The 60,948-nt window shown below is 48.0% G+C and overlaps 2 protein-coding genes and 2 long non-coding RNA genes across 12 annotated transcripts; 3 read left to right on the plus strand and 1 right to left on the minus strand.

Annotated features, from left to right (window-relative positions):
* Nucleotides 1-40,944: 40,944 nt before the first annotated feature.
* LOC112890304 (exocyst complex component EXO70A1-like) lies at nucleotides 40,945-42,985 on the plus strand. Its single transcript, XM_025957218.1, has one exon. The coding sequence runs from the start codon at nucleotides 40,945-40,947 to the stop codon at nucleotides 42,643-42,645; it is 1,701 nt and encodes a 566-aa protein (XP_025813003.1). The 3' UTR covers nucleotides 42,646-42,985.
* Nucleotides 42,986-47,864: 4,879 nt separating this feature from the next.
* Nucleotides 47,865-48,907, plus strand: LOC112889377 (probable glutathione S-transferase GSTU1). The gene has a single exon (XM_025955970.1). It carries the CDS (start codon nucleotides 47,962-47,964, stop codon nucleotides 48,628-48,630), a length of 669 nt encoding a protein of 222 aa, XP_025811755.1. The 5' UTR covers nucleotides 47,865-47,961; the 3' UTR covers nucleotides 48,631-48,907.
* A 433-nt stretch (nucleotides 48,908-49,340) lies between these two features.
* LOC112889378 lies at nucleotides 49,341-52,840 on the plus strand. Of its 8 annotated transcripts, none has more exons than XR_003228090.1 (5): nucleotides 49,341-49,771; nucleotides 49,846-49,896; nucleotides 49,992-51,478; nucleotides 52,083-52,157; nucleotides 52,459-52,840. It is a non-coding gene; the product is annotated as an uncharacterized LOC112889378 (long non-coding RNA). The 8 variants fall into 8 exon arrangements; XR_003228089.1 differs by having other exon boundaries at nucleotides 52,516-52,840; XR_003228088.1 differs by having other exon boundaries at nucleotides 49,341-49,597; nucleotides 49,694-49,771; nucleotides 52,083-52,840.
* LOC112889379 lies at nucleotides 52,284-54,323 on the minus strand. 2 transcript variants are annotated; one of them, XR_003228091.1, is made up of 2 exons: nucleotides 53,526-54,323; nucleotides 52,284-52,568 (listed from the first exon to the last, which is right to left on the minus strand). It is a non-coding gene; the product is annotated as an uncharacterized LOC112889379 (long non-coding RNA). The 2 variants fall into 2 exon arrangements; XR_003228092.1 differs by having other exon boundaries at nucleotides 53,641-54,321.
* Nucleotides 54,324-60,948: the final 6,625 nt, after the last annotated feature.

Consider the following 60,948-nt stretch of genomic DNA (forward strand, 5'->3'; position numbering starts at 1 on the left):
CGGAGGAGCAGCTGCACAGCGTGCAGGGCGGATTCGCACGGGAACAGCAGGGCCGCGTTTGGAGGATGTCGGAAGCCGTTGAGGAGAAGACAACGAAAGGCGCGGCCCCGATGCGGACAGACCTCGGTCTTTGTAAAAGCGGAAGAACAGTTATGGCACGGCGAGCCGGAGGAAAGGTGGCAAAGCGAAGATGAAGGTCCGAACGGATTTGGACTAGCACATCCGTGGATGCGAGCGAGAGTGTTCTACCGGTGACCGGCTCGGCTCGATTCCGTAAGCGTGAGCGCGTGCAAGATGACAGGCCACGCGCGAGCAGAGCAAGAGCTAAGAGTATGTGAACAGAGGAAGTTCAGTCCGGGGACAAGGAAACTCTGAGGTTCGCGGAAGAGATGGTATAACGAACCAATCCGGCTCTGTCATTTCGTCCCAGGGATTCACGACATCCAGCAGCTTCTAATCTTTGTTGATCGCCGAGCAAAACTACAAGTCACCGCGGGGATTACCCCTTCGACCATCTTCCACCCACGACAACCCTCCCCGACGAACTTCTTCGTCACTCACGGAATCTCGTCATCGCCGAGCTCATCTTATCATCGCCAATCCTATTTACCGATCCCGTTCACCGCGAGAATTCACGTTCCGCGTGTTCCTCTTCATAACCAAGGCTACCCAAGGTTTGCCCTGTTTTGCTAGATCTTTTTAATGCCGGCGATTCCTTTGCCGGAATATCGCCGTTAACTTCCTGTTATCTGTTTTCCCGGACCAGGGACTTGATTGCTTCGTTTTAGAAAGTTCTAGAGTGTTTTCTGTAAGATTTCCAAAGCCTTCTTTATTTCAACTCAGTGAACTTTTACATTTCATAGATTTTCGTAGGAAGTTCATAAAAATGTAAAATCAGTTTTGTTTGAAACCCTAAGTCAAACTCTACAAGTTTATATCGTGATCTTGAATTGAAAATCTTGATGTGTGGTCTCGGTCAAGTGTTAGGGAATGAATGTTTTATTGTGCTTTATATTATATGCTCGTGTTATAACTGAAAAGTAAGCCATAGAATATATGTCCTAAATAGAGATGTGAGATGTTAGTTAATCCTTCGTATGAGTGCTCATGTCCTTGCCGTCAAGATGTTATCCTTGTCGTGATTGCCGTTTCCTTAAGATCCTTTTCGTAAAAGAATCCCTGTTAGTTTACATGTTTCTGCTGCTTAGCTTTTACCCCTCTGCGGTTATGCTTTAGCGTTGACTATCAGTTCAGCCGCTAAGCATCCGTTTCCCTTGAGTTTATAATGTTTCTGTGGAACAGCTGTCAGTCGATGCTTCTACCATCGGCTGGTTAGCTGATACGATTGTTACCTTTCTAGTATCGGCTACTGCCGATACAGTTCTTTGTTCTATCCTACATCGGCTGCACATAGTCGATGCATCGGAGATGCACACACGATCTTAGAGTTCTTGCTATCGGCCAATCCAAGCTAATTCTAGCTGTCTTCCATACCAATCTAATATGGCCGATCAATTCTTAGTTTTCCCATCTTTATCCACACACTTCTATCAGTCGATTTATCGACTGAGAGATCAGCTATCTATATCAATCGGTCATATACCCTTAACCACACTCCCATCGGCTGTACGTCACTCAATAGTTGTGCTGACGTAATCGAGTCGATGCAACCACACCTAATTACCTAGGTTAATAACTTGGCACATCTCGGCTAAACCCTTGTTGTTCCAATCGGCTCTGTTGTAATCTCCAACAAGTAGCCGATTCTAATCAGTCGTCCACCAAAAGCTCTATCCAAGTTTAGTTGCAAATCTTTGATTGTTATGTGAGTAATATGTTAAAGGAGTGTTGGATTGCAACTTTGTTGTGAGGTGAAATAGCTTCAAGTGCACGCTTTGAATGTGGTGTTGCATTACATATAGATGCGACTACATCGGCAATGGTACCTACGAGATCTCCCCGAAGTCTACGGAGGATGTTCCTGAAGACCAAATGAATATCACCAAAGGAGTATCTGAAGCCCCGAACCAAAGTTCAGAAGATATTGATATTTCTGACTTCAGTCCCACCAGTAAAGGCAAGCCCCGGACATATCCCATTACTTTATTTACACTGCAATCTATGCTTATTTATATTATATCTTGCATTAAGTCTAGGAGTTGAAGTGAAACCCTAGATGCATGAATCCTAGGAATCCAATGTAATGCTCCCGAGTCTTTATCGGTTAGATGCTTCGCTAATAGGATCGGTAGAAGTCGGGTGATTTCCTGTCACTCGCACGATATAGGAGTTGCATGTTTACAGTTCTGCAACCACTATAAGGATGATGGACAGGGTCATGTGTGTTATCATGACCGGAGGTTTTACCCTGTCTGTTTTGATAAGAATTGATAAGGTCGATATGTGTGGGTAGTGGTGGCTAAGCGTTTGAACAGTACTAGCCACATACCGTGAAAATTTGTAAAGCGGTAAGCCTAGTAACCGATCGGCCTGACAAGTGGGTATATTTCCACCACTCGATCTTTATGTTATGTTCACACGCACCGACCTGTGGGAGTACGTTCTGCATGGCAGACAGGAATACGGGTTTTGTAGTCGCGCTACAGACGTATGTCCTGCACGAGTGATGTGCGTACGGTCCTGCAAGTCGCTTGTGGTGGCCTGCCCACGAGTCGGAATGAAAGGTAAACGGTTGCTTCGGAACGCCCTGCTGGTATTCCCAAGCGTGTGTGTTAGGTTTACCTTGCAAGGTTAAAATTTGATTCGAATCGTCCGCCTCTCACGAAGCTTGAGATTGCTTATCACTTCTACCACATCGAGTAAAAAGTGTAACTGTTGATGAGATAATCTTGGTGAATGATAATTTCTACCATGCTTGTTTAGTATAGGTGCTTACCTAGAATGGCTAATCAAACTAGAATCTGGAAGCTAAAACTTGAAAGTAGTTCATACTCTCTGTTGCTTTTCAGCTGAATATAAACCCAGAGCCTTTACAATGCCTGCATGAGTCTAGTTATGGGCTAAAGTATACCCAATCCCGGGTAAGCCTTGCTGAGTATTAGTATACTCAGCCTTGCTAGTTTTATGTTTTTCAGGCAAAGCCTTTGAAGATCCTACTCTTCCCCTGTCTTGGCCCTGTGCTCTTCCAGAAGATTGGTCCGAGGAATGGGATCCGTCCCCGGCCAATACTGATGATCTCAAGTGATGTCATGCCCGGGCTTAGCATGACATCCGTCTTGACGACGTGTCATAATCGTCGCATATATTTTCCGCTGCCTACAAGCTTAACTTTAACAGTTTGTAATGTACTGCTTTTGAAAACTCTTGTAATGTAAATCCCTGTGATGTAAAAATGTGCTGGTGATTGTATCTCTGGACTCACCTTCGTGTGAGGTAACCTTATTTGATCTTGTGTATCGGTGGTTTATCGGGACGTTACCCGACAGGCCAAGGGATTATACCGTTCGAAGCACGTTGGAGCCCTCGGAGTGGACTCACGTACTTGATCCGGTATAATTCAGGTTGGTTCTGCCACACAGAACATGATCATGATACAAATAAAATAACACTACTCTATGCGTGCTATGATAACTAGTGCTACTCGCCATCTACAAGGCTTCAGAACGAGCAACACATGTAGTAACCGGGCAGGAGTAATGCGCCCCCGATCACGCGAAGCGTGATCGGGGGGCCACATGGCACTTACCCGATGGAAAACCCTGGAACAGGGGAGGCGATGCGCCGTGAGTTGTTGATGAATGAATCCTTCTTTCTTGTTTATTCATAGTACATATTTATAGTCCGTAGACTTGCCCTCTTTAACTAACCCTAATCAAACACAACACGAATCCTAACTACCTAAACCTGAGTTTACACGGCCTTACTGTTCCCAAACACTTGTACGGGAACCGATCTGTAATCGCGCCGAAACCTTCTCCTAGGCCCATCTTGCTCCTTGGCTCACTTCTAGCCCGTCCAGAATATGGCGATAACAGAGCTGCAATGCACACGGGCGGCGGCGCGGTTGCGCGCGGGCGGCAGACAGCGGTGGCGCGCGAACGGCGGTGGTGCGGTTGCACGAGCGGCAGACGGCGGTGGTGCGCGGTTGCGGTGCAAGGTGGCGCGGTGGCGGACGGCGGCGGACGGCGGCGCGTACGGGCTGCTCAAGGCGGAGCGGTGACGGAGGTGAAGGCGAAGGCGAGGGGGCGGCAAAAACCGAAGACGAGCGGGCGGCAGCGAGCGGGCAAGAGAGTAATATGACAAGTGGACCCCGCGGATTTTCTTATCGCCGGTTGATCCGACGCTTAGGGTTCGAACGCCGGTTGATTGCGTCGGTGTAGTTTACCAGAGACTCTGCCAAATCCGCATCTGTACACCGGTTGAACCGATGCTCCGATAAGTGAACTCGTCGGTTGAATGACGCAAACAACAGTTGATTTTTTCAGGTCACATTGGTGATATGTTCACCGGTTGATCCGATGCTGCGAACTTTGTTTACACCGGTTGAACGCTTGAAATGACTGAGCTGTAGCAGAAACTTAGTAACGCCGGTTAAACCGATGGGTAAAGATCCATTGAGCGTCGGTTTAACCGGTGAAGCCAAAAACCCTCTCTCAGCTCACTCATCTATGCTAGGTCCAATGAACTTATAAAATTCAAATAAACTCAAGCTCATGGACTTGCATAGGCGACTTTTCCCCTCAAAACAAATAGGATAGCTTACTAGCTTAAGTAATTTTTCTTTTTAAACACACGGAAAAGCCGCAAGAGAGACAAAGCGCCAAATAAAATGTATGAGCCATATCGTAGGAATATTGAAGAAGGAAAGCTTCATACTCATCACGACATTGCTTACTAGGCAATAACGCACCTAACACTTTACTCTTTTCACTTTTCATGAATTAAGATCTTGTATATAAAACAAGTCTTATTTTCATCAAGTGATCTCCTTTGTGACCCTTACGCATGCAATGATAATGCAAGCTGCAACCACATGCGAAAGTAAGGTAAACATGAAGTGCACATCTATATGACAAGAAATGCATAGCGAGAATTTAAATTCTACTTGTCAAGTTTGATCCCACGGGAAGCTTCTTCATGATGAGCCTTTCTACAAGCCTAGAGGAAAACAAGTGGACCACCACCTCTAGCTACACCCTTGCTCATCACTATCTTACCATGGTTAGACAAGTGTCCTATATGTATGCATTTTTCTATATGACATGGCAACTTACATGACGTTTGCCGCATATAACACATTAAGCTCATTCCTTAGCCTAACAAAAGTACTCTCGTCTAAAGGTTTTGTGAAAATATCCGCCAATTGCTCCTCGGATCTCACACCTTGAAGGGAAATATCCCCCTTTGCTTCGTGATCACGCAAGAAGTGATGGCGAATATCAATGTGCTTTGTGCGAGAGTGTTGAACCGGATTCTTGGCAATTTTTACGGCACTTTCATTGTCACAAAGGAGTGGTATCCTGTCTAGTTTCACGCCAAAGTCCAAAAGGGTTTGCTTCATATATAGAATTTGGGCACAACATGCACCGGCCGCTATATATTCCGCTTCCGCGGTGGACAAAGCCACGGAATTTTGCTTCTTACTCGACCAAAAAACTAGATAACGCCCAAGCAAGTGGCAACCCCTGGAGGTACTCTTGCGATCCACACGGCTTCCGGCAAAATCCGAATCCGAGTATCCCAAGAGATCTAAGCTAGCGCCTTTGGGGTACCACAAGCCTATGCTAGGGGTGTGCTTGAGATATCGAAGAATCCTATTCACAGCCGAAAGGTGTGATTCCTTTGGGTTAGCTTGAAAACAGGCACACAAGCACACACTAAACATTATATCGGGCCTAGATGCGGTAAGGTAAAGCAAAAACCCTATCATAGAACGATAGAGGGATTGATCAACCGGTTTACCATCCACATCCAAGTCGAGATGCCCATTGGTTGCCATGGGTGTCTTGATTGGCTTACATTCATCCATCTTGAACTTCTTCAAGATATCTTTAGTATATTTTTCTTGATAGATGAATGTCCCTTCCTTCATTTGTTTAACTTGAAAACCAAGGAAGAAGGTCAGTTCGCCAATCATGGACATCTCGAATTCCCTAGACATCATGGTAGCAAACTCATGGCTTAGTAAATCATTAGTTGAGCCAAAGATAATATCGTCAACATAAATTTGACAAATAAAAAGATCCCCGTTGACGTCTTTTGTGAACAAAGTGGTGTCCACCCTCCCGATCTTGAAGCCTTGCATGATTAGGAAGTCACGAAGCCTCTCATACCAAGCCCTTGGAGCTTGTTTGAGCCCATAGAGTGCCTTATGCAACCTATAAACATGATTAGGATTGCTCGGATCTTCAAACCCGGGAGGTTACTCAACATAAACAAGTTCGTTAATAAAGCCATTTAAGAATGCACTTTTCACATCCATTTGATACAACTTAATATTATAATGTGAAGAGTAAGCAAGAAGGATGCGAATAGCTTCAAGTCTTGCGACCGGAGCAAAAGTTTCACCAAAATCCAAACCTTCGACTTGAGAAAACCCTTTTGCTACAAGTCTTGCTTTGTTGCGTACCACCACCCCATGTTCATCTTGCTTGTTTCGAAAGACCCACTTTGTGCCGATGATGTTCTTGTCTTTCGGAGGTGCTTCAAGGACCCAAACTTCATTGCGGGTGAAATTGTTCAATTCTTCTTGCATGGCCATCACCCAATCCGAGTCCTCAAGCGCTTCCTCTATGCTAGTGGGTTCAATACAAGAAACAAACGAGTGATGTTCGCAAAATGAAGCATGCTTGGATCGAGTTCTTACTCCTTTGGAAGGACTACCAATGATTTGACCAATTGGATGATCCTTGGAGATGCGACCATGCTTCACTAGCGGCACTTGCGTGGATGCTTGTTGGGGTGGATCATGGGTGACTTGTGCTTGTGGTGGAACATTTTGCTCTTCTTGTTCTTGGACTTGGGGTGTTGGCGTTGACACATTTTCTTGAGGTAGTGGATCAACTTTTTCTTGATCTTCATCCACTTGGGGTGCCGTGGAGGTACTTGGTGTAGATGAGGAAGATCCTCCCGCTTGATCATTGCCTTTATGCACCTCTTCCGGCTTGATATCCCCAATGGACATATTCTTCAAAGCTTCATCAATCTCTTCATCACCTACATTTTCATAGCCAACAACCTCCTCTTGGGAGCCATTAGATTCATCAAACTCCACATCACATGTTTCTTCAACTAACCCGGAGGTTTGATTGAATACTCTATATGCTTTGGAGTTTGATGCATAACCAAGAAAGAAACCTTCATCACATCTACTCTCAAACTTACCGAGCCTCTTCTTCTTATAGATGAAGCATTTGCAACCAAAGACTCGAAAGTAGGATATATTTGATTTCCTCCCGGTGATGAGCTCATATGGAGTTTTCTTGAGGAGTCGGTGAGGATACACTCGGTTTGATGCATGACATGCCGTGTTGATTGCTTCCGCCCAAAATTTCTCGGAAGTGCCATAATCATCCAACATTGCTCTTGCTAGGGTGATGAGTGTCTTGTTCTTTCTTTCCACCACTCCATTTTGTTGAGGCGTGTAGGTGGCGGAAAACTCATGCTTGACTCCCTCCTCATCGCACCATTCTTCAATCTTCATATTCTTGAACTTGGTGCCGTTGTCACTTCGGATCTTCACAATTGGGGAATTGTATTCCCTTTGAGCTTTTCTTGCAAATGTCTTGAAGATCTCCGGAGCTTCACCCTTATCGCCTAGAAACATGACCCAAGTGTAGCGTGAAAAATCATCAACGATTACTAGGCAATAAAGGTTACCACCAATGCTCTTGTATGAAGTTGGACCAAAGAGATCCATGTGTAGTAGCTTGAGCGGCTTGGAGGTAGACAACATCGTCTTGATAGGATGATGTGTTGCAACTTGCTTCCCGGCTTGACATGCTTTGCATAGCTTGTTCTTGTCAAAAGTGACGTCCTTTACGCCGGTGATTATCCCTCTCTTGTGGGCTTTCTTGATGTTGCTCATACCAATATGAGCAATTCTTCTATGCCAAAGCCACCCAAGAGACGACTTGGTGAAGAGGCAAGTCATGGTGCTTGTTTGCTTTGAAGAGAAATCCACCAAATAGATGTTGCCATGCCTAAACCCCGTGAATACCAATGACTTGTCTTTTTCATGAGTTACTACAACACCATTCTTGTCAAAGACACACGTTAGTCCAAGATCACATAATTGAGCAATAGAAATAAGATTAAAACTAAGTGCTTCTACAAACAAGACATTTGAAATAGATAAATCTTTTGAAATTGCAATTCTACCCAAACCTAGGACTTTCCCCCTTGAGTTATCACCATAGGTGACATGTTAATGATCGCCGGGGTCTTCAAGAGAGGTGAACATGCTATCATTGCCGGTCATGTGTTGAGAGCAACCGCTATCAAGTACCCAATGTTTTCCACCGGCTTTGTAGTTCACCTACACACATGAGAATTCATTTTTGAGTTTTAGAAACCCAAACAAGCTTTGGGCCTTGCACATGTGTGACAAGAGCTTTTGGGACCCAAAGTTGCTTGGGGAGCTTATTCTTTGACTCCTTAGCGATTTTGCCAATGAACTTGGCCTTCACCTTGCCCTTCACTTTGCTCAAGAGAAAATGGTTATTTTGGAACATTGATGAGTAATTCTTGGGTAAGTTAGGAAGAGGACGTGATGGTAAAGTGCACTCTCTAGTGTGGTGCCCGGTGACTTGGCAATGTTGGCAATATGAACCAACTTCCTTGACGAAGCTTGTCTTGATCTCCGGAGAAGGAGTTGTAGCCATGTTTGGCTCCGAAAATGAACCAAGACCTCTCTTGCCATAATCACGGGCATTGTTGAAGAGAATCTCCTTGTGGATGTATTCTCCTCTTGAAAGTTTCTCCACACTACTCTTGAGGCTTGCTACTTGATCCATCAATTCCTTTTCCCTAGAAGGAGCAAGCTTGGGCACAATATTAGTGGCATTTGCATCAATGAGTAGGTCATCACATGAAGTAGAAGCATTGACCTTTTCATGAGCAAATTTCTCAAGACTTGGGTCAATAACTTCATAGGCAAATTCAAGTTCTTGATACTTGTGAGCCAACTCCCTATGCTCTTGTTTGAGCTTTTTGTGGCTCTCTTCAACTTGCTTAGCAAGTACAAGTGACTCATTGTGCTTTTTGAGCAAGTCATTGTACTTACCAAGTAAGTCGGAGTGGGCAAGCTCTAACTTGGCATGAGTGCTCTCAAGACTTTTGACTTTGCCCTTTTCCCTCTTGATGACGGATGTATACTTATTAATGAGGTTAGTGAATTCATTAGGATCAAGCTCTTCGTCACTATCATCTTCACTATCTACCTCACATACCTTGGTGTTACCTTTTGCCATGAGGCACATAGGAGGCGGAGGTAGAGGTGGTTCTTCATTGGTGAGGGCGATGGTGACGATGTCTCCTTCATCACTTGAATCTTCACTTGAAGAGACATTGGTCACCCACTCTTGTTTTTCCACCAAGAAACTTTTCTTGGTGTGCCCTTTCTTCTTTGGGAAGAGCTTGGTCTTCTTGTCATGGGTCTTCTTCTTCCCAAATCTCTTGTTTTTGCTCTTCCTTTCCTCTTCTTCATCATCGCTTGAATCATGGCGATGCTTGTTCTTGTTGTCCTTGTTTCGTTTATCCGGCTTGGGACAATTTGGACGGATGTGACCTTTTTCTCCACAATTGTAACAAATTTTGTTCTTGACATCCATTGGCTGGAACATCCCCTTTTTGGAATCAAAGTTGAAACCCTTCTTATTGATCTTTTCACTCAAGCGTGTGAACTTTCTCATCATGAGAGCAAGTTCCCCATCATCTTCAACATCGGATGAGCTTTCATGATGATCATCTTCTTCATTGTTTAAGCTTGAATCTTGTTTGACCATCTTGAGCTTGCGGGATTTGTTTGTCTTGGTCTTTAGAGCAATTGACTTGCTTGAAGTTGGCTCTTCGGACATACCAAGAATGCTCATTTCATGAGCGCGAATTTCCTCCACAAGTTCTCCTACTTCCATTGCGTCAAGATCCTCCTTTTGAAGCATAGCATTAATGATGTTATACTTGGGCTTCGGGAGGAGCATGAGAATCTTGCGATTGATGGAGGCACTGTCAATTTTGGATATTTCAAGTGCATTAATGTCCTTGACAATGACATTCAAGCGAGAATACATATCATTGCAATTTTCATGAGCTAGCATTTTAAAGGAATCATACTTAGCTCTAAACAAGTGATATTTTTGCTCACGAACTTTAGTGGAACCTTCATGAATTTCAATGAGCTCCTTCCAAATATCACTTGCTAAGTCCATGCCATTAACTCTAGCAAAGACTTCCTCACTAATAGCTTCGAAAATTGCATTTCTAGCTTTAGCATTCCATTTTAATTGTTCGGTGGTGGGAGTTCCGGTGAACCCGACCTTAGTTGCCGACCACACTTCGGGGGCAATCGCATCAAGGTATGCGGCCATGCGAACTTTCCAATAAGCAAAGTTCTTGCCCTCGAAGTGAGGCGGCGAACCACCCATCTTGGCCATAGCTCTAGGCGGTGAAGCCTAATGATCCAAATGAGCAACGAGGCTCTGATACCAATTGAAAGGATCGATGGACCAAGAGGGGGGGCGAATTGGGCCTTTTTCAATTTCTAAAATAAGGTAAAGCAACCTTAACCTATGCAAAGCTAGAAAGGCACCAATTCACCAACCGGGTAACTAAACTACCTACGCAAGCTAGGAAAGATAAAAAGAGGTAAAGCCTAGCAAGGTAGAGCAAAGTAATGATCCCTAAATAAAGCACATGAATAAATTGCATAAAAGATAATGCTTGAATAAGTAAAGTGGACAAGAGACAACCGAATTTTTTCCCGTGGTATCGATGTGTTGGCACAAACCCCTAATCCACGTTGTGACACTCACAAAGAGTTTTGTCACCTCCCAAGTCACCAAGACGAGGGCGCTCACTAAGAGTCTCCGTTCACCATCCCGGCGTGGTGGAGATCAAGCCACGTACAATCATCTTTTCCGGGCTCCCACAATCCTTGGCAAGCTCCGCGAGAAACACCTCGATCACCAAGATCGCCTAGGTGATGCCAATCACCAAGAGTAACAAGCTAAGGCCTTTACTTGAGCAAGACCCGATCACCAAGAACGGATGCACACAAGCTTCTCTCTACTCAAGTCCTTAATCTTGCTTCTTGATTGATTAAATGAAAAAGAATGTGAAATGATGAAGCTCAAGGTGGCTCTTGACTATAGTATGAGTGTTTGGATGTTGCCCTGGTGTCAAGAGTAGTAAAATGACCCATTGGAGGGGTATATATAGGCAGCTCACACGAATAGAGCCGTTGGAGAAAAAGCTGCTAGAAAACTGCGTAGCGTCGGTTTAACCGGTGAATGTAAACTACCCATTCTGAAAACTAGCCGTTACAGCTTGGGCAGATTAACCGACGTATCATCGGTTTAACCGGTGAGTGTAGTTGTCCACTGATCAACTGAACAACCAAGTCTCTGGACAACTGCTTCGACATCCCATTTCAAACATCGTCGGTTTAACCGGTGTATTGACTTGTCCAGACTCTCCTGACCTCGTTTAACCGACGTATACAAAAGTTGAAGCGTCGGTTAAACCGGTGTTAAGGATTTTTCCTGATTTTGTCTTTTCTGATTTGAGTCTTGAATGAAATCCAATTATTCTTGAGATATAAGTTGAGAACCACTTATTTGAGCTTCTAGAAACCTGAGTGACCATTGTGTGCATCCATTTTCAAATGACCATGTCCATGCTCAAGTTACTTAGCCTAAACCCCTCTTAATAGTGCGATCACTACAAAACTTTAAAACCTATACTAACCTAAGTGTCCTTCTCAACCTTATGACACTTAGGACTAGAAAGATCCTTAGTCTTGACATATTATTGAGTTGAATGCCGAGATCGCCTTTTTGAAAATTAGGGGCCTCTTTTGACATATGACCAAATGAGCGATAATGATCTATAAAGCTGCACAAACTCATTAGTCATATGTAACACCCTAAGGTAGATTTTCCCTAATTTTTATGAATTTATTCGGGCTTAAATAAATTTTCCAGGCTTTTCTTAAATTTTTGTGGCATTTAAAGCAATTTATAACGCAAGAAAATAAAATTTATTATAAGATCAACTTGATTGTGCATTCATGCTGGTGCATTATTTTTGTTTGTGTTGAGTGTATAGGTTTGAATTCAAATTGTATTTGAATTCAAGTAGAATTGTTTGAATTGGTGGAGTGTAGAAAAAGAAAGGAAATAGAAAGGAGCCCAGCCAGCCGGCCCACTCCTCTCTCTCTCTTTTCCCCCCCCCTCGGGCCCAGCTCTCCCCTCTTTCCTTCTCTTTTCCCGCGTGGGCCAAGCAGGCCCATCTTCTTTTCCCCCTCAGCCCGAGCCGCGCGCTGGCTCTCCCTCCCCTTCCTTTCTCTCTCTGACCGCGGGCCCCGCATGTCAGCGTCATCTCCCACCTCCCTTTCTCTCCCCTTCCTCTGTTTTCCCCGGCGCCCAACGGCTTCCGATTCCGCCGGCGATTCTTCCCTCTGGGCCCGCACGCCGAGGCTCGACGTCCGCCCTTAAGTGGCCCTGCGACCCCCACCTACCCGTGCCCTAACCCCGCCGCCACCCAGAACCCTAGCACCACCGGCCTCCTTCCCCCTCCGCCGCGGGTAAGTCGCACGCCGCCGCCCAATTCCTCACCGCCGGCGCGCCACGACCCCGCTAAACCCCTTTACACCTTCACAGGGCCTGCACGTGGTGATTGGGTGGACCAGCAGGCCGGGAGGAGCACCACACCGAGCTGTCCGCGAGCGCCGCCCCGCTTCCTCCGCCGGTCGCCGTCGGTTTCCTCCCTCCGCCGCAGATCTGGCCGCCCCGAGCCCTTGGTAAGCTTCCCCTTCTCTCCCTGACCGTGTTGCACCAAAAGCCGTAGCCTTTAGGCTGCCGTAGAGCCCGGAACGCGTGCACGCCGGCGCGTTCGCCGCCCCGAGCCGCCCTCGCCGCGGGGATCGCCCACCCGAGCCCCGACCCGCCACGATGATAGTACGGGTGGATTACCCGTACCGCCAGCTTCCTCCACAGCGTGATCCCGAGCCAAACGAAGCCCGGACGGCCAAGTTCGGTCGTCACCGGCGAAGCGCCGCAGCGGAGACCGCGCTCCGGCGAGCAACACCGCCACCCCGCGGCCTTTCTCTCCTGACCGTCCGATCGGTGTTGTACGCGTAAGATTAGATCGAGCTGAGGGTGGTCCAAAACCGTAGGATCGCGATCTGGCGGCCGAGCGTTCCCCGTACCGGTTCGCCCCTCGTTTTAAATCCGAGCCGCCCATCCTAGATCCGGCGCGCTGCATTAGATCTGAGAGAAAAGAGAGACGGGAGCGTCGGATTTGGATCTGACGGTCGAGAGTCATGCGTACCCCTTCGCTTGGTGGATCTAATCCCAGCCGCACGATCAAGATCCGAGGGCCCAGAACAGGAGATACCGGTTCGGGCTGATCTTTTTGTTAAAGAGCCCCCGTTCTTTTCGAGTATCAACCCGCAGTCCACCCGTGAGTCAAAAATAATCGCAGATAGGTCCTTTTCCTTCCGTTTGACCCCCTGAGCTTTCTGGAATTTGAACCCGCAGTCCATGTGTGGCGTTTTCACGCGCTAGCCCCTGTGTCTAGCCTTTAATTAGGTTTTAGTCCTCGGTTTTTGTGCAGAAGCCCCTGGAAGTTAGGTTTTTCTTACAAATAGGTCCCTGGGTCCTGTTTTAAGCGCAGTTTTCGCGTTTTAGCTCCGTTTTAGGTGTTCTTTATATCCACGCGATCGTTGTAACGCATAGATTAGTTCTAGGCTAGTTTCATGTGCTGTTTCCATGTAATGTTGTACTGTTTTCTTATAGTTTATTCTTGTTGTGCATGTGTGTATGTGTGGGCTATGTTTGATGAACGTGAGTAGACGCGGAGCCTTTGGAGCAGTACCAGGAGCAGCCGTCTTCCGAGCAGTTCGAGCAACAGCCGGGAGAGTACGAGGAAGGCAAGTATAACATGAACCTCCTATCACTTTTTAATACAAGTTCATACTGCATTTTAATACTGTATACCTATAAGGACTTTCCTAGCCACTTTATATCCTATATATATATCCTTTGGGTTGCATTTTGGTTAGTTGTGCTAGGTTGCTGCGCTATAACACACTGGGTCCCTTTTAATTAAATTTGATTAATGGTCTTATGCAACTTAATCCTGAGAGTGACCCCCTGTGCTGTGTGCTTGAGTGGCTCACGTCTCCTTAAAAGATGTTTTGTTAGAAACATGGTTTAGGGGGCCAGCACGGTGCTTAGTGCTTGGTTGGCCACTCTCCATAAGGACCGGTTCATAGAGCGACAACCTGGGACAACCGCGCAACCACAAGACTGGTATGGGACGGTCTTGACTTACTAATTAGGTCATTTTGGTTCGGGAGTAACTTACCTGCGTGGGCAAGAGGGGTGGTAAGCTTCAATGGTCCCTGCTCCTCCGGCTTGGTCTGTGCTGTGTGTCTTGTACCCCCGGAGGTGGGCCCCATCGTCGCTGATCCAGAATCCTTAGCGGTTACACCTTACCAACGTGATTCTTTGTAACGGTCTCGTAGTGTGCTTGCTAGCCATCTCACCTAAGGAAGTGTGATGAACAACTAGCGTAGCTCACGACTTGTGGGTAAAGTTGTGCAACCTCTCGAGAGTGTAAAACTGATATATCAGCTGTGCTCACAGTCAAGAGCGGCCCAGATCCTCCGTCTGATTAGTGGGGTTATCAACCTTTGACGAGGGCGATTCCCCGGGTGGTTTTGGTTCGGATGGTTCTTAGTAGTTCTTAATTAATATTGATTAATTTATTATGCAATTGGGTTTATGGTAATTCATCCACTTGTAGTAATTAGCTTAAATAAAATTTGCCAAGACTAAAAGCTAATGCAGTTGAGTCAGCTAACCTTAGAGCCTCATGCTCGTGTTATACTTGTTGAGTACGAGTTTGTACTCACACTTGTCTCTCTACTCTTCTGTTCTATTTCGGATATCTTCGACTGCTGCTCAGTGCCCGGCAATGTGGAGGACTACGTCAGCGGCTTCGACGACTTCTAGGCGTTTGTCTCCCAGTCGACGTCCCTGTGGCGCCCAGCTCTTCATGTATCTCTTTTACGCTTCCGCAACTCTTGAACCGATTCTTGATTCGGTTGTAATAAAATAATTTATTTATGATCCATTTACGATTTATATTAATGTTATTCGTGACATGTGTTGTGATATCTTGATGATCTGTTGTATATATGCGTGACTTGATCCTGGCGCATATATGATTGCTCGATTTATGTTCTTATAAATCGGGTGTGACAGATTGGTATCAGAGCCGTGTCGACTGTAGGACGAAGCCTAGGTAGAACTGGTCGAGTTTAGGACTTCTTCTCTCTTGCTTGTCTTCGCAAATCCTCCACCATCATGTTTCTGCTTCTATTCCTTGGGCCTTAATCCCTCGATTTGCTGTTTTCCCGCCTTTTCTGAGAAACAGCTTGAACTTTCCATAGACGTTGGCCTGAGTTGCCTAATCATGTAATTTATAAGTTCAGGTTGTCCCGATGGAAAATACGCTAGAACGAGTGTGTTAGTCGAGTAGTGTGGAAAACTCGACTAAGTTGTGAATATTGAATGTTTGTTATTGTGCAAATGCTTGATTTGGATTTTTGGTTGATTGCATAGGCTAGTAGTTAAACTTGTTCATGCAAATCGACCTAACCCAACTTGAACTAAATAATAAAATTGAGATAGAACGTTGGGGGTAAAACCTATATTCCTTTTTTTCTGTCATATCCTTCCGAAGTCTCGTTTCCGCAGCTGCACGATATCTTATCCTTATGAATTTCGTTTGTTGCAATCAGATGGTAAACACCAGGCGCACCGGTTCCGGTTCTGACCAGCAGGAGCAGAACAACCAGAGTACCGGTCAGCCGCTACCGATGCCGCCACCACTGACCCCGGAGCAGTTCTTCCAGCTCCAGATGCAGATGATGGCTACCCTGAACAACACAGTTCAGGCTCTGCAGCAGATCCATGCTCAGCCACCGCCCCCCCCCGCCGCCTCAGCCCCGTGACAGGCGTGCGGACTTCCTGAGAGGTCATCCTCCGACCTTCTCTCACGCCACGGACCCACTCCAGGCGGACGACTGGCTTCGTTCGGTGGAGCGCCAGTTGGTTGTTGCGCAGTGCGACGACCGGGAGCGAGTCCTTTATGCAGCAGGGCAGCTGCGAGGTTCCGCTCTTGACTGGTGGGAGTCCTACCCAGCTCGAGATCGTGAGGCCCTCACGTGGGACCAGTTCCGTGAGCGTTTCAGGAACCATCACATTCCTGAGGGCATAATGAAGATGAAGCAGAAGGAGTTCCGTGCCCTTAAGCAGGTAAAAATTTAACGGAATTCCCTACCATTCCTTTTGAGCTTGATCCATCCTTGATTTCTTTCGTAAGCCTGACGCATTGAGCGATTTCTATCCTTGTTATCTGTGTTGTCATTTCAGGGATCGATGACGGTGACGGAGTATCGTGACCGTTTCCTTCAGCTTGCCCGCTACGCCCCTGCTGACGTCGCTCGTGATAGCGACAAGCAGGAGTACTTCAAGGAGGGACTGGATGATCACATCCAGTATGCGCTGCTGAACCACCGCTTCGACAACTTCAACCAGCTGGTTGATGCGGCCCTCAACACCGAGCGCAAGCGCCGGGAGATTGAGGACAAGAAGAGGAAGATGGCTCCATCCTCGTCGGGCAGCAACACCCGTCCCCGCTACCAGTACCCTCCACAGCAGCAGCAGCAGAGGCCGCCCCAGCAGTACCAGCAGCGGCAGCAGTTCCCGCCTCGTCCTCAGCAGCAGCAGCAGGCGGGACAGGGCCAGAGGCTTCCGGCGCCTCCGGCTCCACCAGCTCAGAGGCAGGGGGCACCCACTCCTCCTCCTGGGCAGCAGGCCGCGGCACTTCCTCGAGTGTGCTTCCACTGCGGCGAGCCAGGGCACTACGCCAACGTCTGCCCTCGGAAGGCGCAGGCGGGACAGCAGGGGCGTGCAGCACCGCCCAAGGCCCCAGCTCAGGGCAGGGTGAACCACGTGACGGCCGAGTCAGCGGCCGAGGCTCCTAACGTGGTTATTGGTACGTTCATGGTTAATGCCCATCCTGCTACAGTGCTTTTTGATACTGGTGCTACACATTCTTTCATCACCCAGTCTTTTGTTGAGCATCATGGTATTCCTACTAGCACATTAAAGAGGTGCATGTTAGTGTCTTCACCGGGAGGGCAGTTGAGGTCTCATGTCTTCTGTCCCAGAGTCAGTGTGGCTATAAGGGGGGTAGATTTCAGTGCGAATCTGATGGTGCTTGACTCCAAGGGCATTGATGTGATCCTTGGAATGGAGACTCTTGCTAAATGGGGAGTCCGGATAGATTGTGCTCAGAGGACGGTTCTTCTGTCAGCACCGGATGGTCAGGAGGTTACGGTTGGAGCCACGGAGCCTTCTGGATTTCTTCATCAGATGGAGGCTCGACCCACGGATGGTATTCGCGTGGTGTCGGAATTCCCGGATGTCTTTCCGGATGATTTGCCAGGTATGCCGCCGGATCGCGACATTGAGTTTTCCATTGATCTCTTGCCTGGCACAGCTCCTATTGCTAAGAGGCCCTATCGTATGGCTCCTGTCGAGCATGAGGAGGTTAAGAAGACTGTCGATGAGTTGCTAGCTAAGGGTTATATCCGTCGCAGTTTCTCTCCTTGGGCTTTTCCTGTATTGCTTGTAGAGAAGAAGGATGGCGCGAAGAGAATGTGCGTCGATTATCGGGATCTGAATGCAGTCACTATCAAGAACAAGCACCCATTGCCCCGTATTGAGGATCTCTTTGATCAGCTTCAGGGTGCTTGTGTATTCTCGAAGATTGATCTGCGTTCGGGTTATCATCAGCTGAAGATTCGTCCTGAGGATATTCAGAAGACGGCATTCACCTGCAAGTATGGGTTATACGAGTATACGGTCATGTCCTTCGGCTTGACTAATGCTCCGGCTTTCTTCATGCATCTGATGAACAAGGTTTTCATGGATTATCTGGACACCTTTGTGGTGATATTCATTGATGATATCCTGATATATTCCAAGTCGGAAGCGGAGCATGAGAAGCATATCAGGCTTGTGTTGCAGAGGCTCAGAGAGCACAAGCTGTATGCCAAGCTCAGCAAGTGCGAGTTCTGGATTGACGAGGTTCCGTTCCTCGGTCATGTTATCTCTAAGGGAGGTATTGCTGTGGACCCCGGAAAGGTGAAGGATGTGCTTGACTGGGTTGTACCGCAGACGGTGAAGGAAGTCCGCTCTTTTCTGGGCTTAGCAGGTTATTATCGGAGGTTCATCGAGAATTTCTCCAAGATTACGAAGCCTTTGACTTCCTTGCTGGAGAAGGACGTGGGTTTTTCTTGGACTGATGAGCGTCAGAGTGCCTTCGAGGAGTTGAAGAAGAAGTTGACTACGGCGCCAGTCCTTACTCTGCCGGACCAGAGCAAGAGGTTCACAGTGTATTGTGATGCTTCGAGGGATGGTCTTGGTTGCGTCCTGATGCAGGAAGGCAGAGTGATAGCTTATGCCTCGCGGCAGTTGCGCCGACACGAGCTGAATTATCCCACTCATGATCTGGAGTTAGCCGCAGTAGTACATGCTCTGAAGATATGGAGGCATTACTTGTTTGGGCAGAGGTGTGATATTTACACCGATCACAAGAGCCTCAAGTATATTTTCACCCAGAGTGAGCTGAACATGCGGCAGAGAAGATGGCTAGAGTTGGTCAAGGATTATGACCTGGAGATTCACTATCATCCGGGCAAGGCTAATGTTGTAGCAGATGCTCTGAGCAGGAAGAGCTATGTTAACATGGCCGTGGCTTTTCAGATGCCTCAGGAGTTATGCGAGGAGTTTGAGCAGTTGAGTCTGGGTTTCTTGCATCATACCTCGGGTACATCGTTCGAGGCGGAACCCACTCTAGAGGCAGAGATCAGGCAGCATCAGAAGGAAGATCAGAAGTTGCAGGAGATTCGTGAGTTGCTCAAGATTGGCAAGGCCCCTCATTTCAGAGAGGATGATCAGGGTACCTTGTGGTACAAGGGTCGTATATGTGTGCCGGATGTAGCAGATCTCAGGAAGTTGATTCTGAGTGAGGCCCATGATACCGCATATTCTATCCATCCGGGTAGCACGAAGATGTATTACGACCTGAAGGAACGATTCTGGTGGTCTGGAATGAAGCGTTCCGTTGCGGAGTACGTGGCTATCTGTGACACTTGTCAGCGTGTCAAGGCAGAGTATCAGAGGCCAGCAGGGTTATTGCAGCCGTTGAAGATTCCAGAGTGGAAATGGGAGGAAATCACTATGGACTTCATCGTTGGTTTGCCTCGTACTCAGAAGGGGTACAACTCCATATGGGTAGTAGTGGACCGGTTGACGAAGGTTGCTCATTTTATTCCGGTGAACACTACTTATTCCGGTGCTAGACTCGCAGAGTTGTACATCTCCAGGATTGTCTGTCTGCATGGTGTTCCTAAGAAGATTATATCTGATCGAGGATCTCAGTTTACTTCACGGTTCTGGGAGCAGTTGCATGATTCGTTGGATACGAAGCTGCGCTTCAGTACTGCTTATCATCCGCAGACAGATGGGCAGACAGAGAGAACCAACCAAGTGTTGGAGGATATGCTTCGAGCCTGCGCTATTCAGTATGGTACCAGCTGGGATAAATGCCTGCCGTATGCAGAGTTTTCTTATAACAACAGTTATCAGGCCAGTCTGAAGAAGTCCCCGTTTGAGGCTCTGTATGGTCGAAAGTGCAGGACTCCGTTGTATTGGGATCAGATTGGCGAGAGGCAGGTGTTTGGCCCGGATATTGTTGAGGAGGCCGAACAGCTAGTACAGCAGGTGCGAGAAAATCTGAGGGTCGCTCAGACTCGTCAGAAGAGCTATGCGGATGTTCGTCGTCGAGATTTGATCTTCGCAGTGGGTGATCATGTATATTTGAAGGTCTCGCCGATGAGAGGAATCCGCAGGTTTAATGTACGCGGGAAGTTAGCTCCTCGATACATTGGTCCGTTCAAGGTGTTGGAACGGAAAGGTGAGGTGGCATATCGTTTGGAGTTGCCACTTAATCTATCAGGAGTGCACGATGTGTTTCACGTGTCTCAGCTGAAGAAGTGCTTGAGAGTGCCAGAAGAGCAAGCACCGATAGAAGGGTTGGATGTGCAGGAGGATCTGACCTATATCGAGCACCCGGTGAAGATTCTGGAGACATCTGAGAGAATTACTAGAAACAAGAAGGTCAAGATGTGCCGTGTTCAGTGGAGTCATCACACGGAGGATGAGGCTACTTGGGAGCGAGAAGATGAGCTGAGGAAGACATATCCAGATCTCCTTGCTAGCTAGCCTATCCGAATCTCGGGACGAGATTCCTGTAAGGGGGGTAGGTTTGTAACACCCTAAGGTAGATTTTCCCTAATTTTTATGAATTTATTCGGGCTTAAATAAATTTTCCAGGCTTTTCTTAAATTTTTGTGGCATTTAAAGCAATTTATAACGCAAGAAAATAAAATTTATTATAAGATCAACTTGATTGTGCATTCATGCTGGTGCATTATTTTTGTTTGTGTTGAGTGTATAGGTTTGAATTCAAATTGTATTTGAATTCAAGTAGAATTGTTTGAATTGGTGGAGTGTAGAAAAAGAAAGGAAATAGAAAGGAGCCCAGCCAGCCGGCCCACTCCTCTCTCTCTCTTTTCCCCCCCCTCGGGCCCAGCTCTCCCCTCTTTCCTTCTCTTTTCCCGCGTGGGCCAAGCAGGCCCATCTTCTTTTCCCCCTCAGCCCGAGCCGCGCGCTGGCTCTCCCTCCCCTTCCTTTCTCTCTCTGACCGCGGGCCCCGCATGTCAGCGTCATCTCCCACCTCCCTTTCTCTCCCCTTCCTCTGTTTTCCCCGGCGCCCAACGGCTTCCGATTCCGCCGGCGATTCTTCCCTCTGGGCCCGCACGCCGAGGCTCGACGTCCGCCCTTAAGTGGCCCTGCGACCCCCACCTACCCGTGCCCTAACCCCGCCGCCACCCAGAACCCTAGCACCACCGGCCTCCTTCCCCCTCCGCCGCGGGTAAGTCGCACGCCGCCGCCCAATTCCTCACCGCCGGCGTGCCACGACCCCGCTAAACCCCTTTACACCTTCACAGGGCCTGCACGTGGTGATTGGGTGGACCAGCAGGCCGGGAGGAGCACCACACCGAGCTGTCCGCGAGCGCCGCCCCGCTTCCTCCGCCGGTCGCCGTCGGTTTCCTCCCTCCGCCGCAGATCTGGCCGCCCCGAGCCCTTGGTAAGCTTCCCCTTCTCTCCCTGACCGTGTTGCACCAAAAGCCGTAGCCTTTAGGCCGCCGTAGAGCCCGGAACGCGCGCACGCCGGCGCGTTCGCCGCCCCGAGCCGCCCTCGCCGCGGGGATCGCCCACCCGAGCCCCGACCCGCCACGATGATAGTACGGGTGGATTACCCGTACCGCCAGCTTCCTCCACAGCGTGATCCCGAGCCAAACGAAGCCCGGACGGCCAAGTTCGGTCGTCACCGGCGAAGCGCCGCCGCGGAGACCGCGCTCCGGCGAGCAACACCGCCACCCCGCGGCCTTTCTCTCCTGACCGTTCGATCGGTGTTGTACGCGTAAGATTAGATCGAGCTGAGGGTGGTCCAAAACCGTAGGATCGCGATCTGGCGGCCGAGCGTTCCCCGTACCAGTTCGCCCCTCGTTTTAAATCCGAGCCGCCCATCCTAGATCCGGCGCGCTGCATTAGATCTGAGAGAAAAGAGAGACGGGAGCGTCGGATTTGGATCTGACGGTCGAGAGTCATGCGTACCCCTTCGCTTGGTGGATCTAATCCCAGCCGCACGATCAAGATCCGAGGGCCCAGAACAGGAGATACCGGTTCGGGCTGATCTTTTTGTTAAAGAGCCCCCGTTCTTTTCGAGTATCAACCCGCAGTCCACCCGTGAGTCAAAAATAATCGCAGATAGGTCCTTTTCCTTCCGTTTGACCCCCTGAGCTTTCTGGAATTTGAACCCGCAGTCCATGTGTGGCGTTTTCACGCGCTAGCCCCTGTGTCTAGCCTTTAATTAGGTTTTAGTCCTCGGTTTTTGTGCAGAAGCCCCTGGAAGTTAGGTTTTTCTTACAAATAGGTCCCTGGGTCCTGTTTTAAGCGCAGTTTTCGCGTTTTAGCTCCGTTTTAGGTGTTCTTTATATCCACGCGATCGTTGTAACGCGTAGATTAGTTCTAGGCTAGTTTCATGTGCTGTTTCCATGTAATGTTGTACTGTTTTCTTATAGTTTATTCTTGTTGTGCATGTGTGTATGTGTGGGCTATGTTTGATGAACGTGAGTAGACGCGGAGCCTTTGGAGCAGTACCAGGAGCAGCCGTCTTCCGAGCAGTTCGAGCAGCAGCCGGGAGAGTACGAGGAAGGCAAGTATAACATGAACCTCCTATCACTTTTTAATACAAGTTCATACTGCATTTTAATACTGTATACCTATAAGGACTTTCCTAGCCACTTTATATCCTATATATATATCCTTTGGGTTGCATTTTGGTTAGTTGTGCTAGGTTGCTGCGCTATAACACACTGCATCCCTTTTAATTAAATTTGATTAATGGTCTTATGCAACTTAATCCTGAGAGTGACCCCCTGTGCTGTGTGCTTGAGTGGCTCACGTCTCCTTAAAAGATGTTTTTGTTAGAAACATGGTTTAGGGGGCCAGCACGGTGCTTAGTGCTTGGTTGGCCACTCTCCATAAGGACCGGTTCATAGAGCGACAACCTGGGACAACCGCGCAACCACAAGACTGGTATGGGACGGTCTTGACTTACTAATTAGGTCATTTTGGTTCGGGAGTAACTTACCTGCGTGGGCAAGAGGGGTGGTAAGCTTCAATGGTCCCTGCTCCTCCGGCTTGGTCTGTGCTGTGTGTCTTGTACCCCCGGAGGTGGGCCCCATCGTCGCTGATCCAGAATCCTTAGCGGTTACACCTTACCAACGTGATTCTTTGTAACGGTCTCGTAGTGTGCTTGCTAGCCATCTCACCTAAGGAAGTGTGATGAACAACTAGCGTAGCTCACGACTTGTGGGTAAAGTTGTGCAACCTCTCGAGAGTGTAAAACTGATATATCAGCTGTGCTCACAGTCAAGAGCGGCCCAGATCCTCCGTCTGATTAGTGGGGTTATCAACCTTTGACGAGGGCGATTCCCCGGGTGGTTTTGGTTCGGATGGTTCTCAGTAGTTCTTAATTAATATTGATTAATTTATTATGCAATTGGGTTTATGGTAATTCATCCACTTGTAGTAATTAGCTTAAATAAAATTTGCCAAGACTAAAAGCTAATGCAGTTGAGTCAGCTAACCTTAGAGCCTCATGCTCGTGTTATACTTGTTGAGTACGAGTTTGTACTCACACTTGTCTCTCTACTCTTCTGTTCTATTTCGGATATCTTCGACTGCTGCTCAGTGCCCGGCAATGTGGAGGACTACGTCAGCGGCTTCGACGACTTCTAGGCGTTTGTCTCCCAGTCGACGTCCCTGTGGCGCCCAGCTCTTCATGTATCTCTTTTACGCTTCCGCAACTCTTGAACCGATTCTTGATTCGGTTGTAATAAAATAATTTATTTATGATCCATTTACGATTTATATTAATGTTATTCGTGACATGTGTTGTGATATCTTGATGATCTGTTGTATATATGCGTGACTTGATCCTGGCGCATATATGATTGCTCGATTTATGTTCTTATAAATCGGGTGTGACATCATAATAATGGTTGTCATTAATCACCGAAACATACCTTGAGGGCCTAGATGCTTACACCTGTGCATCGTGCTTCATCGGTCGGGGGGCAGGTGTGCGCCGATAAGTACGGTATCGCAGTCACGCTCTGTCCCTGACGCTACGCCCTGTCACTCCATCGTGACGAAGGCGTGTTCACCAAATGGTGATGACGCCGCACCCCGTCCATTCAAGAGTACGGGTAGGTGGAATAGTGTCCCCCTGCTATGGCAGCAAGGGGGCTGTAACCACCATGGAGGGAGTGGTTGGCCCCGTATGGCAAGTTGACCCTGGTGTCCGCCCTTATCTTTAGCACCTGCTCCCGGACCGACAGTGCGCAGGGTCTGGCTGGCCCCCGAGCATGTCGGTCGGGGACAGCGATACGTGTACGGCAGAGTCCGGTCGGGGGACCACAGTCGTAGCCGTGGTACGGACCCAGTCCTCGATCGTCTCCCAGGTCGGGGAAACGAGCCATGGTTTGCCCGGCCGATCAATCGGTTGGGATCATGGGCCTGGGCGGTCTGGACGAAGCCGTGCCCCATGAAGGTGGGCATTCATTCTAGGTGTCATCTTGAGCTAGTCGGAATGCCAGCGGGAGGTGGGACCGCTGGGGACCCTGAGTCTCTAGACCTGTCAGAGGCCTCTGAGCGGCTTAGCAGTTTGTTTAATCGTGAAGGCGCTTTTATTTCGCACTGTGTTTTAGCCCAGAGCGTGAAGTTGCATCGTGATGTCTCAGTCGTAGGGAGGCACAACGTTCAATAGACTCCCTCTTGTGACCACGAGTCAATTGGGGCTGCTCTGATTTGCCCGCATAGTGAATGCACCCTAATGGCTAAGCGGGCTCGCGGGACACGGAAGTACCCGAGCAGCTATAAATGGGGGCCTTCAGGACCCTGTTTTTTGAACTCACCCAGAACTTGAGTTGTGGGTGAGCTTGGTCTTGTATAATGGAGCTGCTCTCAACCCGTGTGCGTCCACCTGACGGGGACAACGGTTCCTTTCAGCATATGGTGCTAGAAGAATGCTTGCGAGCGATAGGGGATGGCACGCGGGCAACACCGTATTGTCGGTGTTTAACCGGCTGCCCACCGAGGGATATACCCAAGGTGGTAAGTTTTGGGTGAGGAGACGCCGAGATCAGGAACTCGAAGGTGCAAGGAACACAAGGTTTAGACAGGTTCGGGCCGCAAGGTGTGTAATACCCTACGTCCTGTATGGTGGTTTGTATTCCTTTTGTGTAGAATGATCCATAGATCGTGTTTTTAGAGGGGTCCCTGTCCTCCCTTATATATCCGAGAGGTGTAACATCCCAATTTTCATCACTTTGAAGAGGATGCAAGGCAACTCTCTAAGACCTTCTCCATTAAGAAAAAGCGAGATATTTTCAAGGCAACTCTCTAGATCCTTAGCCACTAAGCCATAGTGAGATATTTTCAAGACAACTCTCTAGATCCTTAGCCACTAAGCAATAGTGAGATATTTTCAAGGCAACTCTCTAGATCCTTAGCCCCTAAGCAAGAATAAAATATTCTCAAGGATCCTTCTCCACTAAGCAAGGGGGGAGATATTTTCCATGGAAGACTCTAGAAATAGTAATAAATAAAATTTTAAAAATGTTAAGATATTTTGGAATTCTCTAGAAGGAGGACACTTGTCCTAATACCATGGCTTCCCTTGACCTATAAATAGAGCCCCCTCCTTGCCATGACATCCACCCATGAGCAAGGTAGATAGGTTGTGGTAGGGCTAGGAGGGTTAGTGCTGGACTAGCCACTTAAAGGCGCGTGTTCCTTCGGGACTTTGCCGCTCCAATAAGGTAAGTGTTTTTATAAGCGTTAGCCTCCTAGTTAAACTTAAGTACTTATTATATAAGTTGTGATTCAAAAGGACCCGGTACACTAAGTAACCAGAAGCCTCTCAAGTCACCGCACCACGCCCTAATTCTCAGATAATCATAACAGCGCCTACTTCCTTCGCAATAACTTCATCATCCCCTGGAAACCACAAAGTACTCACACCATTGACCTTGGAATAAACCGTCATGCACAGTACCGGCCGAGATATTTTTCCGCCGCGCACGCTCGCTCTCGCCCGCGCACGCGCGACACGCCGGCCCCATGACGGGACCGCACACTGCCGCCGGCACCGCGCCGTGCCGCCCACCTCCGTGTCCCCACCTCGCCCACGCCACCGCAGCGTCCTCGCCAGCTTTGCCACCTCGACGCTCGCGCCTTCAGCACCGTCACTGTTTGAGTTGACGGCGAGCTGCCGCAGCCCACGCCGTCGCCCGTCCCCGTGCGACGCTGCTGCTACTCCCCTCGCCTATAAAAGGAGCGAATTCGTGACGAACTCCATCACCAGCCCAAGCACACCGAGCCACTTCACTCCGCTAGCTGAACCACTCCTCACGAGCCCAGCTCACTCACGAGACGAAGCCCCAACAGTTGACCCTATTCCTCGAGCTGTTGCACGCCAAGGTGAGATGGCAGGCAGCCCCGACCATTAAGTCCGCAATACTAATAAAGGCCCAAAACATCCACCAGGCCGTGAGCACCTAACCCAAATCATTCTATTTAAGTACCAACCAAAACTATAAACCCAATATCTCCTTCATATCAACTCCTATTGTCATTTCCATTTGAGCTTATTTTATAGCTTGCTCGTGTTTGTTTGCCGGTTGTGCCGTTTCCGCCCGTAGATCACGGAGTGACCGAGGAGGAGCCTGCCAAGGAGCCAGAAGACCCATACCGCGAGCAGGAAGCCGCCGCCGCCGACGCGTACTTAAGCGAAGGCAAGTTTCATCGACCCCTACATGAGCGGTTGCATCCATGTGAGGACGTCTAGTTGTAGCCCTGGTTTAGGATCGATTACATATATCGGTACTTGAGTGATCGAGTGTGCTCATACCTACACATGAGTAGTTATGCATATCCAGAATTGAGACTAGGTTATGAAGGAATTTGGCTGAGGCTAGGGCAGCTGGGTATGCTGGAAGCCGGCGCTACCGTGGTGGTAGACTGGCAGGTGAGTGCTACCGTGGAGGTAGGCTCGAGTTAATGTGTTGAGGGTTGGCTGCTGCCCTGGTGAACCATAAGGACCGAGTTGTTTTGACATCTCACCTAGCTTACTTTAGTACGACCACAGGTTCCGTATGGGACAGACTTAGCCTAATCCCACTGGTTAGCCTGACGGTCGTAGGGATGTGTCATGGGTATAGACCATTGTGGTCAGGGCCCGAGGGTTGTGCGGCCGGGCTGGGGCGTGACCACGGCTGGGTGTCAGCTATGTCGGTTGTCCGTTTGGGCAGTCGAGCTTGTGGGTACAGTGTACGACCTCTGCAGAGTGTAGAATCCATTCGAATGGTCCGTTTCCACGGAATGGACAGGCTACGGTGTGGTCCTAACAACTAGTGAGCTACCTACTGTGGGTTGTGTCGGGAAGAAGGGCGTACCATGAGTTGCATTGCATATGCATTGTAGTTAATGTGTGTCATGCATGTCATTCCCCTCCCGTAGGGTGAGGTGGAACTTGCTGAGTACTTTTGTACTCAACCCTTGCTGATTTTTCTCCAGAGGATCCCGACTTTGTTCCAGAAGACTGTGAGTAGATCGTGTCCGCACCCAAGCTGGTCGAGTGGAGTTGTGATGGATGAAGAGCTAGTCCTCCATGCCGTCATGATAGTCACTATCCTATGTTTGAGTTGTGTAGCTTTATGTTGTCGCATTACCCCTCGTGTATTTGTTGAATAAAGCTCTGTATGACTCTGGACTCCACTTGATGTAACATGTATTATGCCGGAGACTTTATTCGGTAATTAATACATGGTTTAGCCTTGATCTTCGGGTCGGGGCGCTTCAGGTGGTATCAGAGCCAGGCTTGGCTGTAGGACACGAATCGGTAGTAACGAGGACCGTAGGAGCCCTAGGATGGTCAATTCTTGGAACCCTATTACTCCTTAAAACTTTATCCTTATTATGCTAACCCTACCTTTGTAAGTTAGATGGCGGATGACTGGACCACCACCTACTGCATCAACGAAGATGGATTCCCCAGGGTGCTTTATGCTGCCACGGTGCGACTAGGTATTCCGGAACGACCGGAGTACGTGGGTCGCGAGTTCATGGAGCATGGCACCGAAAGCTGTGAGGTCACCGTCCATATTGGCGCCAGTGATAAATACTTGGAGATGCAACCCTGGAGTGTCACCGCCACTGGAGCCCGTATGCCTGACACCATTCAACTTGCAGCTCGCAAGGCACTGCGGCACCTGTGCCAGATGTTCGAATGGCACTTGGGTTCCACTCCCATGAAGTACTTTCCACCGTTGGATTGTAACCGTCCTGCTTGGGCGGCAAGGATCTGCAACCTAGAAAGTCCTGCTGGGACAGAGAAGAACCCCACAGTTGTCGCTATGTCGGGCTATTTGCTTAGCCTCGATGATTTGTGCGACCAACTGCATCAACGCGTGAGAAATTTGATCCAGCGTGCTGAGAGAGCGGAGTCCCGTTGGCATAAGGCTAAGCTGGCCTTAGCGCAGGCAGAAGCCCGAGCAGCTGAAGCAGAGAGCCGCCTCGCAATGGCCGAAGAAAACCTTAGGGAGCAGGCAGACCACCATAGCCAGCTTCTTAGAGGTGTCTACCTAGTAGATCGCGCCAAGCGTAAGGGACACCATCCTGGGACTGCCGCTGAGTCAACCATCCTAGAGGGGATCCCACTATACCCTTTGTCCCAACCGCGCAGGAGGATTTGCGAACCAGTGCCGCCCACGCCTCCCGCGTCTCCCTGAGATCCCGGAAACAGTGATTCCGAAGACCGTGTTGTAGGGATCAGTAGTCGAGTCATCCCGGCTGACCCTTAAAAGTCGAGCCGCGTTATTGTAATCCGTCGTGGCATGTATCCCTGCTTGTTTGAATGAATGCTTGTGTGGTGCTTGAATGACTTGTTGATATTGTGTGCTATTATATATTTATATACATGCAAATCTACCCTAGTAATAAATAGGGATAGCCACCTAATTTTATCCTATCCCTCCTTGACCGCAGATGTCCCGTCATTCGAGCCGAGTCCAGGGACTCCATGCTTAGGAGGACGGTGACGAGATCAATCCGAGGAACCAGGCCCCTCCGAATGTAGCTCCAGAAGAAAATGGACACCTACCGCAGCTACCTCCCCGTGCCCCCGCACCCATTGACCTAGCAGTCATACTACAGCAACAGAACCAACTCCTTCAAGTTCTTGTGACCACCCTCACGGCTCAAGCCAAGGCAATCTTGGCAACAATAGACCTGCAATGCATCAAGGCAATGGCAGCAGGATTGCAGACTTCAACCGCTTGCAGCCACCTAAGTTTGGAGGATCCGACAACCCGATTGAGGCTGATGACTGGATCAGAGAAATCGAGATGAAGCTAGAAGTTGTTCATGCTGATGACCGTGATAAGGTGTTATTGGCCGTCCAACAACTGAGAGGACCAGCTTTAGCATGGTGGCAAAGCTACAGAGAGATGAAGGAGGATGCTAACACCATGCTTTGGGACAGATTTGTCAAAGTGTTTAAGGAGCATCACATTCCTAGGAGTGTGATGAAGCTTAAGTTGGAGGAGTTCATGAGTCTCCAGCAAGGGAATCTGTCAGTGACAGAGTATCTGCATAAATTCACGGAGCTGTCCCGTTATGCCTCAAAGTGCTGAAGACAGATGAACAGAAGCAAGATGCCTTCCTTCGTGGTTTGGATCCGGAGATAAGGACCCTGCTTGGAGTTTCTATTTACCCGGATTTCAACACCCTAGTTAACAAGGCCATCACTACTGCGAAGCACAAGAAGGAAGAAATGAAGGACAAAAAGAGGAAGTTTGAAAGCAAGAAGGTGTTTCACAGGAGATGGCCTAGAAGACTCAGCACCCAGCTTATTCTGGACGAAGAGTCATAGTGTGGTGTCTTACAAGGTGCCTACTGCATCATTCAGCAGCCATCTCAGTCTGCACCTGCTAAGACTCAAGGCATTAACCACACCCAGTCAGCCGGAGGGAGCCAGCTGACCAACCCGAAGGCTTGCTTTAACTGCGTGAGACAGGGCACTTTATTGCCAACTACCCCTACAAGAACAAGCCAGCACCGTCTGTCTTCTCCAACTCAGTAATGGACCAAAGCAAGCAACTGGAGCCAACCGTGGAGCACCAGCAAAGAGTCAGCAGTCATTTGGAAAGGCGAAGGTGAACCACGTCTACGCGAAGAAGCTGAGGATGCCCCAGGAGTGATACTCGGTGAGTTCCTGGTCCAATCAGTTCTTGCAACTGTGCTTTTGACTCCGGTGCATCGCATTCTTTATCTCGTCAAGCTTTGTGGAAGCTAATAATGTTGATACGGTAGCCCTTAAGAGGCCATTAATAACTCAGTCCCCGGGAGGCCACATACCTTGCCACTTAGGAGTTATCGGCATCCCTATTAACCTAAGTGGGGTAGTGTTCTTAGCCAACCTAGTGGTACTCAACTCCCAAGGGATAGATGTTATCCTCGGGATGGATTGGTTAACCAAGCACCGAGGAAGCATAGCGTGTGCAGAAAGGACTGTGACCGTGACAATCATCATGGAGAAACGGTCACTTGCCATGTTAAGGTCAGTAGACCAGGCCCCATGCTGCACAACCTAAAGGCTGAAACACCGAAGGAGGTGCCGGTAGTAGCGGAGTATATGGATGTGTTCCCTAAGAATTACGGGTATGCCTCCAGAGCGTGAAGTGAATTCGCCATTGCCTAGTCCCCGGTACAGCCCCTATTGCTAAGAGACCCTATAGGATGGCAGCCCCAGAGCTAGCCGAGTTGAAAAAGCAATTAGATGAGCTTTTGCAAAAAGGTTATATAAGACCTAGCTCATCGCCGTGGGGAGCACCTGTCCTTTTTGTCAAGAAGAAGGATGGAAGCATGAGGCTATGTGTGGATTATAGAGCCCTGAATGAGGTCACCATCAAGAACAAGTACCCATTGCCTCGGATAGATGATCTGTTTGATCAGCTGAAAGGAGCCAAGTTCTTTTCCAAGATAGACCTAGGTCAGGCTATTACCAGTTGAGGATTAGGCCAGAAGATGTGCCTAAGACGGCTTTTGTGACTCGTTATGGTCAATACGAGTTCACGGTAATGCCGTTCGGTTTAACCAATGCTCCTGCTTACTTCATGAACCTCATGAATAAAGTGTTCATGGAGGATTGGACCAGTTTGTCGTTGTTTTATCGACGACATACTAGTCTACTCTGGAGTGCCGAAGAGCACGAGCAGCACCTTAGAGTAGTTTTGGGCAAGCTTAGGAGCCACCAACTGTATGCCAAGTTCAGTAGTGTGAATTCTGGCTACAGAAGGTAAGCTTCCTTGGGCATGTCCTGACTGCTGAAGGAGTAGCAGTGGACCCGGAGAAAGTAACTGCGGTGTCAGAGTGGAAACAGCCAACCTCCGTCTCAGAAATCCGAAGTTTCCTTGGATTAGCTGGCTATTATCGGAGATTCATTGAAGGATTTTCTAGGATAGCCAGACCAATGACGGAGCTGCTCAAGAAGGACAAGAAGTTTGTCTGGACAGAAGCTTGTGAGCGGAGTTTCCATGAACTAAAGGAAAGACTAACTACCGCACCCGTGTTGGTCTTACCTGACATTCGCAAGGACTTTGTTATTTTCTGTGATGCTTCCAGACAAGGCTTAGGCTGTGTGCTTATGCAAGAAGGGAGAGTTGTAGCCTATGCCTCTCGTCAATTAAGGTCCCATGAGCAGAACTATCCAACTCATGATTTGGAGTTAGCAGCGTAGTGCATGCTCTGAAGATTTGGAGGCACTATCTGATTGGGAATAAGTGTAAGATCTATACGGATCATAAGAGCCTTAAGTATATCTTCACCCAACCGGACCTTAATCTCAGGCAAAGGAGATGGTTGGAGTTAATTAAGGATTATGATCTGGAGATCCATTATCATCCGGGTAAAGCAAATGTAGTGGCAGATGCCTTAAGCAGAAAAGCTTATTGCCACCACTTGGTTACCCAGGAGCCACGGTTAGTGAGGAAATGGAGAAGTTGAACCTAAGTGTTGTGCCCCATTCCTATAATTACAACCTTAGTGTTCGACCAGTCCTGGATGACCAAATCAAAGAGGCTCAAAAGGATGATGAGAAGCTAATGGAGATCAAGGCCCAAACCGGAGAAAACAAGGCCCCGGATTTCAGGGTGGATAAGGATGGAGTTCTATGGTTTAAGAAGCGGCTGTGTGTGCCAAAGCAAGGTCATTACCGTCAAACCATTTTGGATGAGGCACACAACTCAGCTTACTCTATTCACCCTGGTGCCACCAAAATGTACTTGGACCTTAAGGAAAAGTACTGGTGGAATGGAATGAAAGGCGATATAGCTAAGTTTGCGGCATGCTGTGATGTGTGTCGACGGATAAAGGCTGAGCATCAGAAGCCTAGTGGATTACTCCAACCGTTGCCAATTCCAGTTTGGAAATGGGATGAAGTTGGTATGGACTTCATTATTGGCCTGCCCAGAACCAAGAGTGGTAATTCCGTCTGGGTAGTGGTTGACCGCCTCACAAAAGTTGCCCACTTCATACCTGTGCGCACCACTTACGGAGGTGACAAACTAGCTAAGCTGTACATCGACCGTATAGTGAAGTTACATGGAGTGCCCAAGCGTATAGTCTCAGATCGAGGGACCCAGTTCACCTCAAGGTTTTGGAGGAGTCTGCATGAAGCACTCGGCACTAAGTTGGATTTTAGTTCGGCTTATCATCCTCAAACAGATGGCCAAACTGAGAGGATCAACCAGATCCTAGAAGATATGCTGAGAGCTTGTGTCCTCACTTATGGTAAGGACTGGGAAGATAGTCTGCCATATGCCGAGTTTTCCTATAATAATAGCTATCAGACCAGCCTCAAAATGTCGCCGTTCGAAGCCCTCTATGGAAGGAAGTGTCGGACTCCGCTGATGTGGTCTGAAGTTGGGGATCGCATCGTGGAGCGACCGGATTTTATTGAAGCAGCAGAAGACAAAGTGGCCGAGATAAGAGCAAATTTGAAGGTAGCTCAGTCGTGCCAGAAAAGCTATGCGGATAAGAGAAGGCGTGAGCTCAGCTTTGAGGTTGGAGATCATGTGTACCTTAAAGTCTCTCCAATCCGTGGCACGCGCAGATTCCAAGTGCGTGGGAAGCTGGCCCCAAGATTTATCGGTTCTTTCCCGATCTTAAAGAAAGTGGGAGCCGTAGCTTATAAGATCCAATTGCCGAAGGAGATGTCAGATGTGCACAATGTCTTTCATGTGTCCCAGCTGAGAAAATGTTTAAGAGTGCCAGAAGAACAAGTGGTACAGGACACCATTGATCTGCAAGATGACTTGAGGTATCAAGAGGTGCCTGTTAAGATTTTGGACACTGTGACTCGTAAGACCAGGACATCCACCGCCAAGCTTTGCCGAGTCCAGTGGAGCAGGCACTCAGAAGCGGAAGCGACATGGGAGAGAGAGGAAGCGCTGAGAGCCGAGTTTCCCCACCTTTTTCAGGACCCACCCGAATCTCGAGGACGAGATTCAACCTAAGTGGGGTAGGTTTGTAACATCCCAATTTCCATCACTTTGAAGAAGATGCAAGGCAACTCTCTAAGATCCTTAGCCCCTAAGCAATAGTGAGATATTTCCAAGGCAACTCTCTAGATCTTTAACCCCTAAGCAAGAATAAAATATTCTCAAGGATCCTTCTCCACTAAGCAAGGGGGGAGATATTTTCCATGGAAGACTCTAGAAATAGTAATAAATAAAATTTTGAAAATATTAAGATATTTTGGAATTCTCTAGAAGGAGGACACTTGTCCTAATACCATGGCTTCCCTTGACCTATAAATAGAGCCCCCCTCCTTGCCATGACATCCACCCATGAGCAAGGTAGATAGGTTGTGGTAGGGCTAGGAGGGTTAGTGCTGGACTAGCCACTCAAAGGCGCGTGTTCCTTCGGGACTTTGCCGCTCCAATAAGGTAAGTGTTTTTATAAGCGTTAGTCTCCTAGTTAAACTTAAGTACTTAGTATAGAAGTTGTGATTCAAAAGGACCTGGTACACTAAGTAACCAGAAGCCTCTCAAGTCACCGCACCACGCCCTAATTCTCAGATAATCATAACAGCGCCTACTTCCTTCGCAATAACTTCATCATCCCCTGGAAACCACAAAGTACTCACACCATTGACCTTGGAATAAACCGTCATGCACAGTGCCGGCCAAGATATTTTTCCGCCGCGCACGCTCGCTCTCGCCCGCGCACGCGCGACACGCCGGCCCCACGACGGGACCGCGCACTGCCGCCGGCACCGCGCCGTGCCGCCCACCTCCGTGTCCCCACCTCGCCCACGCCACCGCAGCGTCCTCGCCGGCTTTGCCGCCTCAACGCTCGCGCCCTCAGCACCGTCACTATTTGAGTTGACGGCGAGCTGCCGCAGCCCACGCCATCGCCCGTCCCCGTGCGACGCCGCTGCTACTCCCCTCGCCTATAAAAGGAGCGAAGCCGTGACGAACTCCATCACCAGCCCAAGCACACCGAGCCGCTTCACTCTGCTAACCACTCCCCACGAGCCCAGCTCACTCACGAGACGAAGCCCCAACAGTTGACCCTATTCCTCGAGCTGTTGCATGCCAAGGTAAGATGGCAGGCAGCCCCGACCATTAACTCCGCAATACTAATAAAGACCTAAAACATCCACCAGGCCGTGAGCACCTAACCCAAATCATTCTATTTACCAACCAAAACTATAAACCCAATATCTCCTTCATATCAATTCCTATTGTCATTTCCATTTGAGCTTGTTTTATAGCTTGCTTGTGTTTGTTTGCCGGTTGTGCCGTTTCCGCCCGTAGATCACGGAGTGACCGAGGAGGAGCCTGCCAGGGAGCCAGAAGACCCATACCGCGAGCAGGAAGCCACCGCCGACGACGCGTACGTAAGCGAAGGCAAGTTTCATCGACCCTTACGTGAGCGGTTGCATCCATGTGAGGACGTCTAGTTGTAGCTCTGGTTTAGGATCGATTACATATACCGGTGCTTGAGTGATTGAGTGTGCTCATACATGCATGTGAGTAGTTATACATGTCCAGAGTTGAGACTAGGATATGAAGGGTTTTGGTTGAGGCTAGGGCAGCTGGGTATGCTGGAAGCCGGCGCTACCGTGGTGGTAGACTGGCAGGTGAGTGCTACCGTGGAGGTAGGCTCGAGTTGATGTGTTGAGGGATGGCTGCTGCCCTGGCGAACCATAAGGACCGAGTTGTTTTGACATCTCACCTAGCTTACCTTAGTACGACCACAGGTTCCGTTATGGGGCCGACTTAGCCTAATCCCACTGGTTAGCCTGACGGTCGCGGGGATGTTTCATGGGTATAGACCATTGTGGTCAGGGCCCGAGGGTTTGTGCGGCCGGGCTGGGGCGTGACCACGGCTGGGTGTCGGCTATGTCGATTGTCCGTGCGGGCAGTCGAGCTTGTGGGTACAGTGTACGACCTCTGCAGAGTGTAGAATCCATTCGAATGGTCCGTGTCCACGGAATGGACAGGCTACGGTGTGGTCCTAACAACTAGTGAGCTACCTACTGTGGGTTGTGTTGGGAAGAAGGGCGTACCATGAGTTGCATTGCATATGCATCGTAGTTAATGTGTGTCATGCATGTCATTCCCCTCCCGTAGGGTGAGGTGGAACTTGCTGGGTACTCTTGTACTCAACCCTTATTGATTTTTCTCCAGAGGATCCCGACTTTATTCCAGAAGACTGTGAGTAGATCGTGTCCGCACCCAAGCTGGTCGAGTGGAGTCGTGATGGATGAAGAGCTAGTCCTCCACGCCGTCATGATAGTCACTATCCTATGTTTGAGTTGTGTAGCTCTGTGTTGTCGCATTACTCCTCGTGTACCTGTAGAATAAAGCTCTGTATGACTCTGGACTCCACTTGATGTAACATGTATTATGCCGGAGACTTTGTTCGGTAATTAATACATGGTTTAGCCTTGATCTTCGGGTCGGGGCGCTTCACCTAGCATCCTCCTCGCCAGTGCATCCTCCCAGTTGTGGCACCGCCGCCTTGGACACCTCGGTCATGAAGCCCTTTCTAAGCTAGCTGGCTCTTCTGCCATTACTTGCAAAAATGGAGCACATGACGACCTCTGCCATGCTTGCCAGCTTGGCCATCATGTCCGTCTCCCTTTTTCCACTTCGCAGTCTTGCGCCTCGCATAATTTTGACCTTGTTCATTGTGATTTATGGACCTCTCCGGTACCTAGTGTTTCAGGGTTCAAATATTATATTGCTATTCTTGATGACTGCTCTCACTACTTGTGGACCTTCCCCCTCCGTCTCAAGTCTGACACGTTCTCTACTATTGCACATTTTTTTTCTTTTGTTGCCACCCAGTTCGGCACCACCATCAAGAGTGTGCAATGTGATAACGGTTGCGAGTTTGACAACTCCTCCACTCGCCAATTCTTTCTAACCCATGGTGTTGTTCTCTGCATGTCGTGCCCCTACACCTCGCAGCAAAATGGCAAAGCTGAGCGTGTTTTGTGCACCATCAACAACATCATTCGCTCCCTCCATTTCCAATCCCACCTTCCCCCTCCCTACTGGGTGGAAGGACTCCACACTGCCACCTACCTCTTCAATCGCCACCCCTCGAAAACACTTCAGTTTTCCACTCCCCACGATGTCCTCTACGGGCATCCACCATCCTACTCCCACCTCCGCGTGTTCGGTTGCAAGTGCTATCCCAACACCTCTGCTACCGCTCCCCACAAATTTGCCCCACGCTCCGTCCTGTGTGTCTTCCTTGGTTACTCATCAGATCACAAAGGCTACCGTTGTCTAGACATCTCCACAAACTGTGTCATCATCTCTCGTCATGTGATCTTTGATGAGTCCTCCTTTCCCTTCACTGACACAACATCGACAGCCTCCCGCCCTCCCTCTGACCTTGATTTTTTGGATGACTTTCACTGTCCAGACTCATGCAGGTCATTCATCGGCGCACGCCTGTGCCAACCAGGCCATCCACGCTAACTGGGCCGGCCTCGTCACCTGGCGGGCTGCCTCCGCCTGGGCCGCCCGTGGTTGGCTCCCCTGCCTCTCTGCCATGGCACTGGGGCCATCCGCCAGCCGCTGGTCAGCACACCACGCGCGTCCCGCGCCAGGTGCTCGCTCCAATGCACCTTCCCGCACGTGCCGCCCCGGCACCTCATGTCGTCAACAGCCACCCAATGCGCACTCGCGCTAAGAGTGGCTTCATTCAGCCTCATCTACTTCACGCCACTGCCGTCTCCCCAGTACCTACGACTTATCGTCGGGCCCTGGACGATCCACACTGGCGTGCGGCGATGAACGATGAGTTCCAAGCTCTTGTCCACAACAACACTTGGACTCTCGTTCCTCGCCCGCCTCGTGCCAATGTTGTCACCGGCAAGTGGATCTTCAAGCACAAGATGCAATCCGATGGTACCCTGGATTGGTACAAAGCGCGCTGGGTTCTCCGTGGCTTCACCCAGCGCCCTGGTGTTGACTTCGATGAGACTTTCAGTCCAGTCGTGAAGCCCGCCACCATCCGCACTGTCCTCAGCTTGGCTCTCTCCAGAGACTGGCCAGTTCACCAACTCGACGTCCAGAATGCCTTCCTGCATGGCACTCTTTCCAAGACAGTACTGCACTCAGCCCTCCGGCTTTGTTGACCCGGCTCGCCCAGATCATGTCTACCGGCTCAACAAATCGTTGTATGGGCTGAAGCAGGCTCACCGCGCTTGGTACAGCTACTTCGCCGCACACCTGCTGACTCTGGGGTTCCTGGAGGCCAAGTCGGACACCTCCCTGTTCGTTCTTCAGCGGGGTTCTGACACCGCCTTCCTGCTCCTGTACGTCGACGACATCATCCTGATTGCATCCACACCTGCTCTTCTTCACCAGCTCATCGCCACACTCCAGGGGTCCTTTTCGATGAAGGACCTCGGCCCCCTCCAGCATTTTCTTAGGGTCGCTGTCACTCGCTCCGCTACCGGGATGCTCCTCTCGCAGCGCGAGTACACCCTCAACATCCTGGAGCGTGCCGGTATGACTGAGTGCAAATCATGCAGCACTCCGGTGGACACTCAGGCTAAGCTCTCCTCGGAGGGCTCTCCTGTTCCAGATGCGACGTTCTACCGCAGCTTGGTTGGGGCTCTCCAGTACCTCACCTTCACTCGCCCCGACATCAGCTACGCGGTGCAGCAGGTCTGCCTCTACATGCATGATCCACGGGAACCACACCTCCTCGCCGTCAAGCGCATACTGCGCTACCTTCGTGGCACCGTCGATCTTGGCCTTTTCATCGCCCGCACGCCCTCACCGTCGATCTTGGCCTTTTCATCGCCCGCACGCCCTCGCCGAGCACCCTGACCTTTTACACGGATGCTGACTGGGCCGACTGTCTGGACACACGTAGCTCCACCTCGGGGTATGCCGTGTTTCTCGGTGACTGCCTCGTCTCCTGGTCCAGCAAACGTCAGCATACCATCTCTCGCTCCAGTGCTGAGGCCGAGTACCGCGCTATGGCCAATGGCGTGGCCGAGGCGACGTGGCTCCGTCAGCTCCTCCTAGAACTCCACCAGCCCCTACAGCGTGCTACAGTCGTCTACTGTGACAATATGAGTGCTGTCTACCTCTCGACAAACCCAGTGCAACATCAGCGCAAAGCATGTTGAGATCGACCTTCACTTCGTGCGGGAACGTGTCGCTGCTGGGGCTATGCGTGTTCTTCATGTTCCGACTACCTCGCAGTTCGCCAACATCTTCACCAAGGGCCTACCTTCGTCTATGTTCTTGGAGTTTCGGTCCAGCATGAAGGTTCGCTCCGCCGACGTTCTACTGCAGAGGATGTTAGACAGAGGATTTCTCGGCTCTTGTAATCACGGCCGCCCTCCCGTCTTGTTTCTATAAACGGGCAGAGGCTTGGCTATTTAGGATTGTAATCATCTATCGATTAATCCAAGGTGTGATTACCCAAATACTCCACGCTTTCATTGAACAGTGAGTTGAAGGACCCCAGCGGTACTGTCTCCAACAAGCCTGACTTCCTGTTGAAATACTCAGCCATCTGCCAACAAAAGCATCAGTCAGATAACGCAAAGTGAGCAGCCTCCGAGCTTAGGACATTGACTAGGATTCACACATCACAAGTCCACGGCAAACAGAACGGAACGCAGGGCACGATCAGATCGGAGGTTCCCAAATCAGAACGAAGCATCTCCGCTCACCTGTTGGAAGCTGCAAACAAAGGGCGCATCCGGGGCTGCGGGGGGCACGCCTTGGGGGACGGGCGGCCGAATTCGCACGGGGTTGCTGGACCACTGCTCGACTGCGACGTCGGGGGGCACGCTGGAGAGGACGCCGCCGCTTCAAAGGGGATCCGGATGTCCCGTGCGCGGTCCTCGTCGAGCGCCACGAGCCTCCCGACGCCCTTGGAGTAGAGCAAGCGGCGGCGCCAGCGGTGGCGAGGCCGCGCCCCACCGCCGCCTCCAGGGCGGAGCCCGGGAGGCTCATAGCTGATGGGCCCGTCCTCTTCCGCTCCTCCTCCTCCTCCGCCGCCGCCGCCACCACCTCCGGATTCGCGCGGAGTGCTGGACGGGGGAGACCGGCAGGAGGTCGGGAGCTATCGCGACGGAAGCTTCAGACCGCCTCTGCTGTTGTTGATCGAGGGGGACAGAGAGAGAAGAGAATCCCCATCCTGAGGATGCGAAGAGAGAAAGACGGGCCTGCATGGCTGGATAGAGAAGGCCAAATGAAATCAGCTTGTGTCCCAGATAGTCTAATCTGATCTCCGACTCGTGGGTCTGATACGGCGTGTGGCTATTGAATGGTTAGTAGATGGACAGTAGACGGAAGCAGCCGTGCAGATGCACTGACGTATGGCCGGCAGGATTAGAGTCAATATCAATAAATTTATATTACTCATTAGGAAAATTTTCTTTCAACCTCTTCAATTATCAACACAATTTGATTTACCCTCCTCAACCGAAAAATTAGATATTCAACATCCCCAACTATTAAAATCGTCCAATTTACCCCTCGACAGTTTCGAAAGTTTCCAAAGGCGGTTTTGCTGACGTGGCGTCATATCACCAATCCTACATGGCGTCAGATCAGCCAAAGGGGGTAAATTGGACCATGTTAATAGTTTAAGGTGGTTAACTAGATTTTATCAAAAATGGTTACAAAAGTATTTTTCTTAGAAAACATATGTAAGTAAAAATCCTAAAATCTGGTTTAGTCTCCGAAAATTCATTTTAGCTCACAAATATATGAAACTAGTTTTTTTCTAAAATCATGCTTGATTTGTAGTGTCCAGTTAAAAATTAATGAGATCCTATAATCATATTTTAATTTTTTGGCTAAAAGTTGGTTCTATTATTTATTGTAGCTAGATATGTATGCATTTCTGAACACACTTGGTGCAATGTTTCTTGCCGCTACCCCATTAATCCAACTACAACACCAGACGGACGCTTTATTTCCTTTCCCAACCGAGGCCACCGTTGATGCATGGAAGAGGTCCGAATCAACTCTGTCAAAAGGTATGTACGCTCCAACTCAGCCCACGCCCTTTCTTGTCCTTTGTATATGGCTGTATCCATGATTCAATGGAAAAGGTGAGTGCAAGAAGATGGTGGCCATGAGAGAAGGAAATTATTATATTTATTTACATGAATGAGGAGTGCTTTGCAGTGGCCATCAAGGGAGCAGCTGGGAATGGCATCGAGTGCGCGTGCTAGTATAAAACGGCCGCCCTTTTGGCCATCTATTATATATCATTACGACTATATATGTCCGTGACCGTGAGCTAAGTCAACAGGTCAACACTCAACAGATACAGGCTCGAAATCGATCGGGGCATATTGCTGCGCTCCGATCGATCCCCAGCTCTCTCTTGCGGATCGCAAGGTAGCTTAATTAGCGATAGCAATAGCATGGAGGCCAAGGGCACGGACGACAGGGATGGCGGCCGCGGGCGGCCTTGGAGCAACCTCGGATTCAGCCCCTACAGCATCGCGATCGGCAGCTCCTCCTCATCAGAAGGTACCATAGCCTCGACTGGCTACACATTTACCGGCTCTCACGTCTCCTCCATCTCTACGGAGGCGTCCATGGCCATGTACTTGCCCTTCGACTATTACGTGTGCCCTGAACAAATGGAGATGAAGAGGAAGCACATGAACAGCATGGTCCAGGAGTTCTTTGGTGCGCCACTTCCTCAAAGAAATTCTAAGACGAACTTGCTCAAAAGGAAGTTACTGGGTGCCCAATCGGCGAACCGCGGCATCCTCGAGAGGTGGCTCGCGGAGCTGGGCGTCGACTGGGTTCTCCACCTAGCTGATGATGGTGGTGCAGCAGTGACGCTGGAGCATATCATCCGTCCACCACATACACAGAGCTGGATCCGGGCTCTCGCTGAAATCACGGAGACCATCCGCCTGGCGTTGGCGTCGCTCTTCCCGGTCCCGGATCGCGGCTCCCTGCTAGGCCTGCCCAGCATTTCTGAGGACAAAGCAGAAGAACCTGAGGCCGAGGTCAGTGGGAGCAAAGCTAGAGCTAGTCCTCCGGATCAATTCCAGTATGCACAGTTTATCCATGAAACCATGTCGGAAATGCTCGTTTTTGTTGACGTCATAGTTGCTCCGAATGCTAAGGCCGCCGCCGCTATGGATCGGGGAGGGACGCAACAGCAACAATACGGTCAGCTCAGCACCCTGCTGCGTGTGCACGATGCTCTGTCCAGGGCCTTAGCCAAGATCCGGCTGTCATTCCATTCGTCCTCCACTGCTGCACAAGTTCAGAGGATACAGGGCAAGACCGTCGGCCTCTTGTCAGCTAGGGAGGCCAAGGTGGGTGAGGCCACATGGAGCACATTGGAGCATATTAGGACCCGTGTCCTGGAGTCGATAGAGGACGGCGTCGTCGACTCTTCAGATTCTCAAATCAGCATTCACATGGCCACTCGGTCCGTTACCAGGCACATCAGCTTCCTGCGCTCTCATTACTCGCCAGTGAATGCAATCCTATCCGAGGCAGCCAGCCTTGGTAAGTATGTGCCACAGATTGGAGTAGTTGGAGACCTATTTCCTTTGAACAGCATGATCGTGGAGTTGGCGTCCTGCCTAGAAGAAAAGCTTGTCAACATATCCAAATCTTTTCCAGATCAAGCCGTCGGGTTCTTATTCTTGCTCAACAACTTAAACTTCATACGGGAGAGGCTCCTCTTCTTATTCTTGCTCAACAACTCAGACTTCATACGTGGCAGCCCTCAAACGTACTCTTCTCTCGACGTCCATGTGGCGGCTCTCTTTGACAAAGTTGAGGGCTACATTGAGAGCTATCTGCTAGTATCTTGGGCACCGGTATTGTCATGCTTGTTCAATCCTACACCTCTTTGCTTCGGGAAACGACATTATTCCCCACTGCCTAAGTTCGAGTCTGAATTTCAGAAAACATACACCACCCAAAAGCTTTGGAAGGTCCCAGATCCTCAACTCAGGAAAATGCTGCGGGAAGCTATCATTGAGAAAATCACTCCAGTCTACAGAAAATACATAGAGGATAACAATGTTACCGTCCCAAAATTTACTCCCCAGGAGCTACAAGAGATGCTGCAAGAGCTATTCGAAGGGTGATGAACATATACATATATAGTGCACCACCAGGAATAGTCCACCCTAGTTTTTGGAATAAAATAATGCTGCTGCTGCTGCTGCTTCAAATGACTTGGCGTACATCTGAAAGCTATTTCTGAAGCAGAGCAACAGCTGAAGCATTATCATACGTCAGTTCGATATTTATATATTTTATTTTTATGTTTGATAAAACAAATATGGAACAGCACTAAGCTCTTTGTACCTGCTGCCATTTGGGCCTGTATTAGCATTATTAGTGCTAGTTATATGCTCTACTTCAGTTCAAACAGCTTGTATTAGCATTAGTGATAGTTATATGCTCTGCTTCCATTTGTGTTCACTGCTTGGGTTTCAGAACAAAACGTTGTTGTTTCCAAGGACTGCATCTCTGAAGCGCGGTGTGAAGGACAGGGGGGAGAAAACCTGAAGCACCACTAGTTTGTGATATATTTCCAGAATATATTATAGTTAGTTTAATTGATTTGTTGTTACTACAAAGTGTTATAATTCCTTCTCAGGATATCTCACAAAAATCTAATTTTCTCTCTATATGCTGCGTTGGTTGCTGATCGGAGGCATAAAGTTTGTGCTTCGAGATAGTTTGTCACATATACCTTTTTTTCGTGCTTCAGATCAAATTACTGATGTACGAATGTACGCGAAAATGATCATTTACATTTTTTTTCTGTTACAAATGGCCGTCTATTAAGTTTGACGAGGCTGTAAACGTACCTGCTGTATATGAAGGAAAGAACTATCACATTTATTTTCAATAGTACAAATTAAAGTTGCCCATTGATCATGGGAGTCTACTTAGTGCTCTCCTGCTATGCAGCTTATATAATTAAATAAATGTGTGTGGGAAAAGGGACAAATCTTATGCGGACACTTTTCTTTTTCTAGAAAAAAGTTGTAATCAATCAATTCTAACCTAAGCAGATGTATGTGCCGTCCAACATTATCTTGCTGGAACTAGGCCACACTAAATATATAGGCAGAACTGCGCCCAGCTTTAGCTATATTTCAGAAAAGCTCACATAGTTCACATCTACAGGTTAGAAACTCTAGCAATTGTTGTCTGTATTATTATTGTAGCTGCACAACAAAGACTGACATACTGCACATTATTGTATATACTTGAACATACTGCACATCATATTTGCTTCTCAGAACATTATTGTATATACTTCATATTTGCAATCATGTTGAACTGCTTAGTGACCTGCTATAAAAAGAGGAAAAGGTATTCAGTAGCATGTAGTGCAGAGTAAGGGAAAAAAAAAGGTCGGATGAGCTGAAGAACTAGCTTTTCTCATACGGTAGTAAGCATTTTGGTTAAAAGTTGTAGGCATGCTATAATGCACTCACGAGCGCCTTAGATAAATGTGAAAGCAAAATAAAAGTGGAGTTCTTGGTGGTGGTGTTCTTGGTGAGCTCTCAAGAAGGAGTCTTGTAAGAAGCCCGAAGAAGGTTGTGCTCGGTTTGAAATCCGCCAATTCGGAGTTGGAGAATGGATATCCACTAGAGAGCACTTGATTCTTGCGCGGATCAAGGGGGAGCGATACCCTTGCGCGGGTGCTCCAACGAGAACTAGGGGAGAGTGCTGACTTTTCGATACCTCGGAAAAAATCGGTGTTGACGCTCATTATGGACCAATTTTGGCCATCATATCCTGCATAAAAGTGGAATAATATCAAAGGCCAACACTAGCATAGGATGTTTATCTAACGAATTCCACAAGTGCTAGTCTAAAAATGTGTGCATGTGAATTTGGACTGAAATTGCATGAAGAGAACAAGCATAATCCCAGTGACAAACTCTCGGCTAATCACGAGCGAGCACAAGGATTGAAGGATCCAAATGACAGCCTAAACACACCTCAAAAGCAAGGAAACACACTCTCAATCCAAGGCAACACCTCTCCGGCGAATCAGGCGCAAGCACGAGGATCCATGGGCCCCACAACCAAGGAAAATCGCCTCAATTCTGCATGGCTCACTCATGACTGCCATAAGGTCCCACTTTACCAGTCCCCCAAGCAAAGGCGATGGCCAGGGGTCGGCTAAACCCCTGGTTCAGCCAAACTAGCCCTGGCCCCCCTCGCCTCCAGCTTCCACATGGCGGCCTCTGGTGACTTCTAGAGGTCGGTTCTGCACGCCTGCACGCCTCCACGAGATTGCCGGCCAGGACCCCCATTCACCCCTGTAAATATGAGGGGAGGGGCTTCTAAATGAGACACACGATTCATACTCGCCTCTTGTGCTTTCACTCTCATAGCTGAGTTGTAGGCTCATTCTAGAGGTTTAGTGTTACCTAGGTAGTGCTTAGAAAAAGGGAAATAGTGAGAGGAAGCTGGGGAGGTGCTGGGTTTGTCAGCCCCCGGCGCTCTTCTCCAGCTTGTACCTCGACGGATGCTTATCAATTATAGTAAGTGTTCGTAAGTTCCTTTGTGCTTTAGTTTCTTAAGTAAAGTAATAGTGCTAGTCTCTTAGTTGTTTACGGGATCAATCGTTCACTAATTTAGTGGGTACTCTAGAGTAAGACTCCTAATAGAGACGGATGTTCTTGTACGACTCTAGAGTTAGTAAAAGATTGTGTAGATGTGGTGTCTATACTAGACTTTATCTGTTGGTTGTGTTATATCCCATGGTTAGATGAGGTAGGTAGCAGGTGATGACAGCCCTATCTACTCAGTGTAACCCTCCCCGTTCGGGTATATCAGAGTGTCGTATTGCTGGAGCGTACCAGGTCTTATCCAGGTGAAGCCAGTAGCCCGAAATAAATAATTAGGATAGTTTTATCTTATCTTAGATTCTCAGCCATAGGAATCTTCTCTACCCCTTACCTCTTCGGTAGTGTGGTGTCCTTGGATGAAGTTAAATCTTAGATAATATACTCACATTCCTCTGTGAATATGATACGCTGGAATAATTCTAGGTGAAAGTTACGATGGTATCTGTGCACTTGTGGAATTATTCGTGATGTTTTTAAAGAAAAATTAATAATTAACATTCTAATCCTCTCTTTACTTTCCGCAATTTCAATTTCTAGAATTGCCATACTAGTAGAGGGTTGGAACTAGGTTGCAAACCTTTGGAATGACTAGAATAGTCACACTTTGTAAGGTTTAGGCACATGGAGTGATTAAGCTTAGTTGTAGGTTTTAATTTCTGAAAGAAAATTTAGCGAGCCTTAGGCATCTTGATTCTTTCTCAGATATGGCACAAAGGCGTTTCCTAGAGCACGAGCATGTCTTACGCCCTAATTAACAGACTATTACTGGGTCTCTAGTACATCCTAATCGGATTATTTATGTATTTCCATGATCTTGTGATGCATGCATCGATGGTGCTCATCACATGAATAATGTAAATGAGACAATGAGCTAGTTTACCTTATAAGTCATAATGTTTAAGATGGATTTTTTTTTTCAAACCTGCCTGAGTATGTATTTTATTAAGAGCAAGAGAATTATAATAAAACAACTACGAAAGCACCCTCGAAATGCAGGATTATAAAACCATCGAGCAAATGGCAAACGCCAGAAAGCGAACTAAAGCAACAAGACAGAAAAAAAAGAAACCACCCAGCTTAGCAAAGTCTACTTAATCCCCCAATTATTGAGATTGAACTACATCCCCCAAACTAAAAATCAGGATATCTAACCCCTCCAACTTTGCAAAACCATTCATTTAACCCCCTCAGCTGTTTTTGCATAGCGGTTTCACATACGTAGCGTGCTGACCTGACGAAACGCTGAGTTGGACCGGCTGATATATGGGACCCGCTTGTAAGTGGATAGTTTTTCTCTCCACTTGTTCTTCTTCTTCTTACCCTCTCCTTTCTCCCCTGTGTCAAGTCCGTGCAGGCTGATGACGACGAGGATGGCGAGGACACGACGCAGGTGCGCTGTCATAGCCGCGGAATAAAATAAAATATTTCAGAATAAAATAAAAGGATAGGGATAACAATATCATCTCCAGCGGATATGTGCGATAATACGGTGGCTAATCGCACGTGCTATGAATAACATTTCCGGAGAGGCTGCTCGAGTCTCCCAAGTGTTTAAGGTGGAACTTGAAATAATCAATCTTATTTACCCTAGCTTTTTATTAGCGACAAATAATGCGGTTGCCATGGCCTGCGAGCAAGTGCCTCGAACAGTAAGAACTAGACAAGGCGAACTACAAGGCAAGCATTGTTCACCATTCGAAGTTGAGGCAAATCTTACCGGCTAGCTGAAATTTTTTACGAGCTCCGCCTCAATGTACTTACCGCACAAGATAGACTGAGGCACGTGTTAACTTGCATTGGTCTATGAGCGTCACGCATTTGCGGGATTGTGTGGTCCGGCTGGCCGCCATTGCCCGCCTACATCTACAGCTATAGTATCATTATATATACTAATGTACAGGTGCTCATGGGCATCGATGGTTCGTTATTCTGATTCGCAGCGGATACACGCGCGACGTTTTCTAAAACCAGGCCATCAAGATGTGCTTTTCCCAGTGCGGTGGAGCATATTATGCTAGTTCTTATGTGGCGCCGTGTGTCGGCCATGTCTAGGTAGGCCAAGCATCTATCTCCATGAACCAGCTGAAAACGCATAGCACGAGATGACGACTGATCAGACGGGACGTGGCATGAGATTCGCGCGCGCGCGCATTGCATGCTCGATCGCACCGGATTTTGGGGAAGGAATCTCTGCAGGGACAGGACACTGTCCACATGAGTGCAAGAGCATGTGGGCAGGTCACACGTGGGGATCTGGGATCGCCACGCACGCACCCGCGTCGGTCACAAGATAGCCGCACGCGTGCCGCGCGCGCACGCCGTGCTGTTCGTCTGTCCATGTCTCGCCGTGGCGATCGCCGGTGCCCACCGCTCCGGCGGATGACGAGGTCCCATTGCGCGCGCGCGTGGACGCCATGTTAGCTAGCTAACCACCCATCTGCTGCCACGTGCCACTGCACTATCCCACGGCGATTGCGTCCTCGCTCACGGACACGCCGGTACCCGACGAAGCCGGCGATCTAGCTATCGATATGCGCATCAATCCCTCAGGCCCATTCCTACCCATCTTGTTTAATCCCACACATCACACTCTCTCTGGGGTCTTGGCTCCGATGAGTCGACGACGACGCTCCATCCCGATCACCAGGCACCATCGATCCAGCTCTCGCTCCTCCCCTATAAAGCAGACCCTGCGCCCTCACACACTCGACATATCCACATCACCCATCCGCTCCACTCGTCACCGCACACGCACGCCGAGAAAGAGACGGAGATAGAGAGGTCGCCGAGCCGCTGGCAGCAATGGCGGAGGGGAAGAACAAGGGCCTGGTGCTGCTGGACTTCTGGGTGAGCCCGTTCGGGCAGCGCTGCCGCATCGCGCTGGCGGAGAAGGGCATCCCCTACGAGTACTCCGAGCAGGAGCTCCTGGGAACCAAGAGCGACCTCCTCCTCCGCTCCAACCCCGTCCACAAGAAGATCCCCGTGCTCCTCCACGACGGCCGCCCCGTCTGCGAGTCCCTCGTCATCCTCAACTACCTCGACGAGGTCTACTCCGGCAAGCCCCTCCTCCCCTCCGACCCCTACGCGCGCGCGGGGGCCCGCTTCTGGGCCGCCTACTCCGACAAGGTCTACGAGCTCGGCACGCGGCTGTGGAAGCTCGGGGGCGACGCGCGGGCGAAGGCGCGCGCCGAGCTCCTGCAGGTGCTCGCCAACCTCGACGGCGAGCTCGGGGACAGGGCGTTCTTCGGCGGGGCGGAGTTCGGGTTCGTGGACGTCGCGGTCGTACCCTTCGTGCCGTGGCTGCCCAGCTTCGAGAGGTACGGGGAGTTCAGCGTGGAGGAGGCCGCGCCGAGGCTGGCGGCGTGGGCGCGGCGGTGCGCGGGGAGGGAGAGCGTCGCCGGGAGCCTCCACCCGCCGGAGAAGGTCGACGAGTTCATCACCATGCTCAAGAAGCACTACGGCATCGAGTAGTAGTGGAGCTGGTCCATGCATGGATCCATCGATCGGCTCCGCGGATGCTGCTGGTGATGGGTGAGACTGAGACATGTGGCTGCCATGCGTGCGTGCTGCTGTTTTTGTCGGCTCCGTGTGGTTGTCTGATGTGCGACGTGGTTGCAAAGCTGCTGCATTGTTTGGTCGTGTCACCAACTGTTCGGGTGGTTCTTGGTAATTTGTTCGGTTTAGTTACCAAGTTGCTCACTCCATATGCTTGAGCTAAAAAGATCCTTCCCCCGTATTTCTCAGTTAATTTCAGAGAAAAAATTCTAAACAACTTAAATCCGAGTGTCTCTCCTCGATCATCTTAACGTTTGATTTTTCTTCCCTCGAGCGAGGTTAGGGAGCTATAGACATTTTTAGTTTTAGGTAATAAGGGCCAGTTTGGCAGAGCTCTCAGAGCTGATTCTCTGCTGAATCCAGCAAGAGCTCTGCCAAACAGTTTTTCAGAGAGAAGTGATTCTCTGCTGATTCTGTGGAGTGATTCTCTGAAATGAACTAAGAGGCTGGGAGCTGAAAAAAGTAGCTTCTCCTGATTCTGTGAAGTGATTCTCCATCCTGATTTTAAAAGTTTATGCTAGAGAATCAAAGAGAATCACCTTCAGCCACAGAATCACTTCTATCAGAGAATCAGCTCCCACAGAGAATCAGGATCAGTTGGAGCTCTACCAAACTGGCCCTAACTCTATTACAGCCAACCATATTTTTTACAGTCCTGGGGCTGCTTTTTTTCCCATCCAGGGAGCGATTACGTGGAGCGATCCATATGCAGCTACCAAAACCGATCCTACACATAACAAAGAGCTGAGCGCGTGTTCACTTCCTCCCCCACTCTCTCTCTCCTCTCGCATCCACCGGCCACTTCTCGCACCCATCGCGCGTATTTCTGGATCCCGGCGGAGGAAGATTAGCGGGAGTGAGCGTAAGTGCAGATTAGCACCAGGTGAGCGAATCCACACGCGCGCAGCATGCTCAAAACCATGTTCCCCAAGTTTTTTCGTCGATTTGATTTTGTTTTTCGCCTTTTTGTTTGGCTGAGGCCATCGGCGTGCGCTTCTGGAATCCGGTGAGGCATCCGGGGGTGGGGGGAGGGGCGGGAATCTTCGGACCAGATTAAGTGAGTTCATGCCCCCCGCGTACCCTGAATCTCTCTACAACTCGTCTCTGATTTGGGCGCTATTTTTTGTCCAGGACAGCAACATCTCGCGGGCTTGAAATCTGGTGGCGCAGGTTCAAAATTAGGTGAGCGATTCCCACACTCTTCCTCTCCACCTGAAATCTCTCTCCCCTCCTCGTTTCTGATTTGGTGTGCTTTTTTGGCAAGGAGACATCAATAGCTTGTGTGACTTTTTCTATGCTCTCTGGAATCCAGTGGGGGGAAGTGCAGGTTCAGAAATCATGTGAGCGGTCCCTTTTTTTTTGCATCGTGATTGTTTTTTATTTTTTTCCAGTGCCTATGTGGGTTTTTTTCCTCAGATTTCTGGTGTGTGAAGGTTTGTTTATAGTGGAAGGATTCCTGCTAGAGGAAAAAAGCGCACACAGGTAAGTCAAATTGATCCCCTCCCTCCTCCCCCCAATCCAGTATGGGTTCTGTGATTTTTTAGTTAGATATGTGTTTTGGCTACATTTTGGTAGTTGTTTGTTGGGGATGGGGAGGGAGGTAGGGGATATCAGGCTTTTTGATGGTAGTGCTGATGAAATAAATTATAGATTGCACCGATGAATAGTTGTTGCTGTCTGAATAAATCATAGTGCATAAATCATAGATTGCACTGATGAAGTTTTTGCTGTCTGAATTTGTTTGCACTCATAAACTGTGTTTTTTTTGTTGTTTGTACATTTTAGTATATGAAAGTTTTACTCCATTAGGCAATAAAAATAACAGAAACTTTAGGAAAACAAATATGGTTCTGGATTATTAAAATAATATACTTCATTAGGCATTAACATGGTTCTGATTAGGCAATAATATGGAAAACTGAACTGATTTTCTCCTATACAGTAGCCAGCGATTGCAGCTACAGTTGTTCTGTATTTTCTCCCTGAATTTCAGGGGCAAGTACACCTACATGTGCAACTTGGTCTCTATTTTCTTGTCTTCTCCTATTGCAGCAGCTTTTGGTCGATTAGCAGCTCACGCAGGTAATCAGCAGGGACAAATAGCTTGTCAGGTTTCTTCAGAGACACATTGAGGTACTTAGGGTCTGTTCGTTTCCTGCTATCTAAACTTTAGACCCATCACATCAAAGAGAATCTTACTATTTAGAAGTATTAAATAAAATCTGTTTATAAAACTTTTTGCACAGCTAGGTGCTAATTCGCGAGACAAATTTAATGAGCCTAATTAATCCATAATTTGCCACAGTGATGCTACAGTAATTGTTCGCTAATCATGGACTAATATACCTCATTAGATTCGTCTTGCGAATTAGCACTAGGGTTCTGCAATTAGTTTTGTAATTAGACTTTATTTAATACTTCTAAATGATAAGATTCTGTTTGATGTGACCCCTCTAAAGTTTAGGTACCCGGAAACGAACACACCCTTAACTGCATGAACTATTGTTTATTCCCACAGTGATCTGTCACTCGAGTTGTCTTACATAGAAGTTATCTGATTTGTTTAACCCTATGTGTTCTTTCTTCAGAGCTTGCCTCTTGTGAATTGGCTAATTAGTAATTTGGTTAAACGGTGTATTATCAGCAGCTTGGTTTGCTCGTCTGGATTAGCTCTATTGTGCAGGCAGGTCAATTCAGTAGCTGCAACTACAGCTCGATCAACAGCTGCAAGTGGACATAAGCAAAATGCTCGGGTTTCACTCAGGTGAATTAATCTTGATATCTCTTTCATGCTACAGGTCCGATGATTAGGCAATCATTGCTTGCTTGGTCCATATTTTTAGTAATGCTTTAAACTGCTCGTAAGCTCTAGTAAGCTTTTCAGTCTTATCTGCATGCCTCTTAGTTAGTACTTGAATTGATCATTTTGAAAATTAGTTAGTGCTAATTTTGGCCCGCTGATTGTTTATACCTTTGCTTCCGCGATACTTTGAGAAATTCCTAACAGCTCATAGGGTGAGCTCATCACTAGTTGGCTTGACGGTTAGAAGAGAGGCATGTCGGTTATATCCGGGACATTGGCCTTGTTCTCGGTGAGAATTTTTAAAAGGCTCCCATTCACCCTCCCCTCTCTGGTCGCTTTATCGGTCCTTCAGTTATAGTTGAGACACCACCAGTAAGACATGTCTGCAGGTGCATCTGATTAGTCCTCCATCAGGTAGTTAGAAAGTAAGAATAGGCAAATAAGTGTAATATGTGCAGGCAATATTATCGTAAGGTCAAGGCAAAAAGCGCAAATCGTTGGGCAATTTTTACAGCATTCTTTCTTTTCTAATTTCTCCTTATTTTTTTATGTTCTTACATTGCAGGTTCCCAAGTTATCCTGCGGGGGAGATCAACTACAATGCAAGAAGAAGATATGATGTGCATATGAACCATCTCAAGTAAATAAGTACATATGTAGTGAGAGCAAGTGCATTTATTGCAATTTTTTGTCTAAATATGTACTTCATTTGGAAATAATGTTGTTCTAGATTAGACAAATTATGCAATTATTTTAGGCAATAATATGGTTCTAAATTAAGTAATATTATGGCCAGAAATTTAGGAAATAATGTGTTTCTGTATTAACAAAAATATGATCATAAATTAGGTTATATAGAACTAGCAATGTTTGTTACTAGAGATATTCAGCCTTGCTGATATTTTAGTCCTAATACTAACTGCACTTGCTATTCGTTTCAGTCATACAAAACAGTGTTTAGGACCTGAAACTTGATGTGCTTTTTTTCTGCCTGCAAGTTTCCTCATCGAATTGGCTCCATAACATGCTCTTCAGCTTGGTGTTTGGTGGCCTGAAAGTTCATCAGATTGTCATCAGCAACAGTTTAATTGCAGCTCAACCTCGATTTTGATTCATGAGCAGCTTGGTAGTAGTTGTAATAGCTCTAGTCTTTTTGTTTGGTCAGTACAATAGTGGAGGCAATAAGTTGTATGCTAGTAGTTTTGAAGTTTTGTTAATGCTTAGAGTTTAGATGGGTGAAAATGTGTTTGTATATGTTCTAATTTGTTTATTGTTTTTCAAAGATTTGCTTATCAAAGAGTAAAAATGAGGTCTGTATATTTATTCTGTGTTTTTTGTTGTGCGTGTCGTGCAGAATTCTGTCAGAAAGTGCAGAATTCTATCATAAGTGCAGAATTTTGGCAGAAAAAGGAATCTGAACCTGTTGCATTTGTCTTCTTTCCAAGAATGAAGCGGCCGTACTGCGGGCCTAAATTACGGCCGGCCCTAATTTAGCCGGGTCCTTAATTTTGGGTCTGTTTGGCACAGCTGAAACTTATTCTGAAGCCAGCTGGTGGTTAGCTGGCTAGAGAAGCAGCTTATTAAAGAAGCAGCTAGTCACAGAAGTTAAATGTTTGGCAGACTGCTTATTGAATGGGCTGAAATCCTATCTGAAATCTGAAATGAGAAATGACTGAAATACCCTTACTGTTTACTGAATATATGTATTTCTACGTACAGATATATATTTATTTATTTTTGTAACAGAATAACAATAGAATTATTAACAACACAAATATATCAAATAATTAATCATAAATTACTCTTAAATAAGATAATGATAACTTAATTATAAATTAGATAATTATAATTGTATGGATGAGTGCTGCAGCAACGCGATTTATCCTAGAACGCTAGAACCTTGTTCCTCTGAATTCCTAGTAGTTGTCTAACACAAAATTTGATCATCAATGCGAAAATCTGACAGTTTCATGAAGAAGTGAGTGCTGCAGTGTACGATTTTACAAACCACAACACCAAGCTTGTGTGCTTTGTAAGGCTTCACTTGGGCCAAGATATTTGCACATTCTCCTTCAAATCCAAATGCGAATCGATCGTCATGGACGGAAGTATGCATTGCATACCTTCCGATTCCTCTGACGCCTCCCGGCATGAATCTCCCGGGTCCCCACAGCTTCACGTCGTAGCCACGTGAACGCGCGCCGCCGCCGCCGCTCCGCGGGCCCCGGTTCCCGGAATCCGCCATCTTTCCGCTCCTCCAGCATCACCACCTTCGACTTCCCCTGTTCTTCATCCAAGTAGCTTCCAACACAACGCTACCAGACGCAGATGCCGCTGCAGCCGCATCGCGCGCTATTTCGAGCGCACGCCGCGGCCGCGGCTGCCAGCGCACTGCGGCCGGTCACCGGCCAGAGGCTGCGGTGTCTGCAGGTGCCGCGGCCGTGCGAGGGTCAGCCGTGGTCGCTGCGCCACCCGCGCGCACGCCGTCCGCTTCCGCCGCCGTCTCCCGGCTCTATGGCGGGTGGAGATGGACGCGGGCACCGTGGCACGGGGGCGTCGCGCGGGGGCCGGCGCACGGGGGCGGCGCGGGGGGCGCTGGCGGGGGGCGGCGCCGACCGGCGCGGGGGGCGGCGCACGGGGTCACGAGCAGGGAGGATTGGATCGGAGAAGAGACGGGTGGAGAGGATAAGCTGCGCTGAAGCTGGTCCGGTCCGGCTGCTGCATTCAGCTCGTTTTCTTGCGCTACCCGGAAGCGCTGCTGGGGGAAGCTGGGCCAGAAGCGAAGCGTTTGGCCAGCCCGCGACTTAAACTTGCTCCGAAGCTGGCCCATAAGCTGTGCCAAACAGGCCCTTTATAGCAACCAAACTTTTTATGATCTGCTGATTGTCCTTTTAGTAGTTTTATGGTTCGTAATACTTTGTTATGTTACCAGTATTATGTTATGCTGTTGATTAATAGTGTGTGGTCGAGTTCTAACACATCTACAGATCTGAGATCTGAGAATTAGTACGATCCGAGAAGTAGCGGGCAGGTTAGTACCAGTTGCCTACAGCTTGCACGGTACCGGTACAGCTTGGATGGTATTAAAGTGGGGTATATATTCAGTACCGGGCTCGCCACGTAGGTCGGTTGGGGCGGCAGTTTATTACTAGCTGGTACTAAGTATTTTTTATTTATCATTTGCTTATTTTTTCTTTCCTTTTCCTTTTTGGATTTAATTCGTATTCGTATTCTATTCGTATCCGTCTGCGTAAAGCTAGCATTTACATTCGTGTTCATATCTCGCATAGTAATGACTATATATATATATTAATTATATATATATATAGTTTATATACACTTCAAATATTACATTTGGGATCAAATATTACAAGTAGTTATATAAGTTGTTTCATTACTAAGTACTTTAAATATTACTTCTGTTCATCGTCTTCCTTGTTTTCATCCAATTGGCCCATACTTATTCTATGATTGGCATAAAATTCACTGACGGGATTTATCATCTCATCCATCAGGATTCTATAGAGTGATTCTTGAATTGTCCTGACTCTTCCCGGTTCGATGAGGTTTTCTTTCATTTTCCAAAGCTGTCACATACAAACATCATTATTTTAAATTCATACATATATATAATTAAATGCAAGAAATTGTTATTGATTTGATACGTACCTATGTGCTTTTTGATGAAGCGAGCCCATACCTTCTATGTGCTTTTTGATGAAGCGAGCCCATACCTTCTAAAGGATATCTATGAAGTTTTGATATTATGTTATTGGCGTCCTTTTTCCATCGAACACCACAACTGGGGCTCGATCAATCTCGATACTGAGCAGGATCTAGTGATAGTTGTTGATACACATATACAGATTAAATGTTGGATATATTTATTATCAAATTGAAGGGATGAAAACAGAGTTGAAGTACTCACTTGAAGTTGTACGGCAACAGAATGAATGTATAAGTATGCTGCCTATTCAAGGCCCTAAATATATTGTTCTCGGTCCGATTTGGCCATCTATTTACACTATTCTTGTTTATAACATCCGGGTCCATGAAGCCGATGTGATAGTACCCCTTTCTTTGAAATTCTTTCACCTTCATCCTACACGATACAAAAAAAAGAGAGAGGATGAGAAAGCACATAAGTAGTTGACATATAATAAGAGGAAACACTTACATAAGAAATACACCGACGAGGGACTTGTCCAGGCCGTCTTGATGGTATAAAAACCAAAGACTCACAAACGCGATCCATACGTCAGCTAGCCCCGATGTAAATCGCTATCTTTAACCTGAGCTACGAACATTACGTCTCCATCTGCAGTGGCCCTCATGTACCATTCATGCAACTCACGCATTCTCGTAGGTAGCATGTTCAGCAACTCAGGCCACATAAGAGGTTCTCCTATTACATATGGTTTTCTTCCTGCCCCTGTGAATCGGGATGGGAACCTCCCCTCGGAGTTGAGCTTTTGTAAGTTTTGTTTCCGCCACAAACTCGGCCGTAGCTTCATCCTCTTTTGAAACCACTTGGAGTGGAGGTATCGATTGTTGGGGTTGTTCTCCGAGCTGGTGAATATTTTTGCCCCGACGATTACTCTTCTTCTAGTCTAACAGTGTTTCTTTCTCCCCAGATTGTCACATGGTTACGAAGAACTTCTGCCCGGTTGGATCCACATTGCTTCGGCTCAGGCTTCCTTGGCGCGAATTGTTCTCAAACCTCCTTTCTCACATGCTCATTCAATTCCTCTTTAGTCATTTCCTATGCTAACTTCGGAGGTGGAGGCTTCTCTTTTTTCTTAGCTAGGTTCTTCTTCGCCTTAGGAGGTGGTGGTGGCGGGACCCAAGCCTTTGCGTTCGTCTTCGCCTTAGGAGGTGGCGGCGGACTTATGCTGGGGTCCCTTGGAGTAGGTGGTGACTGCGGATCCATGCTTGGGTCCCTTTGTGTGGGTGGTGACGGCGGACCCATGCCGGGTCCCTTTATGCGTGGTGACGGCGGACCCATGCTAGGTGTTGGCATTGGTGATCTTGGCCTTGGGCTCTGAGCCGATGATGCGGGATCAGTGGCTCCTTGCGGAAATCTTATGTGGCGCTTGTTCCAACAGATCCAAGTGTGGAGCGCGTGTTGTAGTTTCTCTTCTCCATCGCCTCCATGGATCTCGAGGTTGAGGTCTTCCCATCATTTCTCGACCCGGTCAACCATGACTCTAGCATATCCTTTAGGAATCAACACGCCATGAATTGTCTCGTCTTGAACAGATACTTCGGCAATACCGTGAGCCACTAATTCGACCTTTTTCCTCTACTGATAAAGAAGCTCGCAGGGGCTCCTCACGGTGATGTCGTCCACGGGGTAATGTTGTTGGTTGTTCGCAACCATTTCAGTTTGATCTCCGCCGGCCGGATGCTCTGTGGAAGCCACGCTGCTACAGCGTTGAGAGCCGGGGCTGCTCTCCATATTCGGAGCTGAAGGAGCTTCTTGTAGTCGTTGGCTAGCTGTCATTGCACCTTCAATCGAAGCTACTCATTCTTCTAGGGCACGCATCTTGTCTTCTTGTTCAACCTTCCTTCTGCATTGGCTCGATAAGTGTCGATATGTGCACTAAAGCCATGCTTCCATGTAACTACGCCCATGCCTCAGACACGTCCTGTGTGTTCTGGTGTCCCAAGAGCGTATGTCAGCTTGTCTTTCTCTCTGGCAGGCTTCAAAGTGCCTTCGGCAACGGCCTTTAGTGCCATATCGAGCCTGTCGGCTGCTTCTCTTATTTGATCTGTAGTCACAAATGATCCATCTTCCATGCTTAGTGTGTCTCCATGAGCATACAAGAAATACTTTGCTCGCAATGGCCAATTGAAAGTCGCCGGTATGATTCCTCTTGCCATTAGGTCTTCTTCCATCTTCTGCCATTTTGGAATCGTCGAAGAATAAACTCCTTGGCCAAGATGATGGAAATGCTTCTTCTTGCTCGCATTGTCTTTTTTCCGTCTTGTTCGCTCCTCGTTGTCCTCAAACAACTTGTATTGCACGAATTCATCCCAAAAAGGATGTTGCTTCTTGTAGTTATTCTCAAAGTGTGGCGTAAGGCCCTTTTTGATATAGTCTTTGTTCAAGTTTTTCTTGAACGTCTGCAAAGCAATAGCCATCTTCTTCATGACCCATTCCTTCGAGACTTTCTCTTTGTCCTCTGGAAAATTGAAGTGCAGTTTCACCTCTCTCCATAACATTTCCTTCTTCATGTCGGGGATGATGTCTGCATCATTATCAGTGATTTTATTTTTCTTCCATAGTTTGTAGCTAATGGGGATGTTTTCCCGGACAAAATATCTACATTTATTGACCAATATCCTGTCAACACCCTTGGGAGCCATTGGTTCACCGTCCTCTTTCAATAAGATGATGTTGGTACGCCCCTCCATCTTTTTCTTCGAGCCTCATTTCTGTTTTAGCTTCCTCGATCTAGATGCCTGGAAAAATATCAATTAATACACGCATTTCATACGTAGAGAATTCGTAAATGTGTGTGTGTGTGTATATCATGTTAGTTTATATATCCATGAATTTCATATACCTCAGCTTGAACCTCTTCCCGAACAATTTCCATCTGCTCATCATCGCCATTGCTAGTATCGTTGAGATATTGGTTGCCGTCATCCTTGGGTGAATCATCTTCGAGGGACGGTGGGTGATTGGTACCTTCATGAATTATATTGTGAAAGAACTCGTCGTCATCCTCACTAGGACTTATTTCGATTCCTGTGCGAACAAAATATGCTATAATATTCAACAATATTCAATAATTTTCTACAATAAATACATGAAGTTGTACCACAACAAATTTACATCACATATAGTTTCTACAATTTTCTAATATTCCCTACAACTTTTCACCTTCTTCTACAATATTCTACACTATTCCACATTATTCTACAATTTTCTACCATTTCCTACAATATTATAAATATTTTTAATAATTTTCTACAATTTTCTACTATTCCTTATAATTTTTCACTTTCTTCTACAATATTCTACATTATTCTACAATATTCTATAATAAATACATTTTTCTACAACATTCTAGACTATTATACAATTTTCTACCATTTTCTATAAATTTCTAAAATTTTTTACCACACTTACAGAAATTTAAAAAAACTAAAAAGGTTGACGTGAGCACATTGTAGTGCTGGTGTCAGCATGGGGCTTACGTTGGGGGGGGGGGGGAGCGGGGATGTGATGGCGCACGCGGGTGGCAGGCGGCCGAGGGCGTGGCGAGGACGCGGCGGGTGCGCGTGGAGGCCGGTGGCTTAGGGCGTGGTGGCAGCGGGAGCGCGTGGAGGCCGGTGGCGTGGCTTGACGCGCGCAGAGGCTGGCGGTGAGGGACAGGGGTGAGGCGTGGCGGTGAGGGGCTGGGGCACGGCGGCACGGAGGCCAGGCCCGGGGTAGGGCGGCGCGTGGCTGGGAGGTCGGGCCGCGGTGGCGGCTGGCTGGGACGGAGACGAGACGGGACGAGGTGTGGCGCTGGGCCGGTAGACAACATGGGGACCGCGGCGCGTGGCGTGCAGGCCCTACGGCGGCAGAGCGATGGTGTGGAGGCGTGGTGGGTCAGTAGGTGGACCGAGGCGGAGCGGCAGCCCGTTTAGTACCGGGCCGTGGCTGCACCCGGTACTAAACTGGCGCAGTCGCTGTTTAGTACCAGGCATAGCCACGGCCCGGTACTAAACTGCCTCCACTGGCAGGAAATTTTGGTGGAGGCAGTTTAGTGCCGGGCTATGCCTCGCCCTGGTACTAAAGAGCTAAATTCCGATTTCTTTTATATCTTGCATTATAGGTGTTTTGATGTTTTTTATGTGTAATAAATTAACTAAAGGCATAAAAATTACAAATATATAATATTTTGAGCATGCAAAATTATAATATTGTATAGTTTAGATCACTTGGTCACATGACGTATAGTTCTATTCACTTAATTCAACAGATTGATTCCAAATTGCCTTTTATAAGTGTTTTAAATATTTTTTGTGTGTAATAAATTAAATATAGGCACAAAAAATGCAAACATATAACATTTGGATCACATTGTCCGAATAGTATCGTTATTCAAAAGATACGAAAACATACATTACATAAATCACCAAATAGAACATATGGTTACACTAAACTACTGATCATTATTTAATGGAATATTGATAATCTTCCGTTTGACGAAGGTCCCTTGGTTGTGATCGCGGTGTAAGTAAGGAGTGTTCTCTTTGGATAATAGGATGTTGGAGTCAACATTGACTGAGAATGGAGGAAGGTCATCAAACTGATCAAAATCTTCTGACTTGTCCGAAATATCCTCAGCTCCAATGATTTTTCTTTTATCTGAAAGAACTATTTGGCGTTTTGGCTCATCGTTCTTGGATTTGCTTGACATGTCCTTCTTAGATTTGCTTGACATGTCCTTCACATAGAACACCTATGTCACATCCTTGGCTAGGATGAATGGTTCGTCTTTATATCTAATCTTTTTGAAGTCCATTATTGTCATCCTATTGGCAGTGAAACAAAGGAATCTTTAAAAGTCCATAGTCTGGTTCCCATATCTCTTCTATGACACAATAGTAGCTGTCCTTTTTTCCACCATTGCCTATTGCATCTATACGCACACCACTATTTTGGTTCGTGCTCTTTTCATCTTGGGCTCTGGTGTAAAATGTATACCCGTTTATCTCGTACCCTTGGTATTGCATGATTGTGATTAATGGTCCCCTAGCCAACCATTGAAGTTGTTCATCAATCGTGCCATCACCCATAAATTTTTGTCTAAGCCAAACAACAAAGGTATCTATGTGATGACGTGTGATCCAGGTCTCAGACTTGCCCGTGTTTTCAGACCGTACAATATTCATGTGCTTCTTCATATATGAAGCTACCAGGGATGAATTATGTTGAACCGTGAAGTTTGTTTTGCGGATTTCATTGTCAGGGATATGCATATTAGATTTCTTCCCTAGTGTGTCTTTTCCCATTAGTCTCCCTTCATGGCGTGACATGGGGACCCCGATCGGACTAAGATCATCAATAAAGTCAACACAAAATTCAATAACCTCCTCTGTTCCGTAGCCCTTGGCGATACATCCTTCTGGACGAGAACAATTACGAACGTACTTCTTTAGAACTGCCATGTACCTCTCGAAAGGGAACATATTGTGTAGGAATATAGGGCCTGAAATGTTTATCTCTTTCACAATGTGAACGAGGAGATATGTCGTAATATTAAAGAACAAAGGTGGAAACACAATCTCAAAGCTGACAAGACCTTGGACCACATCATTCTATAGCTTTATGAGCTTATTTGGATCGATTGCCTTCTGCAAAATTTCATTGAGGAAGGCACATAGCTTCACGATGCCAATTTACATTCTCCAGTAGAATACCCATGAGTGCA

This window comes from Panicum hallii, chromosome 4 (assembly GCF_002211085.1).
Source record: "Panicum hallii strain FIL2 chromosome 4, PHallii_v3.1, whole genome shotgun sequence".
In the NCBI taxonomy this organism is placed as follows: domain Eukaryota; kingdom Viridiplantae; phylum Streptophyta; class Magnoliopsida; order Poales; family Poaceae; genus Panicum; species Panicum hallii.

What these genes read in the sequence shown, in the direction of transcription:
- LOC112890304 (XM_025957218.1), top strand. Translation starts at nt 40,945, where the DNA reads ATGGAGGCCAAGGGCACGGACGACAGGGATGGCGGCCGCGGGCGGCCT.
- LOC112889377 (XM_025955970.1), top strand. Translation starts at nt 47,962, where the DNA reads ATGGCGGAGGGGAAGAACAAGGGCCTGGTGCTGCTGGACTTCTGGGTG.